Source organism: Hordeum vulgare, chromosome 2H (genome assembly GCF_904849725.1).
Source record: "Hordeum vulgare subsp. vulgare chromosome 2H, MorexV3_pseudomolecules_assembly, whole genome shotgun sequence".
NCBI lineage: Eukaryota > Viridiplantae > Streptophyta > Magnoliopsida > Poales > Poaceae > Hordeum > Hordeum vulgare.
This window is the reverse complement of record NC_058519.1, coordinates 9352970-9425058: the sequence shown is the minus strand read 5'-3', so window position 1 is coordinate 9425058 and position 72089 is coordinate 9352970. Positions and strand designations below refer to the sequence as shown.

Below are 72089 nucleotides of genomic sequence, written 5' to 3'. Positions count from 1 at the left end.
TATTTTAAGAGCGATAACGGGCCTATTGGTTACTGTATATATCGACACAGGGAAGCTATCAATCTCACTTAATGTGAGATATAGCTCTTGCATACATGGATTGCCATGACTCCCCACTTTCCACAAAACTCAACGATGATGATATCCTCTACACCTGTAACCTGTTTTCAGCTACACCGACTACCTGGGCTTCCTTGATGTGTCATTCAACCATGATAATAATCGAACGATATAATGCCATGTGGATCTAGAATAAAAATGTTACCTTTGTGTGGGTATAGAAATTTGAGTTTGTGCTTTAGTGACATGCTTTAATTATGAAACAACCACTACCAATGAGCTACTGCAAAAACATAGTGCACATTGAGGCATTTCATACACCCAAAAATTATCTATATAATTGCACCTAAACTTAATAGTCTTGTACTTTATAAACCATTCTCAAGTTATGACTAGATTCATATACTATGGAACACCCCACATAGTTCCTTTGATTTTTAAGGACAACAAAAATATAAGATACAATGAACACGCTAAAAGGTAGTCTAATGTGATTGCGGATCATATAGATATCTCTTCAACATAATATATGCTATTAAATTATCTCATACAACTCCCAGAAAATATGTAGTCTAGTTGGAAAATAAAAATCCTATATGAAAGAGTGAGTAACAATATGACTAAACTCACATAATGCAAAAAATAGATATAATTGAGATTTTACTTCAGAAGTTTTTTAGAGAAACAGACAAGAAAAGAATAATATAGTGCAAATATGAAACTAAAACTAATTTTTTGTGTGGAATAATATGATAAATTTTATTTTATTATATGTGGAGCGTATTTTTCATTACTTAGTAAAAAAAGAATTAAGTATAAGTAAAAAAGTACATTATAAATAAACAAGATTTTTAATTTTAATATCTCGACGTATTATTCCCGAAAGAGAATAATAAGAGAAATGCTACATATCTTTCGAGACTTAATTCAGACAAGTAAGATCGATGAACGATTTTATATTGAATTAATGAATAATGAATTGGAATAAGAATGATTACATTTGAGCTGACTTTAACTCTTCCATTACAAACTATACAGAGCAGTGGCGGAGATTGAGACAAATATGTGGAACAACAATGGATTAAGGAGGGGCAAAATTATGTGATTTACCCTGTTTTTACTGAATTTACGACATAAAATGATGTGGTTTAGCGTGATTTATTCTTGTGCTGGGGGGTTCACCGTCGAGATTGGCCTCCATGAACCTCCGCCACTGATAGAGAGTACGTCCAAACAACGAAAATGAGGTACCGATCGTGAATCTTGGGTCTAGTGTGGTGTATTGAACCGAAAGAAAAAAAAAAGCAATGATAATGTTCGAACATGTGCACATAACTTTACATTTTATAAAAACTAAAAAGTTAAGCGAGACTATCTTCCTTATGTTTATAATTTATTTTCTAACATATAAAAACATGTTAAATTTGATAAAAATGTAAATGAAGTCAAAAATCTATGTTACAAAACATACAAAAATGATTTTTGATAAAATAATATAACATTTTAATGGATAAAATGATACTACCTCCGTCTCATAACATAAGCGTATTTTTGACACTAGTATAGTGTTAAAAACATTTTTATATTATAAGACCGGGTATCATAAGTGAGACCGTGTGACCGACAGACTCAAAATAAATATCACCATGAATCCACGATGCAATGAACATCTACATATGTCATGATTTTCAGTTTATTATCCATAATTCAAATTATGACATTTAGTCAAATTAAACTAGTCAATTTTGTAATGTTTCAAAAGATGATGTTTCTTCTAGTTTTAATTGCCACCATTTCAACAATGAACATGTGTGGAACCTAGATTAATACAAACGATAGACTATTCATATGAAACAATACTTTTTTCTTTTTAAAAAAGGATTTGAGGATGGATGACCGACTTAAAAGTTAATCCTGCATGTGTTAGAATAATCCGAGACAATCCGTCGATCTACCGAGGACCAAGCAATCATACGAGCACGACACCGAGATTTGTTAACGAGGTTCATCAACATGGCTACATCCCCGGGGCCTGACTACGGGCGCTCCTCCCCATGACACCGTCACAATACCGCACCTCGGCCGCCCGGGCGCCGGCACACGTCGCCGGCTCCCCCCGCGTACCTGTGCTATTCTGTTGGCATAGGTTACATCGTGTGTCTACCCCTGTTATATATGAGAGGCCTAGGATACATGTGTCCTATCAGGACACGACTCCATATCCTGTCTAAACACAATACTACTCAGAGTCCAACTGTAACTACCTTGTACAATAATATTCGACACAACTCTAACAAACTCCACCTTGGCGAATATTCTCCATCATCTTGGATTCATCCACGTGTCAAATTTCCATGTACATTGGACTTGACATACGCCATGAGCACCACTGCTACTCCCAGACTTCATGTGACTCCACCTGCAGTTGTAGTCCCTTCTCGTCTTCTTCACAGTCAACCCTCGAGCAAAGTTAAGTTACTTATTACCTTACTTTGTGCTTCCAACTTCTGGATTATCCATTCAGCGCCATTACACACTGATCATTGACCTGCGTGAAAGTAAACAACCCACATATTGAATGCCACATATAAGAGTTACCTGAACTCAACATCCTTGCTCTTTCTTGACCGTCCGTCTGAAACTTGAAGGAATTTCACCGTCGCCTTGTGTCACCCCGGAGTCAAATTCGCAGTTGTTTCATCCTTTTCCCGGATAATCTCTGACATGTTTCAAAGCTATAGCACTCCGCCTCCTTCTGTACTTGTCATATGCACCTTCCCATGTGCACTAAACACCACAACATATGCGGGCATGTACTTTCTTCACTTATGACAATTCAGACTTTCCGTCACTTTCTCAGATTTTTCATGGTCAACTCCTGTCCATCAACTAGCACCGATAGACCCAGTCACCAACTTCAATCTGGTACTCGTCAACACTGCTTCAGCACCCTTTACACACTTTGTCTGATAATATGTCTGACCACTAGTGCATTGGTCTGTCGTTGTGTCCCGTGCTTACCGCACGCCTCGCCGCTGTCACCGCGTCGAGCCTCTACTGTCCTGGTCGAGTCTCTCGGGTAGCTAGCCCACACTGCCTCAACCCCAACTTTAGAGAACCACCGATCATCACAGACCGATGCCGAGTATCACGTCTCCATCCGACCACTGGTACCCATTCCGATCCATGTGTCTCTCGCTATCCGCTGAAATAGGCTTCGACTCTCCATGCATTTACGCCGTAGCCCCTCCATCATCACAGAGTGAAGTCTTCCGCTAGACTCCAGCTCCACCTTCAACATGACTCCATATAGCTGGCCCTGCTACCCCGCGCCCTGTTGACTTCAAGCTCTCATGTCTGCACTGCCTTGAATCAACCCTACGCCATAGTCTGTTGAAGCCGCACAAGCCCTCGGGCCTGCACCACGTGTTTCCACACCTCAGAAGTTAGCCATCATCAGCATCACGCTCATATGTCGTCGTCGCTGAAATCACCGCCATCTTCTGCTTTGATCGACATCCCCATCGATCCGTCAGACTGTCCAGTCCGACCCAGCCGAAAATTATCCGGTTGCAACCATGCTCGACCTTGCGTCATGTCCGTCCGCACACATCCATGCACTGCTTGACGCCCTTTGTATACATGATCCCTGTACAATGTACTTCGCCTCCTCGAAGACTTCTACGTCAATCCTTGGCGTACATGCTCGAAGCTCCTTAGCAAAGTGCAAAAACTTGACCACCCTAGATCCTTTCTCTACACAATTTCTTCTTCTCTTCTTTCCATGCTATTAGCTTCTCCACGTATCTAACTCTTTTCTTTTACAAATCTACCAACCTGATACATGTACGGACACAAGCATCCAAGCCCATCTGCTGCTCCGTTGAACTGGGAACCCAACGCAGCAGAGGCACACGTCTCTCCCCTGTTCACACGTGCATAGGCATGCCTCGACCTCCACCTATGTCAGCTCCCACACAGCAGCCCGCCGCCTCGGTCTTTCCGACTAGCATGCTGCCTTGCTCGGCACCAAGCGCGTATGCACCGCCTGCCCTAGCCCGCAGCGATCCCGCGATCGAGCGCTGCCAAACGACCAATCGCGAGATCTCATCAATCAATTGCCGTCGCGAGTTGCCTCATGCTTTCGAATCAATGTGAATCCATCGAGCCGCCGACGCCCCTACATGCTTGCACAATTCCGAGAAACGCCTTGATTCTCCTGCTGTCCGCATCTCCGTGAGCCGCTGCTGCTGTCTGCTCTTCCGGTTACTTCTAATCGAACGTAGAATTTCCTCGCCAAGCATCCACCACGAGTGATCCATCTCAACGAATTCTACTCCACCTCAAGATCAACAACCACGACCTCTTCGAACCTTGCTCATGATACCACTTGTTAGAATAATCCGAGACAATCCGTCGATCTACCGAGGACCAAGCAATCATACGAGCACGACATCGAGATTTGTTAACGAGGTTCACCAACATGGCTACATCCCCGGGGCCTGACTACGGGCGATCCTCCCCATGACACCGTCACAATACCGCACCTCGGCCGCCCGGGCGCCGGCACACGTCGCCGGCTCCCCCCGCGTACCTGTGCTATTCTGTTAGCATAGGTTACATCGTGTGTCTACCCCCGTTATATATGAGAGGTCTAGGATACATGTGTCCTATCAGGACACGACTCCATATCCTGTCTAAACACAATACTACTCAGAGTCCAACTGTAACCTACCTTGTACAATAATATTCGACACAACTCTAACAGCATGTGCAGTGGCGTAGCTAGGGGGGGTCCGGGTGGTCCATGGACCATCCTGAAATTTATCTACAACCTATATATTATAGCAAAAATGAGTAAAATTTAATATTGATAATTAAATACAAATGAAATTTTACTACTGGACCATCCTGGATTATTGAGCTGGCTACGCTACTGTGTATGTGCACAAGCAAGAACAAAATACGTAGGAAATATTAATATTACCCATATCTGAAGGACAAACAAGTTCAGCCGGCAACAGGCCGGTATCAGGAACTGAATATGAGCATGGATAAACACTTGACTGTTCAGTTTCACCCAACTGCGAGGATGGATGTTTGAACACTAGCTGATGAATCAATTTAGCTGCATGTTCAGTTAAGCAGAAAACGTCTTCTTTAATCACTGTTTTATGCCAAAGCGACATGATACGATGCTTGACGGTGACCTACATAAGATAATTGGTCATGGATGACGCATCACCATCGATGCTGCAAGTTGCAGCTGCATAATTTTGACCCATCTTTCTTGACCAGACGATCCACTTAGCCGCCACTACAGTCGCCACCTGCCACATGATCCATCCAACCTCACCTTACTCAAAGTAGCAACTAGTAGTATGGACACGACGTGGACAGTCCGAATCTCACTCCATTTTTGCATACTATATACGGAGTACAACTCACAGATCCCATGCCGTGTGCTGTATAAATTAATGGATCCCTCCACCTCCATCGACCACCTCCATTGATCAAAGCTCGGCAGCTCAGGAGCTCGCAGCAATGGAGCCTGAGGCCGAGTCCAAGCCCATCCCTCTCATGACGCCGTACAAGATGGGCTCGACCCTCGACCTCGCCCACCGGGTGGTGCTGGCGCCGCTGACGCGGCAGCGCTCCTACGGCAACGTGCCGCAGCCGCACGCCGCCGTGTACTACGGGCAGCGCGCCACCGCCGGCGGGATGCTCATCACCGAGGCCACGGGGGTCTCCGACACGGCGCAGGGGTACACGGACACCCCCGGCGTGTGGACGGCCGAGCAGGTGGAGGCGTGGCGGCCCGTCGTCGACGCCGTGCACGCCAAGGGCGCCGCCTTCTTCTGCCAGCTCTGGCACGTCGGGCGCGTGTCGACCTACGGGTTCCAGCCCGGCGGCGCCGCGCCGGTGTCGAGCACCGAGAGGATGGTCGGGCCGCAGGTCAGGCACGACGGCAGCCGCGAGGAGTTCTCGCCGCCGAGGAGGCTGGCCGTGGAGGAGATCCCCTTGATCGTCGACGACTTCAGGAAAGCAGCACGGAACGCCATCGACGCCGGTACGTGAGCTGAGAACATATACTCTGCTTTCCTCTGTTTTCTTTTTACACTCTGCTTTCCTCTGCCTAGAATGCTAGTAACACTCTGCTTTCCTCTGCTCGCCGACGGCCAGGCTTTGACGGAGTGGAGATCCACGGCGGCAACGGATACCTCATCGAGCAGTTCCTCAAGGACAGCGCCAACGACCGTGATGACGGCTACGGTGGCAGCCTGGAGAACCGGTGCCGCTTTGCGTTGGAGGTGGTGGCGGCGGTCGTCAAGGAAGTGGGTGCCCATCGTGTGGGCATCCGCCTCTCGCCTTTCATGGACTACATGGACTGCCATGACTCCGACCCGCACGCGCTCGGCCTCCACATGGCCACGAAGCTCAATGACCATGGGATCCTCTACCTCCACATGATCGAGCCCCGTATGGCACTCGTCGACGGCCGGCGGGTGGTGCCGCACAGGCTGCTGCCCTACAGGGAGGCCTTCAAGGGCACCTTCATTGCAAATGGTGGGTATGATCGGGAAGAGGGGGATAAGGCGGTCTCCTCGGGGTACGCCGACCTCGTCTCTTTTGGGCGGCTCTTCCTGGCAAACCCCGACCTGCCGAAGAGGCTAGAGCTCAACGCGCCGCTTAACAAGTACAACAGGATGACGTTCTACATCTCCGATCCCGTCGTCGGTTACACCGACTACCCGTTTCTTCCTTGATGTGTCATTGAACCATGAATAATGATTGATCCATATATTGCCATGTGAAATTCAAATGGAACCTTTTATTTTTCTGGGTTCTTCGCGTTTTCCCCATTGTACATGTGGTTTTTTCATGTAGAAATTTATTTCAGCTGTGAAGAAGCCACAAAATTCCTTATGTCTAAATTTTGAAAGATTAAATTTGAAATTCTGAAAGATCAGTTTTCAAAATTTTGAATTCCGAAGGATCATTGTTGGAAATTTCCAAGGGCATTTATATAATTCTGATTTTTACTGGTAAATTTAGATGACCCCTGTATATGCAACATGCCAAAAATGTACTGTAATTTTACTATCCATTTCTTCGCAATACACACTGCTCATTTATTCCTGTTCCAAATATACATGGGTGTTATTCGCACCATCGCAACACAAACTCTCTTTCACAAATCCCAAATTCATAGCCGAAAATCTGAAATAGTAGTTGTTGCATCTAACCCCTTTTTTTAAAAAGGAGGATGACCCCCGATGTGAATCTAGGAGATGCATGCGGCCATTTTATTAATTATTCTCGAGGACCTTATAAAGTAGTACAACAATATGTCTGAATCCGTCATCTTTCAAAGTAGTACAACAAAGTAGTACAACAATATGTCTGGGTGCAAGCTGGACCAAATATCCAGACCTCTCACCTAAGCCTAACATCTAAAGCTGAGGCCCCGAGTGAGCCACATACCGGGTCCGGGGCACAAACCGGTCTGACGCACTCACATGTGTCGTCGCCGTCATCTTCCACCGGTCCATCTTCATATCATATTGAGGTACCAGCCTTGGCAGGTGCCTCTGCCATCGATGCCACCATGACACCAAACGACGACCTCCACCTACGCGAGTCCATCTTCAAGCAACGGACGCGACTCCATGCTAGGATAGGGCCGCACCACCGTCGTCGCCCCCACCCACAAGCGCCACCTAGCTGCAAGGTTCCCAAAGCTGCGCCTTCAAAAAGGAAACGACGTCGTGAGCGCCGCCGCCGCCCAACAAAGTTAAGGCTTTCGCTCGGGAAACCTAGGGGAAGGGGAAGTGAGGGGATCAGTCCAAACCGACGCCTCCAAGGAGGGGAACGACGCCCTCACGCGTCGCCATCGACGCGGCCGGCCATGGCCGACCAGGGATTTCTCCCGAACTAGATCCCCGCCACCAGCAGCGTCTCCTGTACAGAACCGGCGATCCAAGGAAGCGCGCCCCCACCAGGCTGGCCTGCACGCCGAACATGGGAGGATGGGAGGTGCCAGATCGCGCGCACCGGCCACCGCAGAAGCCGCCGCCGGACGCCAACGGCCATCGGATCTCGCCCCCCGCGCGGCCGGGACGCCAGATCCACCATCTGCACGGTACTAGCCTGCCGTGCCTCGCCAATGAAGCCACTGCTCCAGATCAGGTGCTCCCCACGCAGAGGCAGGGCAGCCTAAGCCCCGCCGCCACCATCCTTGGCGCTCCGAGCTTGCCCGACAGCTGCCTCAGGCGGCGGCGAGGAAGGGAGAGGGAGGAGGTGAGTCCGGGGGGCGGCTAGGGTTGGGAGGGAGGGAGGAAAATATCAGAGACTCTGTCTTGCATCAAACCCTATGGAGAAGTAATGTTTCATATAATCCCTCACGAGGTTTTCCCTATACAATGATATTTCTGTTTGGACAACAACTCCTTGATTGGACCGCACATACTCGTGGAGGCAGGATGGAAATGCATGCTAAAGAAGAATACGATTGAGACCCTCGGAGCAGCGTTCTTTGCCAATACACTATGATCCACACTCCTGAAATAGTCATTGGAGATCAGCTACACATTTTTTAACAAAAAAAAGTTCAGAATGATCAAGCACACCGCCCAATTGTTAAACAAATGATTTATGATTTTTTTAGAAAAAGAAAACGATTTAGGATTGGATGGTTTTGATTTATATACCTGCAAGAGATCGTCCATGTTCACAATGAATGCTCCAGGTGTTGGCGTGATGTCTACCCGCCGGTCTTCGTTGAGAATCTGTAGTCCACCGATTTCATCTTGGAGGAGTATGGTCGTGAAGCCGGCGTCTGAGTACCGATGGAGAGTTCAGGCCGAGGGTAGGGAGGGTAATAGTGGCGGAGTAAGATCTGTCCTTAGTCGCACTCCATGTTTGTTATGTAGCTTGGTTTGAGTCCAAGAGCAATGGCGTGAAGGCGTTCGAGGAGAGGTCGCGGCGACGTGCGCATGCCGGTGGTGGTGAGCGGGCGGATGAGCAGTTGATGCTCACGTGGGCTCAGTGGGCGGCGCGACGGCGTCAGGGAGGCGGCGGCTTCAACCACCACGACGACGACGACGGCAGCAGCACGACATGGGGTGGAGGGAAGAGGCGCGGCCGCTGCTATAACTGTGGCGTGCGCGGCCACTTCCGGAGGGACTGCCGGAGCCAGAAGAAGGCCGAGGAGGAGAAGGCGCTCCTCGCTGACGCCGACGACCAGCCAGGCCTTTACTAGGTCGTGGTTTAGGGGGGGATTGTTGGGAATAAACCACGACAATGTCGTGTTTGTGTTGTGTCTGTAGGTGCACGAGTTCGTGCTTGTGTGCATCTAGGTTCTAGGTTGAGTCCAAAGCTGGTGCGGCCGCGTCGGGAGTCTGTTCGCGTCTGGTTCGTCGTTGGTGCGGCGATGGAGACGGCATGCAACGTGCGCAAGATTGGCAGCATGGCGGCCCAAGTCTCGCGGAGGAGCAGCGGCTCACGATCGAGGAAAAACGGATCGCAAACCCGATCGTGTGCGGGGCGATCGCTGGGTGCGTTAAGTCAGGACGAATCTAGCTGCATGCGTTTTGTTGGCCAAGTCTTTCGGTAGTGCCGTACGTAGTGGCAAGGGAACTGGTCGTGTGTGTGCATGATCCACTAGAATAGGTATGTGCTGTTAGTGGGTGCGTGTGTGAGCCTATAAAATGACAGTGTAAGCAACATGTTTAGCAGACGAGAAAATAGGAGAGAAAAGCTCGGCTGTGTGTGCAGCGCGACGCCAAACTCTCCTGTCTCCATTGCTTCTCTGTGAGAGTTGAGAGGTAGAAGAAAGGGGCTGTGCGTTGTAGCCCTTACACAAACTAAGTGTTTCCAATTTCTCTACTTGCTGGGCATAGTCAAAAAGTGCATAAACGCAAATCAACATTTTAGTCCCAATAGGTCAGATCATGAGTGATTCATCAACAGTGCCGAGTATTCTATTTTCTCTGGAACATGTAATTTAATTCCTCAATAGGTCAGGCCTCTCGAAAAAAAAAATCCCCCTTCCCGGAGATGCAAGGATTTATTTCTCGTGTAGGCATGGATTTGATTCCGCGAGAGGCATAATAGTACCTCTTCAGAGAAACAAAAACATGTTGCTGCTTCATTTTTTGTCAGTCTTTTTCGTGAAATAAAAGTTTATCGAAACTTATCAACATGATATTTAGTTTTCAAAATCTCGAGCGAGTAATCCAACGATGAAAACGATTCAATATTTGAACGCCCGGTTTAAGAGATAAAAGTTTATGAATAAATGAATCTACAAATAAAGAGAAAACTCCCTTGTTGCGACAAGTGGCGCGCATGCAATACGCCACTTGTCGCAACCTAGAAAATGGAAGTGATATTTACAAAGAGTACTTCTTAATTAATGATTTCGATATGCACGACATTCAGTTGTGGGCATTCGCGGGCTATATGGATTGCCACGACTCTGACTTTCACATGAAATTCAGCGATGACGTCTACCTCCTCATGATTGAGCACCAGATGACTATTGTTGACGGATGGTAGGTGTTCCGCATCGGTTGTTGCCCTATGTGAAGGACATAACCTTCATCACTAATGGCGGGTGTTTCGCATGGGTTGTTGCCCTACGTGAAGGACATAACCTTCATCACTAATGGCGGTACGGCTGCGAGGAGAGGGACAAGGCTGTTGCCTTAGTGGTCGCCGGCCTCATTTCCTTCCTGCATTTTTTCCTAGCAATCACAGACATACCAAAGAGGCTAGAGCTCACTGGGGCCACTTACCAAGTAGTACAACTGGGCGACCTTGTACACTTGTAACCTGTTCTCAGCTACACTGAGTACCTGCTGCTACCTTGATGTGTCATTAAACCTTGATAATGATCGAACGATATACTGCCATGTGGATCTCATCATCTCAAATGAAATGTTAACTTTGTGTGGGCATAGAAATCAGAGTTTGCGCTTTAGTGACATGTTTTAATTACGGAACAAGCACTACCAATGAGCTACAATAGAGACAGAGTACATATTGAGGCATGTCATACACCCTAAAGTTATCTATTTAATTGCACCTAAAGTGAGTAGTCTTGTACTTTAGAAACCCCTTCCAAGTTATTACTATATTCATATATGCTGAAACAACGCACATAGTTGTTGGAATTATGCCCTAGAGACAATGATAAATAAGTTATTATTGTAATTCCTGTACCAAGATAATCGTTTATTATCCATGCTATAATTGTGTTGAATGAAGACTTACATACATGTGTAGATACATAGACAAAACGCTGTCCCTAGCAAGCCTCTAGATGGCTAGCCAGTTGATCAAGGATAGTCAGGGTCTTCTGGCTATGTACAAGGTGTTGTTGCTTGATAACTGGATCACATCATTGGGTGAATCATGTGATGGACTAGACCCAAACTAATAGACGTAGCATGTTGATCGTGTTATTTTGTTGCTACTGTTTTCTGCGTGTCAAGTATTTATTCCTATGACCATGAGATCATATAACTCACTGGCACCGGAGGAATGCTTTGTGTGTATCAAACGTCACAACGTTAATGGGTGACTATAAAGATGCTCTACAGGTATCTCCGAAGGTGCCTGTTGAGTTAGTATGGATCAAGACTGGGATTTGTCACTCCGTGTGACGGAGAGGTATCTCGGGGCCCACTCGGTAATACAACATCACACACAAGCCTTGCAAGCAATGTGACTTAGTGTAAGCCACGGGATCTTGTATTACGGAACGAGTAAAGAGACTTGCTGGTAAACGAGATTGAAATAGGTATGCGGATACTGATGATCGAATCTCGAGCAAGTAACATACCAAAGGACAAAGGGAATGACATACGAGATTATATGAATCCTTGGCACTGAGGTTCAAATGATAAGATCTTCGTAGAATATGTAGGATCCAATATGGGCATCCATGTCCCGCTATTGGATATTGACCGATTAGTCCCTCGGGTCATGTCTACATAGTTCTCGAACCCGCAGGGTCTGCACATTTAAGGTTCGGTGTTGTTTTATGCGTATTTGAGTTATATGGTTGGTTACCGAATGTTGTTCGGAGTCCCGGATGAGATCACGGACGTCACGAGGGTTTCCGTAATGGTCCGGAGATGAAGATTGATATATAGGATGACCTCATTTGATTACCGGAAATGTACCGGGAGTGACGAATGGGTTCGGGATGTTCACCGGGGGGGGGGGGGGGGGGGGGGGGGCAGCCCACCCCGGGGAAGCCCATAGGCCTTAGGGGTGCCGCACCAGCCCTTAGTGGGCTGGTGGGCAAGCCCAAAAAGGCCCCTGCGCAGGAGATAAGAAAAATCAAAGAGAAAAAAGGGATGAAGTGGGAAAATAGAGAAGGACTCCACCTTCCAATCCTAGTTGGACTAGGATTGGAGGAGGAATCTTCCTCCCCCCCTTCGGCCGACCCCTTGGGGCTCTCTTGAGCCTCAAGGCAGGTCCCTCCCGCTCCCTCCTATATATACTGAGGTATTAGGGCTGATTTGAGACAACTTTGCCACGGCAGCCCGACCACATATCTCCACAGTTTTTCCTCTAGATCGCGTTTCTGCGGAGCTCGGGCGGAGCCCTGCTGAGATAAGATCACCACCAACCTATGGAGCGCCGTCACGCTGCCGGAGAACTCATCTACCTCTCCGTCTCTCTTGTTGGATCAAGAAGGCCGAGATCATCGTCGAGGTGTACGTGTGTTGAACGCGGAGGTGCCGTCCGTTCGGCACTAGATCGGAGCGGATCGTGGGACGGATCGCGGGACGGTTCGCGGGACGGATCGAGGGATGTGAGGACGTTCCACTACATCAGCCGCGTTTATTAACGCTTCTTGCTGTGCGATCTACAAGGGTACGTAGATCTGAAATCCCTCTCGTAGATGGACATCATCATGATAGGTCTTCGTGCGCATAGAATTTTTTTTGTTTTCCATGCGACGTTCACCAACAATAGCTTCTAAGATTTTTAAGGACAACACAAACACAAGATGCAGTGAACACGCTAAAACGTAGTCTAATGTGATTGCATATCATATAGATATCTCTTCAACATAATATATGCCATTAAAATATCCTATACAACTTCCAGAAAATACGTAACCTATGTGGAAAAATAATTTTCTATATAAAATAGTGAGTAACAATATGGCTAAATTCACATAGTGAAAAAAATAGATATAACTGAGGTTTTCCTTGAGAAGTTTTGTGGAGAAAAAGGAAAAGAATAGTATAGTGCACACATGAGACTGCAACTAATTATTTTTGTGTTATAATATGGTAATTTTTGTTTTCCTAAGATGCGGACCACAATTTACACTATTTAATATAAAATGAGTTAAGTGTAAGTAAAAAAGTATATTATAAATAAAAGTGAATTTTAATATAAATATATCGACGTGTTATTCTCACAAAAAAAATTAAATGATCAACATTTTAGAGATTATTCGGGGGTTAATTAAGATTAAAAAAATTAATGAACGAATTGAAGCTAAATTAATAAACAATGAATTTAAATTAGAATGTGAGCTGACTCTAACCATTCCATAACGAACTCTACGGAGGTTATCGGAAGAGTAAAATGGTTAGAGTCAGCTCAGATTATTTTTTCCGAGCTATATTAAACTTTATTATTTTGGTCTAATTTTATTAGTGTAATTTCTTTAGTTTTAGTATTTCAATAATAAACATGTGTGCCATGCAAGATTACTATGAATGATATAGTGCTAATATGACCAAATATTTCTTTTTTTCTTTCTGAATATCGATTTAAAAATGGATGACCGATTGATAAGTTAATTCCGGGTGTGCATGAACAAAAACAAAGTATGCGGATACTGATTTATCAATTTAGCTGCAGGTTCAGTTAAGCAGAAAACATATATTCTTTAACCACTATGTTATGGCAACACGACATGATACAATGCTTGACAGTGATCGGATAGGATAATTGGTCATGGATGACGTATCACCATCGATGCTGCAAGTTGCAACTGTATAATGAGACATTCTAGGTACAAGTACACCATTTTGGGTCAGTCGACTGATGTAAATCTTGTTTTAGTTGATTTCCTCTTATGCTTCCAGCTCCATACTCAAGGATTCCTGTGTACTACTTACTCACTTTATCCATGCATGTATTTATTTCTTCCCGCAAAAGGGTGGGCGTACATACATAAATATTTTTAGATGAAAACTGTGGGTACCTAATCATATTCTCATGGTTGTAATCATATACTTGTAAAGTAATCTAATTGTCCAGATCAAGGTTTCAAGTGGCTATCATGCATGTCCCTATTCTAAGAAATAATGAATTAGTGGCACTGACACCACTCATTCAGAAGAAAGAATGAAAAATAAAAAATACTGAAATCATTTTGTACACAATTTACACATAAATTACATCGTGTTATAATATGCAACAATAAAAATATAATAGTACAATTTTCCTTAAAAAATTATAAGTAGGAATACATTTAGGACAGTAAAACTGAACCTAAAGCGAGCCCTATCAGCGTTTTGCTTTTTTAGCTGTCCAATTTGACGATCGGGTCGTTTCTAGCTGTCGGATGTGATGTATACCGCCATCTCCAGCACACTTTTTCATCGTCGGCCCGACTGTCCTAATGGGCCGCTGCTCCGGTGGCCGAAACCATGTTATTTGATGAAAATGGCCTATTTTTTCAGCCCATCCAGGGTAAAAAAAATCATATTTTCCATACGTTATCTACAAAATATATGCAACTACACAAATGAAACATACATAATTAAACAAATAAATTTATATTACCTGTTTCAACACCATCCATTCACGCTAACTTTATTCGAACAACAAACCTACAGTACACAATAAATTTCAACAAATTTAACATACAACTATTACTAATTATTCAAAAAAATAAAGAATTAAAGACAACAAAGTTTAACAAATATAATCGTACCTACAACCAACACAACTGAAAAAGAATTAAGTCCAGCTCACAAACTAAGAACTGCATACACCAACATGAAAACAAACACAAAGGTTGATATATATATATATATAGAGCAAGTAAGCTACTAACGTCCCTCTACTTATAACTACTGTTCATAAATACAAAGGTCAATAAAGTTATAAATGCTAATGCAAAACCTACAGCCATTCCTATCCTAGATCAATACCAAATTAATGTCTCACTAAAAACGTTCAACATACACATCAATACACAAAAAATGTTGACGCAAAAGTATTAGTAGCTAAACAGGCCCATATCAGCCCAATTACAATATTACACACAAATTACAAAAATACAGTATTATGTGGCCCATAACACCCCAAATTTTCCAAAAAGTAAAAAATAAAATTGCATCAAAATAAAGATCACAAACCACACGAAAATAATTAATGTAATACAAATATATCTTAAGCGATTACGATCCTACATAAATATACATAATTAAACCCTCACTGAAAACGTTCAACATACACATCAATACACAAAAACTGCTGCTGCAAAAATATTAATACCTATACAGACCCCTATCAGCCTAATTTAAATATTACAAAAAATAAGAAATTTAATGTTATGTGGCCCATAACACCACAATTTTTTCAAAAAAAACAAATAAAATGCAACAAAATAAACATCACAAACCACAATAAAATAATTGTTGTTATACAAATATATCAATAATAATTTCATCCTAAATTCATAATAGACGGGCGCAGCAACGCGCGTCTTTCATGATCTAGTTAGTCATATAGGTGTCACCCTTAAAAAAGAAAGGCACTGGTAGAGAAATATCTAGCCACGACTTTTATTGATGACGTGCTGTTTCCGAACGACACTATTACTATATTTTTCGAATAGCGTTGATGTTGTCCATTTTTGTACGACATAGCTAGTAACTTAGTGTTGAAGCTCAACCTACGTCGAACCCACTTGTATGTGGCTTCCAATGTTGTGTCCAGTATATTACTATTGGCGTAAAAATCTTATACCACGCCGGGAAGTATTTACTATATCTATGGCGTCGCTTTGATCCGCCAACAGGCCGGCGGGATGCTCATCACCGAGGTCACGAGGGTCTCCGACACGGCGCAGGGGTACAAGGACACCCCCAGTGTGTGGACGGGCGAGCAATCGTATGCGTGGCGGCACGCCGTGTGCACGTCGGCCATGTGTCGACCTATGGGTTCTAGCCCGACGGTGCCGTGCCGATGTCGAGCCCCGAGAGGATGGTCGGACCACAGGTCAGGCATGACAGTACCCGTGAGGAGTTCTCGTCGCCGAGGAGGCTGGCCATGGAGGAGATGCCCTTGATCGTCGACGACTTCAGGAAAGCGGCACGGAACACCATCAACGCGGGTACGTACATGAGAACATATACTCTGCTTTTCATTTTACACTATGCTTTGCCATGCTTTTCTCTGCTTTAAAAATTAAACGCTCTCTTTTGTGCCGACGGCCAGGCTTTGACGGCGTGGAAATTCATGGCGGCAATGAGTACCTCATCGAGCAGTTCCTCAAGGACAGCGCCAACGACCGTGACGACGGCTACGCCGGCAGCCTCGAGAACCGGTGCCGCTTCGCGCTGGAGGTGGTGGACACCGTCGCTAAAGAGGTGGGCGCTCATCGTGTGGGCATACGCCTCTCGTCCTTCATGGACTACATGGTCTGCCATGACTCCAACCTGCACGCGCTTGGTCTCCACATGGCCACCAAGCTCAACGACCACGACATCCTCTACCTCCACATGATCGAATCCGTATGTCTCTCGTCTACGGCCGGCGGCTGGTCCCGCACCGGTTGCTGTCCCACAGAAAGGCCTTCAAGGGCACCTTTATCGCTAATGGCGGGTACGACCGGGAGGAGGGGGACAAGGCGGTCGCGTTGGGGTACGCCGACCTCGTCTCGTTTAGGCGGCTCTTCCTGCCAAATCCGGACCTGCCAAAGAGGCTAGAGCTCAATGCTCCCCTTAACAAGTACAATAGGATGTCATTCTACATCTCCGGTCCCTTTGTCATGCATAATAAGCTCCTTTGAAAAGCATTGACGCACGTGTAAACGAGTTGCTCTGCCGAACTGAGCTATAACTCTTATCATAGATATCTTAACATATAGAGAATTTCTTGTCAAGATAAATATTTTCTAACGCTACATCGACTACGTACCCGTTTCTTCCTTAATGTGTCATTGAACTATGAATAACGATTGGTCCATATATTGCTATGTGAAATTCAAATGAAACCTTTTCTTTTATTCAGCTCTTCCCACTTCCCCATGGTACATGTGGCCTTTTATGTAGAACATTTTCGTCAATGAAAGAATCAAAAAACTTTGAGTGTTTAAATTTTGAAAATTGAGATTTCAGAATTAAGAAAGATCAAATGTTCAAATTCCAAAGGTTATAGAGTTAAATATTAGTGATGGAACATTCAAATGCCCTGCATATATATAATTCGGATTTTACGATACGGAGAACAGCCCCCCTCCCGCGACACGCGACTTGAGAGACCTAGGGTTTCCGCCCCCCTTCCTTTGCTGCCAAACCTCCCGCCGCCGGCTGCTGGCCACCGGTCAGGCTCCCCCGCCCCTCCCGCTGCCGCCAGACCTCCCGCCGCCGCTGGCCACCGGCCACCGGTCAGGCTCCCCCGCCCCTCCTCCCGGATCCGCTCTCGCGCCGCCTCCCCGGGAGGTGGCTGGGGCGACACGCGAGCTCCTCTCCCGCGGGCATCTTCCTCCTCCGTCTCCACCCCCGCCGGCGCCGACGGACGCCCCCGGCGCTGGCCCCGGTGGTGCCGGCGATGGCGGGCCCTCCTTTCCCACGCGTGCGTTACCCCTTCCCGGGGCAGGGGACGGCGGCGGTGCAGCTCCGCAGGGCTGTGGTCCGGCGACCCGATGGTGGTGGCCGATGGCGGTTGAGGTGGCGACGCTGCTCCTTGGCGGCAGGGCAGCGTGGTGGTGCGGGGTGGTCGGCGGCGCGCCCCCGGCCCAGATCTGGGCCCTGCGGTGTCTTCTGCGTGGTGGTGAGGAGGCCGGGCCTATGGGCCCACGGGCCTGGTATGCTCTTCTATTGCGTCCGATCGGCTACCATCGTTGATGATGGAGGTTGAGCCCTCCCGCGTGCCGACGGTGCTGCTGCTCCTAGTCCCGGCTCGTCTTCATCCCTGTGCAGGTTTCTCCTTACGGTACCGTGGTGTGACGATGCAGGGGCCTCAAGATTGTGTTGGTGCAGGGTGTAGGACGATTTGGTGGCAGGCTCGGAGCGCCCGAGGTGCAGGCTGGGATCGGAGGAAACCCGTGTCGGCCCGGCCGACACTGACGCGGTGACGCCTTTGGGTGTCGCTGAACCTTCCTGGAGGGCGTCGGGGCTACCCTTCCTCGCGTCTCGTAGCGTACCGGGGTAAACCCTTGGCAGCAGTGTCGTCATCGTCGCATTCCTTCTTGAAGGTGTTGATGGGTACCGACGTTCTGGAGTCCTGGAGCTTGGTGGATGTCTCTGTTGGGGAACGTTGCATGGGAAACAAAAATTTTCCTACGCGCACGAAGACCTATCATGGTGATGTCCATCTACGAGAGGGGATGAGTGATCTACGTACCCTTGTAGACCGTACAGCAGAAGCGTTAGTGAACGCGGTTGATGTAGTGGAACGTCCTCACGTCCCTCGATCCGCCCCGCGAACAATCCCGCGATCAGTCCCACGATCTAGTACCGAACGGACGGCACCTCCGCGTTCAGCACACGTACAACTCGACGATGATCTCGGCCTTCTTGATCCAGCAAGAGAGACGGAGAGGTAGAAGAGTTCTCCGGCAGCGTGACGGCGCTCCGGAGGTTGGTGATGACCTTGTCTCAGCAGGGCTCCGCCCGAGCTCCGCAGAAACGCGATCTAGAGGAAAAACCGTGGAGGTATGTGGTCGGGCTGCCGTGGAAAAGTCGTCTCAAATCAGCCCTAAAACCTCTGTATATATAGATGGGAGGAAGGGGGCCTTGCCTTGGGGCTCAAGGAGCCCCAAGGGGGTCGGCCGAGTCCAAGGGGGGGGGGACTCTCCCCCCCAAACCGAGTTGAACTAGGTTTGGTGGGAGGGAGTCCCCCTTCCTTCCCACCTCCTCCTTTTTTTTTCTTTCTCTCTTGATTTTCTTCTCCTTGGCGCATAGGGCACTTGTGGGCTGTCCCACCAGCCCACTAAGGGCTGGTGTGTCTCCCCAAAGGCCTATGGGCTTCCCCGGGGTGGGTTGCCCCCCCGGTGAACTCCCGGAACCCATTCGTCATTCCTGGTACATTCCCGGTAACTCCGAAAACCTTCCGGTAATCAAATGAGGTCATCCTATATATCAATCTTCGTTTCCGGACCATTCCGGAAACCCTCGTGACGTCCGTGATCTCATCCGGGACTCCGAACAACATTCAGTAACCAACCATATAACTCAAATACGCATAAAACAACGTCGAACCTTAAGTGTGCAGACCCTGCGGGTTCGAGAACTATGTAGACATGACCCGAGTGACTCCTCGGTCAATATCCAATAGCGGGACCTGGATGCCCATATTGGATCCTACATATTCTACGAAGATCTTATCGTTTGAACCTCAGTGCCAAGGATTCATATAATCCCGTATGTCATTCCCTTTGTCCTTCGGTATGTTACTTGCCCGAGATTCGATCGTCAGTATCCGCATACCTATTTCAATCTCGTTTACCGGCAAGTCTCTTTACTCGTTCCGTAATACAAGATCCTGCAACTTACACTAAGTTACATTGCTTGCAAGGCTTGTGTGTGATGTTGTATTACCGAGTGGGCCCCGAGATACCTCTCCGTCACACGGAGTGACAAATCCCAGTCTTGATCCATACTAACTCAACTAACACCTTCGGAGACACCTGTAGTGCATCTTTATAGTCACCCAGTTACGTTGCGACGTTTGATACACACAAAGCATTCCTCCGGTGTCAGTGAGTTATATGATCTCATGGTCATAGGAATAAATACTTGACACGCAGAAAACAGTAGCAACAAAATGACACGATCAACATGCTACGTCTATTAGTTTGGGTCTAGTCCATCACGTGATTCTCCTAATGACATGATCCAGTTATCAAGCAACAACACCTTGTTCATAATCAGAAGACACTGACTATCTTTGATCAACTGGCTAGCCAACTAGAGGCTTGCTAGGGATGGTGTTTTGTCTATGTATCCACACATGTAAATGAGTCTTCATTCAATACAATTATAGCATGGATAATAAACGACTATCTTGATACAGGAATTATAATAATAACTACACTTATTATTGCCTCTAGGGCATAATTCCAACAGTCTCTTGATGGACGCAGCGGTCGCGAGTCTTTTGCATTTTCTGTCGTTCCGCCGGTGTCGGCATTTAATTCTTTTGTATTTTCTTTTTCATTTCTTTTGGGCGTGCCTGTGCTGCTTCCGCTCCAGCAACTATCGTTGGATGTTCTGGCTGATTGCTTTGTAATATAAAGCGAAAGAAACCATTTTTCGTCATGATTCTGATTTTACTGGACAATTTAGATGACACCTGTGGCCTATACTCAATATGTACGGTAATTTTATTATCCATTTCATAGCAATTCACAGTGCACATTTATTCCTGTTCCAGGTATACATGGGTGTCTTTTGCACCAATGGAACACAAACTCTTATTCACAAATCAGAAATTCATAACCGGAAATCAGAAATAGCAGTTTTCGCATCTAACCCAATGGAGAAGTAATGCTTCATGTAATCTCTCACGAGGGTTTCCCTATACAATGGTATGTTCTTGTCGGACAACAACTCCTTGATGGGGCCGTACACCCTCGTCGAGGCTGGATGGAAATGCGTGCTGAAGAAGAACGCGATGGAGACCCTCGGAGCAGCGTTCTTTGCCAACACCCTATGTTCCACACTCCTGAACCCATCGTTGGAGATCAGCTGCACATTTTTTAACCAAAACCAAACAGTTCAAAATGATCAACCTAGCACAATGCCCCTGTGTTAAACAAATGATTTAGGATTGGGCGGTCTTGATTTATCTACCTGTAAGAGATCGCCGACGTTCACAATGAATGCTCCGGGTGTCGGCGTGACGTCTACCCACCGGTTATCGTTGAAGATCTGTAGTCCGCCGACTTCGTCTTGGAGGAGTATGGTCAGGAAACCAGCGTCTGAATGCCGACTTGTTCCGATGGCGAGTTCAGGCTGAGGGCAGGGAGGGTAATAGTGGCAGAGTAAGATCTGTCCTTGGTCGCACTCCATGTCTTTTAGGTAGCTTGGTTTGAGCCCAAGAGCTTCCGAGAGCAGCTCAAACAAAGTGTTCCCCAATTTCTTCACTTGCTGGGTATATTCAAGAAGTGCATCACTGCAAATCAACATTGTAATGCAAATAGATCAGATCAAGAGCGATTCCTGCAAATTCACAATTAATTTAAGTAACCTCCCCTGAAAATTCACAACAAAAAGATGTTCTATAGAAAGTAATTTCGCTGCACTATTTATCCCTGCTCATTCTGTCAATAACCAAGGAAGAATTCACACTAATAACAATACATACTCTATACATGTATAAATTATACCATCTGTACTAAGTGTGGAATGCTCCTGTTGTAAAAACCTAGCGATCGGGACACAGAAAAATAATGATTGCAAATATTATCTCTCATTGAGGAACACAGAAAATAGATAACCAATAGTAGTAAATCAGTAAATCTTATCAACCTACTATGGTTCAACAACAAGTAATTTAATTGGTGGGTTAGCAGCAGGACAAAATCAGTAGTGTCTCACACGATTGTCCATTACAAAACGTGAACACTGTTTTACAAAGCCTACAATTCATCAGGAGAATCGTGGGTAAAAAGTTTCCCGCAAAAAAAAATTTGTGTGTAAAAATCTTAACATAATGCTGATTTTTTTCGAACCTGAATGCATTGTTTTTCCTATTTTACTGTTTTTTAACATAATTTTAGTGTTGTTTGTACTGCCTTGATGATGAATACGGAAGTTTTCACGGAAAAAAACTGAAGAAGCCGTAGCCATGGACTAGCTGGTGACAAGAGATATTCTAAAAACAGAGCGCACTCACCGGCAGCTCTCCGGCATGTCTCCGACGTCGGGCGGGTCAGGGGCCATGCGGACGTGGAGCGTGTCGCGCCAATTGGCCACCGGCGACTCGTAGAGGTCGAAGTTGCACTGGTACTTGACCGGCTTAACGGGGTCACGCGAGTAGAGCCGTGCCTTCTCGGTGCCCTCGCCGCCGTCGGCACCGTGGAACGCCCGCACCGCGTCGGTCGCAGCGGCCATCGCCGGCTCCGGCACGCCGTGGCCCGTCACCTGAAAGAACCCGCACCCTGCCGCGGCCAGGCGGACGGCGGCAACCACGGCGGCGCGGTCGCCGCACCCGAGGTCGATCACCGGGATGGCCCCAGCTGGTTCTTGTTGGCGGCCTGCGAGGGCGGTGGTGTCCTGTTTGTCGTGGTGGCCTTCAGGGACGCGGAAGATGCGGGGGACGTGCGTGAGGCCGGAGGCGACGAGGCCGCTGACGCCGGCGAAGGTGGCGTCCAGCGCGCGGAGGTCGGCCGTGCGGTCGTAGGCGACGGGAGAGGACGCGGCCGACATGGTTGGTGGTGGCGTGGGTGTCATCGGCCGATCTGGTAGCTTGCTGCACCTGCTCTCGTGCTAAAAGAAACTGCGCCGCGACAGCAACGGCGGGGAAGAGACGAAATGGCCAGCGTCAGCGGCGATGGATGCATGCCACCGCCCGCTCCGGTGGCCGTTCGATCCTTAATTAGACCGATTTTGGTAAGTTGGTATCTTGTTTGTCTTAACTCTTGCCTTCTGTCTTAGGCCCTTTGTAACCATCCAGATTATATAATTCAGTTTTTATATTCTATTCTGTTTTCAAACATGATAGATTATGGTGTAGATTATAAAAACTAGATGGACAGATTATTAAAAACTCATAAATCTACTCTATCTCAGCTAAAGTCGAATTATGGATTGCTAATGACCCATTACCCTTGTAAAGTTGGAGATAATTACGTTCCTACCGCCGCCACCCTTCTTTTTAAAAAACAAACAGAGGCCAGATATGTCATTATGCAATGTAAAACTTGAACCACAGTTTATATAATCTGGCCTCCAAACATGTCCACCTATATTATTTTTATAAATCAGATTATATAATCTATCTTCATAATCCCGATTATTATAATCTATTATGGTTCCAAACATGCTCTTATTTTTTAGCCTGGTACTCCGGTTTTATTTTGATATTTTGGTTTTATTTCGTTCCACCTTCCACCAACCTCTCCTATTGGTTTTCTTATGCATTAAATTATTTTCCCTCGAGTCCTTTTTTTTCAAATCAAAACTTTCCTAACATATAAAAGATCACATATCTAACTTTCGTAACATATCCAAATAAACTGACCTATCTCATTAGTGTAATTTATTTTAGAAAACAAATAATAGATTTTCAGAAAACAAATAAAGGATATCACGTATATATCTTTCCCAACTTACCCAATCAACTGATCCCTCACATCAACACAATTTGCTTTAGGAGACAAATGATAGATTTTAAGTAAACAAAATAACAAATTTTAGGAAACATATAAAGGATTATAGGGCAACTAACATGTAAATATGACGCACCATACACCATAGAAACAAATTACGGATTTAAGGAAACTATTGAATTTTTTACCTTTTTTCCGGTAGGATTTGGACGATTCTTTCCAACTTTGCCCCTCCCTTTTCATTCTATTGCTATATCTTCATCTCCTCCGATCTAATCTGCTACTTCCCCTCCTCTTGTTCTCCCATTCGTTTGGTCCCCGTCCCGTTGTCCCCTTCTCCTCTGCATCCTTATCATCTTCCCCGGAGAGACAAACCACTCGTTTTTCTCCCCCTCCAATTACAGAACCAAATTCCATTAGGGGATCTTGTTTCATGCTTGCTTTGGCAGGTGCTGATTCAATTCAATCACGTAAATAATAGGTAATTAAAAATTAAGAAATTGCATCATATATGTGAGACCACCATTCGAAAAACAAACATAATAAATTCCTCGAAAATTTGCTAAACAAAATCAGATATTCCTCGAGAATTAATCACTTTTTTGCGGGGAAAACACTTGTATTACACAGACCAACACGGGATTACAATCAACAATGGCTAGCTCAAGAACAGCAGGTGGCCTGGATTCAATCCAGGTCATCGTTCTACCTTCTATCCTAACAAAACTAGCAAGACTCCTACTAACTTTATTCTGATTACAGGTGGCATGAGTAACACAAGTTTCTCGAAATGAAAAATTCAGCTTAATCTCTCTAACTAGAGGCGCATAAGCAGACCTGTCACACTCCAAGCTCTTGATCATCTTCTAGGCCGAATAAGAATCAGTTTCCACAAGCAAGGGCTGATTCACTCTATGCAGGGCTGATGATAATCCTTCCATTATTGCATGTAGTACAACTTCCAACTCATCTCTGCACACACCAAGGCTTCTCGTGGCTGAGAACACAATACTCCCTTCATGGTTCCTTAGCATCATACTCGAACCAACAGAATTTGAAGAAAAGGAACCAACAGTATTGAGTTTGCACCAGCCATCGGGCGGTTTTGTCCACCAGATTAGTGAATTTGCAGGAGCATGCGATGACAGGCCAGGTGGAATGCCAAACTGATTAGTGACTGACGTGGGGGCAAGCAGATCAGACACAAAATCATAGTAGTTGAGCAAAAAGGTTTTAGAGGCTTCTACCGGTGGGGGCTGTTTGTCATGCACAATCTCATTTCTGATGAACGATATCCTCTAGATTAGCATTAACACCTTACATCTTTGGCTAGGAGTCAGGGGGTTCAGTAGTTGAAAAAGCCACTCTTTCCCAACATTCTGAACAGATCGTACCTTAGGTATATCCCAGACATTAGACATGGCTGCCCACAGCTCCTTTGCACGCGGGCAAACAACGAAAGGGTAAAAATTGTCCTCATTCCCCAATCCAAAAATTGGACACGTGCTGCATGTTTCCAGGGTCCGTTTGTGTTTATTATTCCATGTTGGCAAAGTATCAGTGATCAACATCCAAGCGCAATTCTTCACAGTGGGCGGAACCTTCGACTTCCAAATTAAATCTCATATAGACCTCTCTCCATCTGGACTAGAGCTAGAACACCCCATGTTTCTCGGGACCCCAAGCAATAATATCATCACCCAGTCGCGGGCATGCCCGGATCTTCAAGATTTCAGCAGCGTCTCCAGGCATGAATATGGATTTTACAAGTCCTTCATTCCAAGCACCCCGGTCAGTGAGCAGCTCCGAGACAAACCTGTAACGACATCTCCCCTGTGGACTGTAAGGTTTGTACGAGTATGGTCTCGGTATCCAATTGTCACTCCAAATTCGGACCTTGTTCCCGTTGCCAATCCTCCATATCAACCACTTCTTTAATAGCTCAAGTTCGTAGCTTATAGCCTGCCAGGTTGGCGAGACATTTTCGGCGAACACTATATCCACAAGATTCCCATTAGGGTAGTATCGAGCCTTCAACAACTGAGCACAAAGGCTGTGAGGTCTTACAATCAACCTCCACGCTTGCCTTGCCAACAAAGCCTGGTTATACATACGGTAGTCTCGAAAGCCCACCCCTCCTCTGCTCTTCGGCTCCAATAGCTTGTCCCAAGAATTCCAATGAACTTTACGTTTCCCTTTTTCAGCTCCCCAATAGAAATTCCTGACCATGGAGGTAAGATCATCGCACACCGAAAAAGGGACCTTAAAAACACCCATGACATAGGTTGGCAGCGCTTGCGCCACCGATTTAATTAGAATTTCTCTCCCAGGCCGAGACAAATGACCATCACCCCATTGCATGAGCCGTTTTGATAGCCTGACTTGGAAATTCTGAAATTTACCTTTGGTCATGTGACCCTCCGGTGTAGGCAGGCCTAGATACTTGTCTTCAAAAGAATTAATCACTAATCCCGTGTGCTATGCCATTTATTATTATCATTATCTCTTCTATTAATCGAAACTCAGAAGTTTCCGAATACAATGGAAATAACATATCATTTTTCTTATATATGTGTGTACGCATTCGTGCGGTCCTTCGGAGGGACGCCGTGCGCGACACCATGAAAGACGTCGTGGCCGGGCCTAACACCGACGTGATGCTCAAGAATGCCACTGTGTGGATCACGTCATCAAGGACGACCATGACATATGGAGGGTCATCGGACCGCTACGTATAGATGTTCGTGGATGTGGTCATATTATATTCCTTGGCAGTCGTATAGAGACTAGACATGCTACATTCTCAAATCAAGTATGTCCATTCAAATGTCAAGAAATTCAAAATAGGGGTCATCGCTCATAGCAGCGAGTCATGCGAAAATATTTTGAAAATCAAGCACTAGATCAATTCGAAAATCAAACCATTATTGCAATTAATATCTATTCTTAATGGGGGAGCTGATAGCCGGGTAAGGTTTATTTTGTCTGGACTTTTATTGTATCACATTTGTTCATCCCCTCCCACTGTTTTTTCTATGTCCTATTAAAAACCCTAATCACATTAGGGGATCTTATTTTGTGCTTGCTTTGGAAAGTGCTTGTTAGATTAAATCACATAAATAATTTGTAATTAAGAATTTAGGAATCGCACCATATATGTGAGATCACCTTCCTAAAAAACGTACATAAGATATTTTTTGATAACTTTCTTAAAATAATCAGATATTCCTCCAGAACTAATCACTAATCCCACATGCTATGCCCATTTATTATTATCACTATTAATTGGCAATCACAAGTTTCCTAATACAATAAAAATAACATATCATTTTTCTTATATATGTGCATAAGCATCCACGCAGCCCTGCGTAGGGACACCGTGCGCAACACCATGGAAGACACCTTGATCGGGCCTGACGTCGGTGCAATGACCAAGAATGCCAGGGCATGGATCACGACATCAAGGACAATCATGGCATATGGTGGGTCATCGGACCGCCACATATATGCATTCGTGTACACGGTCACATTATATTTCTTGACAATCATACAGAGAGCAAGACATGCTAGCTTCTCAAATCAAATGTGTTCATTCAAGTATCAAGAAATTCGCTACGAATATGTGTCCTACAATACTCGATCGTCATCATTGTCGTTCGTAGCAGCCAATCATGCAAAAAATATTTTAGAAATCGAGCCTTCAATAACTGAGCACAAAGGCTGTGAGGTCTTACAATCAACCTCCACGCTTGCCTTGCCAACAAAGCCTGGTTATACATACGGTAGTCTCGAAAGCCCACCCCTCCTCTGCTCTTTGGCTCCAATAGCTTGTCCCAAGAATTCCAATGAACTTTACGTTTCCCTTTTTCAGCTCCCCAATAGAAATTCCTGACCATGGAGGTAAGATCATCGCACACCGAAAAAGGGACCTTAAAAACACCCATGACATAGGTTGGCATCACTTGCGCCACCGATTTAATTAGAATTTCTCTCCCAGGCTGAGACAAATGACCATCACCCCATTGCATGAGCCGTTTTGATAGCCTGACTTGAAAATTCTGAAATTTACCTTTGGTCATGTGACCCTCCGGTGTAGGCAGGCCTAGATACTTGTCTTCCAAAGAATTAATCACTAATCCCACGTGCTATGCCATTTATTATTATCATTATCTCTTCTATTAATCAAAACTCAGAAGTTTCCGAATACAATGGAAATAACATATCATTTTTCTTATATATGTTCATAAGCATCCACGCAGCCCTGCGTAGGGACACCGTGCGCAACACCATGGAAGACACCTTGATCGGGCCTGACGTCGGTGCAATGACCGAGAATGCCAGGGCATGGATCACGACATCAAAGACAATCATGGCATATGGTGGGTCATCGGACCGCCACATATAGGCATTCGTGGACACGGTCACATTATATTTCTTGACAATCATACAGAGAGCAAGACATGCTAGCTTCTCAAATCAAGTGTGTTCATTCAAGTATCAAGAAATTCGCTACGAATATGTGTCCTACAATACTCGATCGTCATCATTGTCGTTCGTAGCAGCCAATCATGCAAAAATATTTTAGAAATCGAGCACTAGGTTAATTTGAAAATCAAACCTTTAATGCAATTTATTAGCTATAAATTTAATTACATGTGCAATTAATTAAGTCCATTTAAATAGGAAGTATTTTTGTGCCAAATTAATTTGGCAATCAAGTCATTAATGCAATTAATTAATTAGGTAGATAATTATCTATGCCTACATATAATTAGAAGTAAGGATTTTTTTCTAATTAGTCACATAATTAATTGATTTGGTTGGCGGTTAATTAGGCATGCAGAGAATTGGATATGTCGTCAATCATTAATTAATTAATTAAGAAAGTGGTTAGTTGTGTCAAATCATTTTGAAAGCATTTGTGTGCAAGGATGATCGACCAGCTCTTAGCGACATGGTTGAGCACAGCTTGGCAACATGGACAATCCACCATCCATCCGCAACTTGGGCGACAAGATTGATGATGACTTTGCTTTGCAGGATGTCAACACACCAACGATTGACGAAATGTTCGTTCATAAGGACATCAAGACAGAACATTCGTCAGGTGGTTCATGCTATAGTAAGAAAGAGTGTTCCAAAAATAATAATAATAAGTATTATAGAAAATAAATAGGAGCGTGAACTAAAACTGAAAAGAAGAAGATGAGGCGACAATAACGACTATACTAATAATATTGACGTGGTACTGGTTGGCGCCAATCAAATGGATTAACAATAAGTTAGGAATAGAAGATACAGGTAGGACCAGTAAGATGAGAACACTAGGACAGCCAGGCCGATCGCACTCACGCCACGAACTATCCACGATACCAACCATGTCGATCGGCTGCTTTCTACGACTGCACGGCAGAGCTCCGCGCGCTGGACGCCACCTACGCCGGCGTCTGCGGCCTCGTCGCCTCCGGCGTCACCCACGTTCTGCGCATCTTCCATGTCCACGACCAGCACCACGAGCCCCCGCAGGATGCCACCGTCCCCGCCGGCCAAGAACCGTTAGCCATCCCCATAATCGAAATCGGGTGCGGCGACCTTGCAGCCATGGTGGCCGCCGTCAGTCTAGCCACGGCTGAGTGGGGGTTCTTCGAGGTGACGGGCCATGGGGTGCCGGCGGCGGCGACGCGGACGCGGTGCACGCATTCCACGAGACCGATGGCAGCGTGGGCAGCAAGAAGGCGCGACTCTACTCGCGTCAGCCGGTGAGGGCGGTCAACTATCATTGCAACTTCGACCTAAGGATTTGTATATGAAAGGAGCAAAGTTCATATAAAATGAATTTTTTTACTACAACAATCACTATTATTATTAAAAAAACAATTTGTTAGGGGGTCTAGCCCTCCCTTGTTCCCCGTAGAGTCGTGCCTGCTTCGACCTGTACCAGTCGCCCGAGGTTAACTGGCGTGACACGCCCTACCTCCGCATGGCGCCCGCCCGGCCAGCTGCCGGCGACCTGTCGGAGAACTGCCGGTGAGCTCTTTGTATTTTGGTTCTTTACAAGGTTCTCCCTACATGTCACAGTAATTCCTCCTAGCTTAATTAGATATATGGGAAATGATTCCCTCCAACCGAACGTTCCTGTGCTAGCGTCCTTCGTGTTCATGTCCGTCCGATGCTCTTAATCAGATGGTCGGCAGCCAACCTCCCTCCATGTCCACTTTTTGTAACTGATCCATTGTTTTAGAGTGGGTTGTAAACTGGCCGAAGGATAGATCCTGTTGCGGCCCATGTTGATTTGTTTTTCTGCAACACGATTTTTATTGGAATTTTTTAACCCGTGTAGCAAAAAAATTCTGAAGACACAACATAACCTATGTTGTAAATGTTTTCGTAACGAGACCTCTGTTGCAAAGTTGAAGAAGGCTTATGACTGATCAATTGTGTCAGATTCGCGAGGCGACGTATTTCTAAATAAGATCCGTTGGTCAACACGTAGCAGCTCCAATTAGATACTATTTTTTAAGTTTGGTGCACTATTTTGTCAACCGGCTGACTCTACCATGTTTCAGAGATATTAATTATGAATAAGGACATACAAAGAACGGTGTTTTAATATATGTCATCCAGAGATCTTACACAACTCAGCGAAACACGAAATATAGTTACAAAATAGATGTAACCGAACGGTGCATAATATAATATGTAAACCAATATTAACAAATCAATTTTGGATTAAATATTTTAGTTTTCGTCTTACGAATTTCAACAAAATATTCATACAAAGAAAAAATGCGAAAAAAATTTCGGGGAGAATTGAGTAATGAGTAATGTGGACTTGTTGTTTGCTTAAATTTAAGGTGTAGTTCACCTGAATATATTTTGTTTATAATACAAACCTAGTTAAAAAATTGAAAAATTAAGTATAGATCTCTCCTATTGAAGGGAGTTAGTATGTCATTCATCCCCCCAAGGCCCCACCGACCAAAGGATCTTCCCACTATTCTCTGTTTCCTTTTACCGACCGCAGCCCCACCCAGTTTGGTCAATGCTGATTCGATCACATCTCCTAGTAGGGTCTTTTGCTTTGTTTATACAAATACCACTTCTATACGATAACAACATGCATATTCAGTGAAACTAATATGGTACCAACATTAATAAAAGAAGGCCTCTTATCTCATATCATCATCATCAATAATGGTCGAACACGTTCATGTCTCAAAGATATAGTGATACGGTTTATAAAAAGTATTGAATACATGCAACTATCCATGGTCACGCTCATGTTTCATCATCTATGTAACATATCTATGATCTGGTCGCATACAAGAGAAGGACGATCACGATGAGCAAAAGCGGATTATGTAGTAGTTCTTTCCACTTTCCTTCCATTGACCTTCATGATTGCCTCCGCGGTGCCAAATAATTATAACCACGTTCGCATGCATGCAACAAATTCATACAAAAATTTGACATGACCATCCCTAAACATAGGACATGTCCAGTTTCCACGAAATTCACCGAAAAGGAATTGAATCGACATTTCGGCAAAACATATGCAACTCATGTCACACACATTTCAACAAATACACAATACCGAACTATTTTTTTCTTCAGAAATGACGGTTTCTATATCTGAAGCTGTGGATCAGATGGGGCGAGCAATGGTGCCATCAGCAAATGGTTCGTACCTGGGAAAACGAGCAAGGATGATGATAAAAGAAAGAGAAGTGAAGGTGGAGGGATGAGTGACCTGGAATACCGGAGGCCGGAGGGGGTCGAAGCAGATGGTGCAGTCGAGAACATCTGGGTCGATGATGCCGGTGATGCCCGCCACCGCCATCCCGATCATCTGGTTCTGCTCCGGCTGCTGATGCTGTTGATGATGGTGATCCACTTTCCTCCTCTTCTTGGCGCTGCAGCTGCTGTAGATCTCCTCCATTGCTACTCAGCTCCTTCATTATTTCGTGTAATTATCCTTACTATATTATGCAGATTGAAGATCCTCGAATGCAAAAAAGAACAAATATATGTCATTTGGTTCATTAACCCAAATACCGTAAATGCACATAAAGTATGCAAAACTCCCATTGATACAGAGAAATTGTTGCTAATTGCGTTACTTCGACAACATGACAAAAGGGAATACTATTTCCTTAGAACTTCGGATGAGTGTTACTAGTTGTCTTCTGCATATTCTGTTTCGCTTACTCGAGGTTAAGTGTAATTGATGAGTTATGCGTGCGCAGGTTTCACTTTGTTCTGCTAATCATTAGGCTTGATGAGGGAGTAGTACTTGTCTTGGACTCGTTACATAAAGACCCTATAGAGTTGGCGCCGATTACTGAAATGCTCTAGGAATAAGTTCGATCATTATCGCACCATATCGACAACTTTCTTTCATTTTCTGATATCAAGTAATCATTTTCTTTATCGTGCAGGGTTTGGAAAAAGTTCACCAAGACCGCTAAAGGTGAATGGAATAAGGAGCTGCGAATTTCCTTCTCTAAAGTAAGTAGTACTAGCTAGTTTCGCGCATCTCTCATTCATTCTAGTTTCAATACCATTATGATGCTTGATTATTAATTTTATTGAACTCTATTCTCGTAAAGTACTGCTTGAGGAAGGAATCCGGAAATAATTTATGTGGATACTTCGTTTGCGAGTGGATTCACGAGACGACCTGTGAGACCGGCAGATATTTTAAAGAACTTGATGTACGTAAACAATATTCACATTTTTATTTTATCACCATCAACTGTGAGTTTCATTCATATATATATAGTGACCCACTTCTTTAAATTAGATCAAGCGGAAGCGGGAAGAACTCCTACCAACTGATCGCATACGAGCAATTCAAGAGGAATTGGCGGGATTCTTTGCTGAACATGTCATACCATCAGACAGGAAATATTATAAGGATTTCCTTACCGATTTTGATGGATAGATATTAGCTTGTTAGGGATCGCAAGAGTTGTTATATATTGTATATATGCATCATCGTGTATTATATGTAGTAGCGTCGAGTTGTTCGACCAAGCACGAACAACGGGAGGTCAATTTTCTCTATATATGTTCATGATCACGATGTTGTGTAATTAATGGTTCCTTCATTTGCTTACTAGCTAGCATCGAGTTCTCTCTTTATGTAGTAGATACCATCGGCCAAGCATGGAGAAAAAGAGATCACTTCTCCCTATATGTAGTTGCTAGCTAACACAATATGGAATCCCTAAAACCCTCCAAAACGCCTAAACCCCCCTTTAAAAAAACCCATAGCCTGACAACTACTGACGCATGGCCGCCTTTTGGTTCCGGTCGTGTTGGGGAACGTCGCATGGGAAACAAAAATTTTCCTACGCGCACGAAGACCTATCATGGTGATGTCCATCTACGAGAGGGGATGAGTGATCTACGTACCCTTGTAGATCGCACAGCAGAAGCGTTAGAGAACGCGGTTGATGTAGTGGAACGTCCTCACGTCCCTCGATCCGCCCCGCGAACAATCCCGCGATCAGTCCCACGATCTAGTACCGAACGGACGGCACCTCCGCGTTCAGCACACGTACAGCTCGACGATGATCTCGGCCTTCTTGATCCAGCAAGAGAGACGGAGAGGTAGAAGAGTTCTCCGGCAGCGTGACGGCGCTCCGGAGGTTGGTGATGATCTCGTCTCAGCAGGGCTCCGCCGAGCTCCGCAGAAACGCGATCTAGAGGAAAAACTATGGAGGTATGTGGTCGGGCAGCCGTGAGAAAGTCGTCTCAAATCAGCCCTAAAACCTCCGTATATATAGGTGGGAGGGAGGGGAGGAGGCAGCCTCAAAACCTAAAGGTTTGGCCGAAATTGGAGGTGGAGGAGTCCTACTCCAATCCTACTTGGAGTAGGATTCCACCTTCCCACTTGGAAACTCTTTCCACCTTGTGTTTTTTCCTTCTCAAACCTTATGGGCCTTAGTGGGAACTTATTCCAGCCCACTAGGAGCTGGTTTATCTCTTCCCATAGCCCATGAGACCCCTTGGGGCGTGACACCCCTCCCGATGGTCCCCGGCACCCCTCCCGGCACTCCCGGTACACTACCGATAAGCCCGAAACTTTTCCGGTAATGCACGAAAACCTTCCGGTAACCAAATGAGGTCATCCTATATATCAATCTTCGTTTCCGGACCATTCCGGAAACCCTCGTGACGTCCGTGATCTCATCCGGGACTCCGAACAACATTCTTTAACCAACCATATAACTCAAATACGCATAAAACAACGTCGAACCTTAAGTGTGCAGACCCTGCGGGTTCGAGAACTATGTAGACATGACCCGAGAGACTCCTCGGTCAATATCCAATAGTGGGACCTGGATGCCCATATTGGATCCTACATATTCTACGAAGATCTTATCGTTTGAACCTCAGTGCCAAGGATTCATATAATCCCGTATGTCATTCCCTTTGTCCTTCGGTATGTTACTTGCCCGAGATTCGATCGTTAGTATCCGCATACCTATTTCAATCTCGTTTACCGGCAAGTCTCTTTACTCGTTCCGTAATACAAGATCCCGCAACTTACATTAAGTTACATTGCTTGCAAGGCTTGTGTGTGATGTTGTATTACCGAGTGGGCCCCGAGATACCTCTCCGTCACACGGAGTGACAAATCCCAGTCTCGATCTATACTAACTCAACGAACACCTTCGGAGATACCTGTAGAGCATCTTTATAGTCACCCAGTTACGTTGTGACGTTTGATACACACAAAGCATTCCTCCGGTGTCCGTGAGTTATATGATCTCATGGTCATAGGAACAAATACTTGACACGCAGAAAACAGTAGCAACAAAATGACACGATCAACATGCTACGTCTATTAGTTTGGGTCTAGTCCATCACATGATGCTCCTAATGATGTGATCCCGTTATCAAGTGACAACACTTGCCTATGGCCAGGAAACCTTGACCATCTTTGATCAACGAGCTAGTCAACTAGAGGCTTACTAGGGACAGTGTTTTGTCTATGTATCCACACAAGTATTGTGTTTCCAATCAATACAATTATAGCATGGATAATAAACGATTATCATGAACTAAGAAATATAATAATAACTAATTTATTATTGCCTCTAGGGCATATTTCCAACAGTCTCCCACTTGCACTAGAGTCAATAATCTAGTTCACATCACCATGTGATTTCAACGAATCCAACACCCATATAGTTCTGGGGTCTGATCACGTCTTGCTCGTGAGAGAGGTTTTAGTCAACGGTTCTGAAACTTTCAGATCCGTGTGTTCTTTACAAATCTTCATGTCATCTTATAGATGCTGCTACTATGTGCTATTCGGAAATACTCAGAATATCTACTCTACTATACGAATCCGTTTCACTACTCATAGTTATTCGGATTAGTGTCAAAGCTTGCATCGACGTAACCCTTTACGACGAACTCTTTAACCACCTCCATAATCGAGAAAAATTCCTTAGTCCATTAGTTACTAAGGATAAATTTTGACTGCTTCTAGTGATTCAATCATGGATCACTCTCTGTACCTCTCAACATACTTTGAGTCAAGGCACACATCAGGTGCGGTACACAGCATGGCATACTTTAGATTCTACGGCTAAGGCATAGAAGACGACCTTCGTCTATTCTCTTTATTCTGCCGGGGTCGAGTTTTGAGTCTTACTCAAATTCACACCTCACAACGCAACCAAGAACTCCTTCTTTGCTGATCTATTTTGAACTCCTTCAAAAACTTGTCAAGGCATGCATCTTGTTGAAACTTCCATTAAGCGCTTTTCGATCTATCTCCATAGATCTTCGATGCTCAACGTTCAAGTAGCTCAATCCAGGTATTCCTTTGAAAACTCCTTTCAAACAACCTTGTATGTTTTACAGAAATTCTACATTACTTCTGATCCACAATATGTCAACCACATATACTTATCAGAAATTCTATAGTGCTCCCACTCACTTCTTTGGAAATACAAGTTTCTCATAAACCTTGTACAAACCCAAAATCTTTGATCATCTCATCAAAGTGTATATTCCAACTCCGAGATGCTTGCACCAGTCCATTGAAGGATCACTGGAGCTTGCATACTTGCTAGTATCTTTAGGATCGACAAAACCTTCTGGTTGTATCACATACAATGTTTGCTCAAGGAAACCGTCGAGAAGACAATGTTTTGACATCCTACGTGCAATATTTCATAAATAATGCATCAACAACTAACATAATTCTAACAGACTTTTAGCATCGCTACGAGTGAGAAAGTCTCATCATAGTCAACTGTTTGATCTTATCGAAAACATCTTTGCGACAAGTCGAGCTTTTCTTAATAGTGACTTATCACCATCATCGTCTGTGTTCTTTTAAAGATCCATTTTTTTTACTCAATAGTCCTATGACCATCAAGTAGTTCTTCCAAAGTCTACACTTTGTTTTCACACATGGATCCTCTCTCGGATTTCATGGCTTCCAGCCATTTGTCGGAATCTGGGCCCACCATCGCTTTCTCCATAACTCGTAGGTTCACTGTTGCTCAACAACATGACCTCCAAGACAGGGTTATCGTACTACTCTGCAGCAGTACGCGACCTTGTCGACCTACGAGGTTTGTAGTAACTTGATTCCAAGCTCAATGATCATCATCATCATCAGCTTCCACTTCAATTGGTGTAGGCGCCACATGAACAACTTCCTGCGCCCTGCTACACGCTGGTTGAAGTGATGGTTCAATAACCTCATCAAGTTCTACTACCCTCCCACTCAATTCTTTCGAGAGAAACCTTTCCTCGAGAAAGGATCCGTTTCTAGAAACAAACACTTTGCTTTCGGATCTGAGATAGGAGATGTACCCAACTGTTTTGGATATCCTATGAAGATGCATTTATTCGCTTTGGGTTCGAGCTTATCAGACTGAAACTTTTTCACATAAGTGTCGAAACCCCAAACTTTCAAGAAACGACAGTTTAGATTTCTCTAAACCTCAGTCTATACTGTGTCATCTCAACGGAAATACGCGGTGCCCTATTTAAAGTGAGTGCGGTTGTCTCTAATGCATAACCCATAAACGATAGTGGTAATTCTATAAGAGACATCATAGTATGCACCATACCAAATAGTGCGTGGCTACGACGTTCAGACACATCATCACACTATGATGTTCCAGGTGGCATGAACTGCGAAACAATGTCCACATTGTCTCAACTGTGTACCAAAACTCGTAACTCAGATATTCATTTCCATGATCATATCGTAGACAGTTTATCCTCTTGTTACGACGAACTTCACTCTGAAACGGAATTGAACTTTTCAACATTTTAGACTTGTGATTCATTAAGTAAATACTCCTGTATCTACTCAAATCGTTAGTGAAGTAAGAACATAATGATATCCACTGCGTGCCTCAGCACCCATTGGACTGCATACATCAAAATGTATCACTTCCAACAAGTTACTATCTTATTTCATCTCAATGAAAACAAGGCCTTGCTCATGTGGTATGATTCGCATGTCACTAGTGATTCGAAATCAGGTGAGTACAAAGATCCATCAGCATGGAGCCTCTTCATGCAATTTATACTAACACGACTCAAGCGGCAGTGCCACAAGTAAGTGGTACTATCATCATCAACTCGTATCTTTTGGCACCAATATCATGAACATGTGTAACACTACGATCGAGATTCAATAAACCATTGAAGGTGATTATTCAAGAAAATAGAGTAACCATTATTCTCTTTAAATGAATAATCGTATTGCAATAAACACGATCCAATCATGTTCATGCTTAACGCAAGCACCAAATAACAATTATTTAGGTTTAACACCAATCCCGATGGTAGAGGGAGCGTGCGACGTTTGATCATATCAACCTTGGAAACACTTCCAACACGTATCGTCACCTCGCCTTTAGCTAGTCTCCGTTTATGCCGTAGCTTTCATTTCGTGTTACTAATCACTTAGCAACCGAACCGGTATCCAATACCCTCATGCTACTAGGAGTACTAGTAAAGTACACATCAACATTATGTATATCAAATATATTTCTCTCGACTTTTGCCAGCCTTCTTATCTACCAAGTATCTAGAGTTGCTCCGCCTCAGTGACTGTTCCCCTCATTACAGAAGCACTTAGTCTCGGGTTTGGGTTTAGTCTTGGGTCTCTTCATTAGCGCAGCAACTGTTTTGCCGTTTCACGAAGTATCCCTTCTAGCCCTCGCCTTTCTTGAAACTTAGTGGTTTTACTAACCATCAACTATTGATGCTCCTTTTTGATTTCTACTTTCGAAGTGTCAGAACATCACGAATCTCTCAAGGATCATTGTATCTATCCTTGATATGTTATAGTTCATCACGAATCTCTCACAGCTTGGTGGCAGTGACTTTGGAGAACCATCACTTTCTCATCTGGAAGATTAACTCCCACTTGATTCAAGTGATTGTTGTACTCAGACAATCTGAGCACACGCTCAACGATTGAGCTTTTCTCCTTTACTTTGTGGACAAAGAATCTTGTTGGAGGTCTCATACCTCTTAACAAGGGCACAAGCATGAAATCACAATTTCATCTCTTTGGAACATCACTTATGTTCCGTGACGTTTTTACAACGTTTTCGGCGCCTTGCTTCTAAGCCATTAAGTATTTTGTACTAAACTATCGTGTAGTCATCAGAAACGTGTATGTCGGATGTTCACAGCATCCACAGACGACGCTCGAGGTGCAGCACACCGAGTGGTGCATTAAGGACATAAGCCTTCTGTGCAGCAACGAGGACAATCCTCGGTTTTACAGACTCAGTCTGCAAAGGTTGCTACTATCAATTTTCAACTAAATTTTCTCTAGGAACATATAAAAACAGTAGAGCTATAGCGCAAGCTACATCGTAATTCGCAAATACCATTAGACTATGTTCATGACAATTAGTTCAATTAATCATATTACTTAAGAACTCCCACTCAAAAAGTACATCTCTCTAGTCATTTGAGTGGTACATGATCCAAATTCGCTATCTCAAGTCCGATCATCACGTGAGTCGAGAATAGTTTCAGTGGTAAGCATCCCTATGCTAATCATATCAACTATACGATTCATGCTCGACCTTTCGGTCTCATGTGTTCCGAGGCCATGTCTGCACATGCTAGGCTCGTCAAGCTTAACCCGAGTGTTCCGCGTGTGCAACTGTTTTGCACCCGTTGTATGTGAACGTTGAGTCTATCACACCCGATCATCACGTGGTGTCTCGAAACGAAGAACTGTCGCAACGGTGCACAGTCGGGGAGAACACAATTTCGTCTTGAAATTTTAGTGAGAGATCACCTCATAATGCTACCGTCGTTCTAAGCAAAATAAGGTGCATAAAAGGATTAACATCACATGCAATTCATAAGTGACATGATATGGCCATCATCACGTGCTTCTTGATCTCCATCACCAAAGCACCGGCACGATCTTCTTGTCACCGGCGCCACACCATGATCATCCATCAACGTGTTGCCATCGGGGTTGTCGTGCTACTTATGCTATTACTACTAAAGCTACATCCTAGCAAAATAGTAAACGCATCTGCAAGCACATATGTTAGTATAAAGACAACCCTATGGCTCCTGCCGGTTGCCGTACCATCGACGTGCAAGTCGATATTTCTATTACAACATGATCATCTCATACATCCAATATATCACATCACATCATTGGCCATATCACATCACAATCATACCCTGCAAAAACAAGTTAGACGTCCTCTAATTTTGTTGTTGCATGTTTTACGTGGTGACCAAGGGTATCTAGTAGGATCGCATCTTACTTACGCAAACACCACAACGGAGATATATGAATTGCTATTTAACCTCATCCAAGGACCTCCTCGGTCAAATCCGATTCAACTAAAGTTGGAGAAACCGTCACTTGCTAGTCATCTTTGAGCAAAGGGGGTTACTCGTAACGATGAAACCAGTCTCTCGTAAGCGTACGAGTAATGTCGGTCCAAGCCGCTTCAATCCAACAATACCGCGGAATCAAGAAAAGACTAAGGAGGGCAGCAAAACGCACATCACCGCCCACAAAACCTTTTGTGTTCTACTCGAGAAGACATCTACGCATGAACCTAGCTCATGATGCCACTGTTGGGGAACGTCGCATGGGAAACAAAAATTTTCCTACGCGCACGAAGGCCTATCATGGTGATGTCCATCTACGAGAGGGGATGAGTGATCTACGTACCCTTGTAGATCGCACAGCAGAAGCGTTAGAGAACGCGGTTGATGTAGTGGAACGTCCTCACGTCCCTCGATCCGCCCCGCGAACAATCCCGCGATCAGTCCCACGATCTAGTACCGAACGGACGGCACCTCCACGTTCAGCACACGTACAGCTCGACGATGATCTCGGCCTTCTTGATCCAGCAAGAGAGACGGAGAGGTAGAAGAGTTCTCCGGCAGCGTGACGGCGCTCCGGAGGTTGGTGATGATCTCGTCTCAGCAGGGCTCCGCCGAGCTCCGCAGAAACGCGATCTAGAGGAAAAACTATGGAGGTATGTGGTCGGGCAGCCGTGAGAAAGTCATCTCAAATCAGCCCTAAAACCTCCGTATATATAGGTGGGAGGGAGGGGAGGAGGCAGCCTCAAAACCTAAAGGTTTGGCCGAAATTGGAGGTGGAGGAGTCCTACTCCAATCCTACTTGGAGTAGGATTCCACCTTCCCACTTGGAAACTCTTTCCACCTTGTGTTTTTTCCTTCTCAAACCTTATGGGCTTTAGTGGGAACTTATTCCAGCCCACTAGGAGCTGGTTTATCTCTTCCCATAGCCCATGAGACCCCTTGGGGCGTGACACCCCTCCCGATGGTCCCCGGCACCCCTCCCGGCACTCCCGGTACACTACCGATAAGCCCGAAACTTTTCCGGTAATGCACGAAAACCTTCCGGTAACCAAATGAGGTCATCCTATATATCAATCTTCGTTTCCGGACCATTCCGGAAACCCTCGTGACGTCCGTGATCTCATCCGGGACTCCGAACAACATTCGGTAACCAACCATATAACTCAAATACGCATAAAACAACGTCGAACCTTAAGTGTGCAGACCCTGCGGGTTCGAGAACTATGTAGACATGACCCGAGAGACTCCTCGGTCAATATCCAATAGCGGGACCTGGATGCCCATATTGGATCCTACATATTCTACGAAGATCTTATCGTTTGAACCTCAGTGCCAAGGATTCATATAATCCCGTATGTCATTCCCTTTGTCCTTCGGTATGTTACTTGCCCGAGATTCGATCGTTAGTATCCGCATACCTATTTCAATCTCGTTTACCGGCAAGTCTCTTTACTCGTTCCGTAATACAAGATCCCGCAACTTACATTAAGTTACATTGCTTGCAAGGCTTGTGTGTGATGTTGTATTACCGAGTGGGCCCCGAGATACCTCTCCGTCACACGGAGTGACAAATCCCAGTCTCGATCTATACTAACTCAACGAACACCTTCGGAGATACCTGTAGAGCATCTTTATAGTCACCCAGTTACGTTGTGACGTTTGATACACACAAAGCATTCCTCCGGTGTCCGTGAGTTATATGATCTCATGGTCATAGGAACAAATACTTGACACGCAGAAAACAGTAGCAACAAAATGACACGATCAACATGCTACGTCTATTAGTTTGGGTCTAGTCCATCACATGATTCTCCTAATGATGTGATCCCGTTATCAAGTGACAACACTTGCCTATGGCCAGGAAACCTTGACCATCTTTGATCAACGAGCTAGTCAACTAGAGGCTTACTAGGGACAGTGTTTTGTCTATGTATCCACACAAGTATTGTGTTTCCAATCAATACAATTATAGCATGGATAATAAACGATTATCATGAACTAAGAAATATAATAATAACTAATTTATTATTGCCTCTAGGGCATATTTCCAACAGGTCGGTGTTACCAACCGGGACTAAAGGTCCTCCTGCGTGGGCGCCCCGCAGCGGCCACGTGGAGCTCCTTTGGTCGCACGTGATAAGACAACCGGGAATAAAAGTGAGCGACATTAGTCTCGATCGTTTTGTCCCGCTTACCGAACCAGGACTAAAGGTCCCCTGGAACCGGGACTGATGCCCTGTTTTCTACTAGTGCTTTCATCTCTCACTTCGAGTTTAGCTCATTTCAAATGCTCTAGAGATATATATGTTGTATGTTAGTTTCAATGTATGTCTTAATTAGATGCTCTAGAGAGCTGTATGTTGTTCTATGAGAACAATGTATGAACTTTATGTATTTATTTTTTCAATAATAACATTTGATCACTACTGTACTTCGGTTTTAATGTGATGATGAACTTGTATTAATTTGGTCATTTCTCTTTTTATGATGTTTTGTAATGGTTTTTGATATACTTAATTATATAGTTAGTGTTTCAACCTTGTGATAATTTGGTCACTTGTTAGTATGATAACAACCAGAATGATGAGGAGTTTACATTTTTATGCTATTTTACCTAGAATGAGGAAGAGCTTTTTAACTAGTATGATAGCAACTACAATTATGAGGAGTTGATTAAGATGATGATGAGTTGTTGGATGTTGAATGACGATGATGAGTTGTTATATGACATATACCGGTACAAAATAGATGGATGCAATAGACCAAGTTAAACTAGAGGAAAATACGATGTTGCGAATTCGTACTGATGTTGGATGTTGTTCTGTCATAATTTATACCAATGTTGTATATTAATATGTGTAACCGCGTGAGAATACAATATAAATATAAAAAGGGAAACCCGATATGAAACACGACCTTTTAGTCCCGGTCGGTGTTACCAACCTGGACTGAAGGTCCTCCTGCCTGGGCGCCTCAAAATGGCCATGTGGACCCCCTTTATTCCCGGTTTGCAGCACGACCGGAACTAAAAGGTGGGGCCTTTAGCCCCGAAGGCTTAGTCCCGGTTGCACAACCGGGACTAAAGGCCCTTTGAAACCGGGACTAAAGCCCCGTTTTCCACTAGTGAATGTAGTTGTAAAAGCATTTTAACTTCTCTGTTTTGGTAAATTGTACTTGTCATGTCTAATTAACCATAGTTGCCGCATGTGATTAACTACTTGTCCTATGTGGTCAAATAATAGTTGCCATGTGTGATTAACTAGTTGCCACGTGTAGTCCGACCATACCTAGTTATCACGTACGCGCAACTGCAGTTGTCATCTAGCAACGGATCAAAGTTACCATATGTGTTCACCTAGTTGTCACGTACCCACAACTGCAGTTGCCATCTAGCAATGTACGAGCGTCGTGTGGACGAAGAGCAGTTCACCCACATGCGCTGACTAGGTGTTGACAGTGTGGGCGGAAACTTGTTCGCCCACACAACGCAGCTGGCAACCGCACACTGCGGGTCGTGTGGACGAACTTTCCAACGCCCACACACACGATGATGCCTACGTGACACACAAAAGTCATTAAATGTTGTCAAGATCCGTGAAAAACAGAATCAACATGGATCGATGCGTATGAACGAAGTGCAAACATGCCACACGTGTGTATGTTATCATTTGGAAATAGTAATTGCTTTACATCAATTAGCATAAATATTTCAACATGTTTCGAAAGCTTCAATCTCTTGCTTCCATCGACTATAAAATTGCTTCCAACTAAATATTATTATCTAGTGCAAATAAAATGATTTTTCTGTATAATCTTCTTTTTGCTTTGCAAAGAAATCACCCGGAAGCAAACATGAATGATGAAGCATTAAGACAGGTGAATCTGATGTGAACACGAATTCACAAATCTATTTTGCAACAAAAATAAAAGACAATTATAAAACTATTTACATTTCATCACGGTCGACACAACGGCCAATATGGGACAACTAAACATGACAAGATCTACGGATGTTCTCTCGATGATCAAAACTGTACTCCCATATGTATATACAAAAACTCTTATGTTTATGTGCATTTCTATATGCCCTCACCTTAATCACTTTCTTTAATATACTCAACACATTCCGTGTTACCTTAAAGAGTAGTAGATGATCAACAAATGTGCTTGCACACGACTGCATGCAAAAGCTAGTAAAGGGCGCCTTTTCCACGTGCAAGGCGATTGGCCGAACCATGCAAGTGGTAGGCAGCTGTCCACTAGCACGTGTGCAAACTACCATGCACGTTCTACATGTGAGATGTGACTCCATCCGGCTAACCCTCCTTAGTTAACTGTTAATCACATGAGGTCAAAAAAATTAGCCGCCATCTTTTCTTTTACACACATGATGTTTGCATGCATGAACCAATTTTTTTTTTACGTTGCACTTCTATACATATATTCATACCTACTCATATCATCACATATGATATGTGCGGTACTAAGCAACTTTTTTTGAAAAAAAAAATAAGTTATGATGATTTAGTTTGTTGTAGCTCTACTTTAGAAAATTAAATACATGCCCCCCAAAAAATCATAATTCAAACTCATTCATGCCTAGTCATCATCACGCTAGCTAGTAGCTAACTTAAAATCTGAATTATTCCGGTAAATTAGATGGGACACACAAATAAGTAATACTATATTCTTACACATACGCTAGTAGCGCGGAAGAGATCGTTTCCTGGCCGTGTGTCCGTGCTTGTGCTACGCAAGGCCGAGTCGCCGCGCCATGAAGGCTCGTGCGCCCGTCGACCGGTGCCATTGAGTTCTGGAGCCACCCACGTTTTTGGCCTTCCTTCTTCTTCCCCGTCGCTGTCGCCGCACTCTGCAGCTAGAAGATAGTATATAAGAGCACTCGAGCAGCCATGCCGATCACACTCACACTCACGCCACCAACCATCCACGATCACGTACCTCTTTTTGAGCACGATCACGTACCTACACCGCCACTAACCATGTCGGCCGCCTCCTATGAGTCCTCTCCGGCGGCCTATGACCGAACGGCCGAGCTCCGCGCGCTGGACGACACCTACGCCGGCGTGCGTGGCCTCGTCGCCTCGGGCGTAACCCACGTCCCGCGCATCTTCCGCGTCCCCGACCAGCACCACCAGCCACCGCAGGACGCCACCGTCCCGGTCCGGGCCGGCCAAGAACCGGCAGCCATCCCGATAATCGACCTCCGGTGCGGTGACCACGCGGCCGTGGTGGCTGCCATCCGGCAGGCCGCGGCAGAGTGGGGGTTCTTCAAGGTGATCGGACACGGCGTGCCGGAGGCTGCGATGGCCATGGCGATGGACGCGGTGCGGGCATTCCATGAGGCCGATGGTGGCGAGGGCAGCGACAAGGCAAGGCTCTACTCGCGTGAGCCGGCGAGGGCGGTCAAGTACCACTGCAACTTCGACTTGTATCAGTCGCCCGTGGCCAACTGGCGCGACACGCTCTACCTCCGCATGGCGCCCACCCCGCCTGATGCCGGTGACTTGCCGGACAACTGCCGGTGAGTGTGCTCTGGCAAAAACCAGATTTTTCAAGCTTATAGCACTGCTCTGTCAACTGCCTCGTTTTTAAATTGTCACGAGCTAGAGCTGGGCGTGGTTTTTGTTTTACAAACTGTTTAAATAATATTTTTGATATAACCTCGTTTGATTGAGGTCCCCCTTTCAGAAAAAAAACTGTCATGAAGGAAAAAAACCATAGTTTTAAATAGCCCGCTATAGCCTCGCTATAGCCTTTTCAGCAGCGTGCCGCTAAATGGTATCATGTACAAATATGCCGCTATAGCCCGCTATAGCTCCGCTATAGCTGATTTAGAGGCTCGCCGCTATTTGCCGTAGCCCGCTAAAACATTGAGAAAAACCAATGTTGAAATTTTGTAACACGGGAAACCATATGTGCAATCTTGACATAGGAAGACGTTTTTATACACTACAGTAATGTAAAAAAAAGTCTCTGGCTGTATCTCACGGTACTTCCTCCTAGCTTGGTTTTATGATTGGCACGAGCTAAAGCTAGGGCCCGTGTTCTTTTTATAATTTATGAGTATGTATTATTTGTGTGAGGTCATGCTTGGTTATTAAATAATTGATTTGAGCTAAATTCTGCAGTTAAATTACTTTCTATAGGACATCTTTTGGCTGTTTTCTTTTTTGAAATTATAAAGTAAACAACTCAACACTCAATTGTCGATTTGCAGCGATGTGTTATTTGACTATGCCCACCAAGTGAAGAATTTGGGAAACACTTTGTTCGAACTGCTTTCGGAAGCTCTTGGGCTCAAACCGAGCCACCTCGCAGATATCGAGTGCAACCAAGGAAAGGTCTTACTATGCCACTATTACCCTCCCTGCCCGCAGCCTGAACTCGCCATCGGGACAAGCCGACATTCAGACGGCGGCTTCCTTACCATACTTCTCCAAGACGAAATTGGCGGCCTCCAGATCTTCAACGACGATCAATGGGTAGACGTCACCCCAACGCCCGGGGCATTCATTGTTAACATCGGTGATCTCTTACAGGTATTTGAATCATCGTCAACCACCTTAATTATTTGTTTTGTTCCACACAAGGGCTTGTGTTGATAATTAATTATTTCTTTTATAAAAAATTTCAGTTGATCTCCAATGATGGGTTTAGGAGCGTGGAACATAGGGTATTGGCAAAGGACGTTGCTCCACGAGTCTCCATCGCGTACTTCTTCGGCACACATATCGATCCAACCTCGTCGAGGATTTACAGTCCAATTAAGGAGTTGTTATCTGATGAGAACCAGCCATTATATAGGGAAACCCTCGCTAGTGATTATATCAAACATTACTACTCCATTGGGTTAGATGCGAAAACTGCTCTTTCTCACTACCGGTTATGAATTGTGATATGTGAAAGAGAGTTTGTGCTCTGTTTGTGCAAACAACAACCATGTATGTGTAGTGAAGAATTCGGTAATGTAAAATGCTAAGAAATGGATAGTAAACTTGCTTTCACGCGACATTGCAGTTTTCTGACGTCTAGCATGGTGGCTAGTGGCATATCCATGAATTCTACATGGCTGGGGCAAACATTTATGTTATTTGTTTTTCGTAAGAATGCATGTTTACTTAACCAAAATTTATGAATTCAATTACCAAAAATAGGAAAATAAATAAATAAAGGTCTTGGGAACTACTAACATAGTGTTGCTGCTTGAAATGCATAGTCAAGGCCATAATACAACCCCACAATACAAAGTTATACCTACAACATGTGAAACGAAGAAGTATGAATGTAAATCTTAGCACCAATGTGATCAGAATTGTAGGTTTTCATAAAACTAGTGAGCGTGCATGTGTAACATATTACAACCATATGTGCAAATTTACTTTTACATGTAAAGCGATAATCCGACAGTAGTAGTAAAGAAATATTTCAAATGAATGTTGCACTGATAAGGTTCACTTTTCACCCAAAAGGCTATCACATTCTTATTTCAAACCATTAGTAGCTTTTGATTTTTCTGTTGGCTTCTGGTTTTTCATATGTGGGACCGAGTTTCTCATGCATGCTTTTTTCTTTTGGCTTCTGATTTTCAATCGTTCATATCTTTTGAATGAAAAGTACAAAATAATTTTTGTTTTGATATTCGTGTTTCTCGTGATGAGGTCTTTCATATAAGACCCATTTTCAATACATTTTGAGGATTTTTGTAAAATTATGTGAAGCCTCAACCTTTGAATCTTATTACGAGCGACCGACACAATCATAACTTTGGTAAAAAAAAGCTTAAAGTTTAACTATGAAATTTGATACGAGGAAGATTTGGATTACCAAGGAGGACATTTTTCTTGAGTCACAAGCTGGACAAACATGTTCTTGCCCTATCTCTTTACTCAATTATTTGATGTACTCATACACAAACTTAGAATTTTGCATGTGTCCAGTGTCTTTAACACATTGTGTAAATACATACACCCATTGGAGAAACCCTTGAAGTTTATAACATTGAAATGAGAAGGGCTGATCCACGAATCTGACATGATAGTAACACCATATGTTGGCCAATCATCTTTGAACTTGGCCACATACAATTGCAAGTCTTTATAGTTGGAATTCAAATAAAGTCCATCAATATTCATCCGTTTAGGGGTAGGCACCCATCTGCCAAGGTCTTGAGTCAATTTCATGGCTCCTACAAAGTATGGAGAATTGGCTTTGTGCCCAGGGATGACATTAACATGAAACTATTTGGCCCAAGGCCTTCCCAATCATTGCTTAATATTCTGCATTGTTAATGCTACGACGTAGTCTTGCTATATGCCAAATCAACGTCGAAGAAGTCTTTGATACCATGAGCTGATGCCTCTAACACCATTGGTTCTCCCATGACCTTCACATAAAGAATTTTGTAGGGTTTGCCGTAGTACTCATTGTCCTCATGTTCACAATCAATATGTATTGATGCACTTGGATTGTTCAGATGTTTGACCTCATCTACTACTCTTTTCTTTCCTTCTTTGCTTCATCCTCCTATCAATTCCCTCTGGAATGTCTTTCCAAAAAACAAAAACTACATGATGAGGCGCACTCAAGCAAAAGTAACACTTAGGCCCCAGTCCAGCTAAGTGCTGCTTGAATCAGGTTAAACCCCCACCAAGTTTAACAGTCCCACAATATCCACAAGAAAATGTATTTACTTCCAATGATTTCCCATAAGACCATATATTTGTTATATCTTTTGCATTTCCTTAAATAAAAATACAAAATCATATGTAGTGATTTTGCATGTAATCTTGATAACATATGATTCAAAGCAAAATGAATGCCGATTGGATAGGGATCCATAGATTAAAAAGGGGCGTCATTTATTTTGCCCCTCCTTCAAACAATATATCATTTTGTATGGCTACTCCTATTGTTTGATATAATCATCACAAAAATATTCTACTATCAATTGGGGGCGTCCGTACAGAATCTGTCAATTTGACCATTTTTAGTGACAAACTGATAATCACCATGGGTTATTGGCAACCTATGAACTTCCTTATTATAATAACAGACACATAAAACGTTTAATAAAGTGAATAGCTTAATGTTTGAAGCAGGGTAGTAACAACTATATAACTAAGCATAGCTCATGCATCGATTGATGCAGAGGCCGGGGGCTAAGTTCCTCCTTTTCAAAAAAAAAAAACTAAGCGTAGTTGAGTTCCAAATCTCTTGGAAAACTGATAGATTATTTACTACATTCAACAGTGGCCTAACAATTGCATAGGGAGGGTGAATTATGCAGCATTTCTCCTGCTAATGTTCTTTCTTTTGATGGTGGTGGGTGCTAGATCTGAACAAATGCATTTTTATATGTTTCAGAATTCCAGTATTTTACGAACGGAAGAAATATACCAAATAGAATTGGTCGAACAAAAAAAATCTTGAACTGAAGAAATAACATGTATTTGGTGTTAGAATCAACAATGTAAGCTCCGGGCTTCTGCATATGCAACCTTGACGGCCACACTGGTGACAAGCCCGTTCCAGTTGATGCCGTCCATGAATCCCATGGCTTATCCTCCTCCTGATGAACGGTCGTCAAGGATGATCGCAATGCCGCTGCCCTGACCTCTGCCTCCAGATTTGCTTGGTAGGCCATCAACAAAAACATCACCTTTGCCCTGCTCGACGATGATAGGCGCATGACCTGCGCCATGGAGGCTGGCGACGACCGCCATCCCTACTGTTCGCTACTCGCTACTCGCCATCGCCCCACCTCTCCGCCTTGCCTTTCCAATAGCCACCATGACATAGAGCGCCCCACTGCCCTAAGTGGAGGCCATGGAGCGGTAAGAGCACGGCTGCACTGCAACTGGACAAGGAGGCACCTCACTTCAGCTGAGCTGGCCGTCACCAACTTTTTGCGGGAAACGGATTTGGGGAGAGACCAAATGTTTTCAGTTTCTATAGTTCGTGCTTGGCTGTATAGTAGCGATATATGGCGTGGTTTCTCTGTCTCTCGTTGGGCCGGGCGAAAAATGGCCGAATTATTTTGCTCGAAAGGACCATATACTCGGGGCAGAGAGAAGCTCGGTATGCGCCTGGTAGCTGGTTTTCTCGGGTGGTATCCAAAACCTTGGATACGAGGGACCGATCGTAAGATATGAAGACTAAAATTTAAAACTTAATGTGCCCTCGTACATGATCAACCTACTTCGTGCACCGTGAGGCAATTGGGTGAGCAGGAAAGGACGGGGCAGGTGCGTGTTGCACAAGGATGAAGTACCATACTTCGCTCACAACACCCATCGAGCTATACAAGATTAACATGCTGATGTAATCAGGATAAATACACCAAGCACGCTCGTTCGTCAGATAGCCAGCCGCCACGTGCTGATTCTCCAGGTCATGAAGCAGGTGAAATCATTGACTATGGTCTGCACGTGTGTGCCATCGTCCCACCGTACAGCACGGAAACAAAGAAGAAAAGATCCATGTGCTCACATCCGTCCCATCCAGATCTACAAAACGAGAGAGAACGCGCGTGTTCTCAAGTCAAACCAGCAGCTTGCGCCACGATTGCGATGGAGACTACCGAGAAACATGCATCGATGGTAAGCGGCGGAGCCGATGGCCGCGAGGCGGCAGTACCGGTAGCGGCCCTAGTCTCGGAGTGCCAGAGCATGGCGGAGGGCGATAGGGCGGATGCGGGCAAGGGGAAGAGGATGGTCAGAGTGAGCCAGAAGTACATCAACATCGTGCTGAGGGAGAAAGTCATCGCCACCGGCATGGACAGGAAGAATAGGTCCATGGAGATCGTCGAGAACTATACAAGAGTCCCCTTGATCTCCGGTCTCTCGTGGCAATCAGCAATGGTATTAGGGAGAAGATACACGCTGACGACACAGCGATCCTTTAGCAGTACCTTCGCCTCGGCTACACCTACACCGAGGTCGAGGTGGAGGAAGAGCCCTGCATTGGCAATGAGAAGGTCAGCGCGCCGCTTGCCAGGTCCAGGCCACAGCCCCGGCCGGCTTGATCTTTCATCTGGAAATGATATGGGAGTTTATAGTTTCCTGGCAAACTTATGAGGAATTCGGGTGATGCTTGTACCATCCACCTATCCTATTCTAAGTTTGTTTAATTCGATTGTGTTTGTCAGATCTCATATGGGACATTGGAATAGAATATCTCATATGAAACAAAGGTTAATTGTGCTGCATAGTGTGCTCGGAGTTTCTGCTATATTGTTGTGCTCTCCCGTCTGTCAGTGTTTGCTATGTTGATTGCCCTAAGGAGGAGCGGAATTTGTATTAGATTATATATACACTATTGAGTTGCAGCATCGTACATGTTCCTTGTGAGTACAATAGTAATAAATTTCCACTCATAGATTTTTTCTGCAACATTCCACTCATGGATTTTTAATATGAAATGATCACTACCAATATGCTACATATGACTCGGATTTGAGGATTATTATATCCTTTGGAATTTGTAACTTATTTAGAGCTTCTATACTCCAATACACTCCAACTAGTTCTAGAGATCAACTAAAAAACAAATCCGAGAGATATTAATACAAGAAACTATTATGGATAAGAGGACATACAAACATGCTATTATGTAGGACTAAAATAATTCATATGTATCATACAATTATCTCTTCGACAGAACAGAGGTAGTAAGGATCCCATACGACTCACCAGATCACAAAAGCAGTTTTAAAATAATACAAGAACACAAAATCTAGTTTTAGAAGAAATTATCTATTTGAAGTGTTCACTAATATCATGTCGCCAGTAGTGGTCGTTCGGACTCGGAATCTCGATACAATTATTATTATGTCCGAGATGATCTGTACTTTGGTGAACGTTTATAATAGGTCTGATGCTTTTCGCAACAAAAATTAGGTTTTTATTTGGAAAGTTTCATGGGGAAAATGGAATATAAAAAATATTTTTCTCTACTCAGATTTATGATCAATCCATTAAAAATATATTTTCCATTTGGTTAAAATCAGTTAATAAAAAATGAAAACAATTAGTATAAATATGTGAGAATGTGATTATGTATTGGTCGCATTGTCCTTACATCTGAATAAGTATTTAAAATTTAAGCGGTAGGGCAAAAAAATAAATTAGCATAGAGTATGTCAAATTATTTTATTTTTCTACACAATTAAATAATGGAAGTGTCGCCTTATCATGTAAATAAATATAACCATTCATTAGATTGACATCCAGCTAGACGGTAAGAGAAATCATGTTAAGGGCAAAGACATGATATAAAGTCTAAGCTCGACAAAGTATATAAAGGAAAATAATCCAGCCAACTAGACCAAAGCTGAAAAAAGGTATCAGCTGTAATAACCAAAAGCGTCAACTTTAAAAATGAATAATATTTTACCGCATGTGTACGGAAAAATAGAAATTTTAATTTATATCAATTGGTCACTAAATAGCTGATTTTAAAGGCTCGTCACTTTGATGAATCACTTGAGCCTTGAGACATCTCCGGTGACTTGGAGTTAGACCCGTGAGATATTATGCTTTATTCAAAGCATAGTTTTTTTTCAAGCACACTGCATGTTTTACATCGTTTGATCACTTTCTTTTCCACTAAATGATATCCGAGGGACCTTAATTAGCTTACGATTTGGGTTATTTTGCTTTATCAGGAAATAACCCTCTAATACTACCACGTCCCATACTATCAGAACTAGACATCGACTAAAGTTTTACAGTAGAAGACATCCGGCTTTCCCCGCCCATCATCTTGTTCGGTGGAAAACTAGCCCCAACACAACAAAAAACCATATCACCAGTCAAAGATGCTCTCCAAATGCATGAACTTTGCAACATTACATTAATGCTATTTTCCTCTATGTTTTCTTGAAAATGTTTAAGTGAGCCCCTCCAGAATCATTTGAATGAGTATGCTTTATTTATTTATCCCGTAAGTATACTCTAAAACACTCTACCATGTTTTAGAGACACTACTTATGAATAAGGACATACAACGGACGGTATATTTAATATCTGCCATCAATAAATCTTACAGAACTTAGCAAAACATGAAATGTAGATAGAATATAGATTTCAGGGCTTGTCTTACATTTTTAAGAAATAAAACAACACACAGAGAAGAAAAAAGTGGTAACAAAAGTTTGGGGAGTATAGAGTTATGTGCACTTGTTGTTTTCATAGATTTAGGGTGTAGTTCACCTGAATATTTTTTTCTTTAGAACACAAACCTACTTAACGTTTTCAAATTTAAGTATAGATACATGATAATTTTGTGGTAGCGCCTCACAAGAAATTATTCTCCTGTTGTAGATTCTAACAAAAGAAGTAATATAGGTTCGATAAAAGAAGCTTTCTTAGATAATGGATGGAAGAGCTGGAGGGATAATATTGGGAGAGGCAAATATTTAGCTAGATTTACTCTCTGCCCCTTATCATCATCCATGCATATATATAATTCTTTTTTTTATAGTTGTGTTGTGTCATGAAATATTCTAGCTAATGCATAGATCCATTGGGAGAGGCATTATTTTCCAAATAAGCACCGGTGTTTACAAACATAGGTTTATTTTACTAAGCACTTCCTAAGCTGAAGGTATATTGCTACAAAACTTTTCTCAAAAGTGTTATACATGAATTTTTATATGTATATTTTCTTTCAAAGTTTTTGGGCTGTGGGGAAATGATATTTTAAGACGGGTTCCATGGAGCCCGTCTTCTATTCGGCATTTCCGATGAGCCATATGGTGGCTCACAAGTGTGGACCAACACAACATGTTAGCATGTTGGAGTAGTTATTAAGCACTACCAAATATGAGAATTGAAAATACCAATGGGGTCCTGACCTTTTTTCCAGTCAAAAAGACAAAGTCATTGTGCAGGGAGGCTCGAGGCTCCCAATGCAGAGCACGCATGCTCTGACAACCAGGTTTCAGAAAAGAGAAACGAAAAAGATGGACATGCATCATTTGGACATCCAGCTAGTAGCCTCCCGATGAAGACAAACTATTAGTACAACAAGTTGCCCGACATGGGTTAAACAAGTGACCCAAAGTTACGAGTTACGAAGTGTTTGATTATTTGATGAGGAGGCCAAGAAGATTTCACGTCAGCCTCACTTAGATTACATGAGTTGAGTTTATAAAACCCTTCTGGTGCTCAAGCACCAGAGTGCCCTGCCACTTGTACGCATGCATCTTGATGTTGGGCATCATGTTAGTATCCAATGAATCTAGCAACGGATTTGTTCTCCCTGTCTCCAAATGCAAATCAATGTTGCTATAGAGTACGATGCTTTTTGTCCGAACGAAAGTATACGAACCAAACCGTCCAGGCTTAAGGCAAGGTGCAGCACATTCGTTTGACAGCTGCCTCGTCCTACAGGCAAATCAATGTTTGAATTCATATATACGTAGTGTAGTGCCTAGGTATTGAGATTAGTGTTGGTTTTTTATGCAGTAGCACCAATAGTATTGAAATTAGTATTGCTTTTCATTCATTAAAATGAATGGGATTGAGTTTAGCAGGCAGGCCTCGAAATAAGGTGTACTCGTTCACCCTTGCAGGAGACTAATAAGACGATAGATCGATCCAGGTGATGCAACCGACGAACACCGGCATCATCACCGAATGATCATGAACGTTCAACAACTCGCCGGCTGGCGACACCGACGAGGAACATAGCTCCATCAACAGTAAAAAATAGTAGATGCATATACAACATCCTACTATGACTGTCCGTACTTCCTTGATGAATTATGAAAGTTTTGATCCATGTGCATACATCCATGTATGTAATCACATGAATGAAGGTAACATTGCACCATGTGCACTCAGTGCCTAGATCAGTGTGATTGTACAATTGCTTAATACTCTACCGTGCCCTGACGCAAGAAAATAAAAGTATACTTCATAGCCTTAATTTTGATCTGAACTTGTCCGGGTTCCTGCAAAGAACATCATTACAACACCTATCGCTACAGCAGAATGGTCTAAAAACGACACATCAATTAGAAACCCTTCGACGAAACTGTGTACGATGCATGAATCGTAGACTGTATAGTTCAAGCTTCATCGTCAATAACGCAAACTGTATGCGATAGAGGACCCATCAAATACAATTCAAAAAATATTTACGTGTGCGATTTGTGCCATACATTTCATCCATACCAACTGTTTGCGATTAGCTAAAATAACACGAACGGTTACAAAGATCAAGAACTGTGCGATAGAGGGCACACAATTCACTATCATATACTATTTGCAATTGTATAGCAGAACACAAATGATTCAGCATAACAATATATGTGAGATATACAGTAACATGTGTAATCAAAATCATGTGCGAACACCAGAAATACCACAAATAATACAAATGATTGATGCTAATTACCTGGTTTTTTTTTTTGAAGAAACGCTTGTTGGTATACAATTGTCAACGATTGATGAAATCATCACCGACAGTTTTCGTAGTTAGTCTATGTGTACTTTGCTTTGCTCTGTCTGCACAACATCAATGTTGTGCCTACAGAACAATAACATAGGTACTGCTGATGAAGTCCACGCTCGTCGGATCCTCTTGTGGATCAGCCACGACCTGCCCCGCTTGTTGGCTGCCTTGTCCTCCATCGGAAAAGGAGGCGATCCTCGGCGGCAGCTGGAGGATAAGGTGGAGCATTGTTGAAGAACCTGGAAGCGGGGCGGGCTGTGGGTGGAAGTCAAAGAGCTCGATTCCAAGTGAGTCAGTTGCGGTGGGTGGCGGACTGCTCGCACGCGTCCCTTTGAGCCTGTGCGGCGGACTGCTCGTACGCGTCCCTCTGAGCATGCACGACGGACTGCTCGCACGTGTTCCGTGTAATCAAACCTGCACACATAGCACCTCCTAGCCAATATAATAAGGGGGACGCGCGGCGGTACATAACACTAGTGGAAAACATACCTTTCGTCCGGAGATTTAGTCTCAGTCGGGTTTGGGCCCGGGACTGGGTTTGGGCCTAGGACTAATGTGAGCATTAGTCTGTGTTCCAACGGCTAGGAGCGGACGGGGGGCACGGCCATCTTTAGTCCCAGTTCCAATGGGACCTTTAGCCCCGGTTGGTGATACCGACCGGGACTAAAGGGGTTGCGGCAGGCCGGGGCTCCTTGATTCTTGTGATCTGCGTTGGGTTTTCCTTAAAGAGGAACGGGTTATCGTAATACAATGTGGGTAAGTATTTCCCTCACTTATATAAACAAGGTTTATCGAACCAATAGGAATATCAATCACAATCATCTTCAGCGACTGCACACAAAAGAACAAACAACTTGCACCCAACACGGGCAAGAGGGTTGTCAATCCTCTTGTCTTGTTATTTGCAAGCAAGTGAGATGTGTAGATAATTGCAGATAACAAGATGAAATAAAACAAGTAAATAACAACAAGGCACTGAAGGTTTTATCAATATGTTGTGAATAGGCTCGGTGGCCATAGCTTTACTTAATGGCATCTCTCATGAAAAATAGATATGGTGGGCAACTCACAGAAAAGCGGATAGTTATCCAGCATGCATCTAGAGTATTAAGTAAAATAGAGTAATGAATTCTTCCGTCCAGCCCCATAAGTCGCGAAACTGTAGGAACCGCGACTAATGAATTCTTTAGTCGCGGTTCGGAAGACGAACCGCGACCAAAATCCTGGGCCCAGGGCGCTCGGTGGCCAGCTGGTGCACGTGAGGGGCTTTAGTCGCGGTTGGCCAGGCCAACCGCGACTAAAGGTCTTTAGTCGCGGTTGGCCACGCCAACCGCGACTAAATCTCATCCCCTATATATACCAGTTCAGCACACTCACTTAGCCATTGGGTGCCACTTCTCTTCACAAGCTTCACAAGGGGGTGTAGGTTTGCTTTTGGTTCCTCTTATGCACACAAGGTGTTTGATGAAATGCCCAAAGAGCGTGAAACAAACATGATATGAAGTGTTGGAGCCACACTTTCCTCATTTATTTTTTCCTCCTCGATCGCGGTTAGCAACTTGAACCTTTCATGCATGTGTGTCATTGATAAAATATGCATGTGTGTTGTTCATTGTTTAATTTCTATTGTTTATAGCTAGTTAGTTTAACAAATGCATGATGGTTAATTATATATTTTATATTATAATAATGCAGATGAATCGGCAATGGATGTACGGACGGGTTTGAAAGATTTCCTCGTAGTGGCTAATGCGAACAAGCAGAAGGGTTTTGTTATCTGTCCATGTGTTGACTGTAAGAATCAGAAGGGTTACTCTTCCTCAAGAGAAGTTCACCTGCACCTGCTTCGGCACGGTTTCATGCCAAGCTATAATTGTTGGACCAAGCATGGAGAAAGAGGGGTTATAATGGAAGAAGATGAAGAAGGGGATGATTTCATCGATGAAAGCTATCTTGCTCATTTCGGTGATACTTTCATGGAGGATGCTGAAGGTGAAGGGGAAGGTGAAGGGGAAGGTGAAGGTGAAGAAGAGGCACGTGATGCTGAAGGTGAAGGTGAAGGGGAAGGTGAAGGTGAAGGTGAAGGAGACGCTGCGAAACTGAAAAGGAGAGGGAGAATTTGGATCGCATGTTAGAGGATCACAGAAAGTCGTTGTACCCCGGATGCGATGATGGTCTGAAAAAGCTGGGCTGCACACTGGATTTGCTGAAATGGAAGGCACAGGCAGGTGTAGCTGACTCGGCATTTGAAAACTTGCTGAAAATGTTGAAGAATATGTTTCCAAAGAATAACGAGTTGCCCGCCAGTACGTACGAAGCAAAGAAGGTTGTCTGCCCTCTAGGTTTAGAGGTTCTGAAGATACATGCATGCATCAACGACTGCATCCTCTACCGCGGTGAATACGAGAATTTGAATGAATGCCCGGTATGCACTGCATTGCGTTATAAGATCAGAGGCGATGACCCTGGTGACGATGTTGAGGGCGAGAAACCCAGGAAGAGGGTTCCCGCCAAGGTGATGTGGTATGCTCCTATAATACCACGGTTGAAACGTCTGTTCAGGAACAAAGAGCATGCCAAGTTGTTGCGATGGCACAAAGAGGACCGTAAGTCGGACGGGGAGTTGAGACACACCGCAGATGGAACGCAATGGAGAAAGATCGACAGAGAGTTCAAAGATTTTGCAGCTGACGCAAGGAACATAAGATTTGGTCTAAGTACATATGGCATGAATCCTTTTGGCGAGCAGAGCTCCAGCCATAGCACCTGGCCCGTGACTCTATGCATCAACAACCTTCCTCCTTGGTTGTGCATGAAGCGGAAGTTCATTATGATGCCAGTGCTCATCCAAGGTCCGAAGCAACCCGGCAACGACATCGATGTGTACCTAAGGCCATTAGTTGATGAACTTTTACAGCTGTGGGGCAGACCTGGTGTCCGTGTGTGGGATGAGCACAAAGAAGAGGAATTTGACCTACGAGCGTTGCTTTTCGTAACCATCAACGATTGGCCTGCTCTTAGTAACCTTTCGGGACTGTCAAATAAGGGATACAATGCATGCACGCACTGCTTACATGAGACTGAAAGTGTACATTTGCCAAATTGTAAGAAGAACGTGTACCTTGGGCATCGTCGATTTCTTCCGAAAATTCATCCAGTAAGAAAGAAAGGCAAGCATTACAACGGCAAGGCAGATCACCGGCCGAAGCCTGCGGAACGCACTGGTGCTGAGGTATTTGATATGGTCAAGGATTTGAAAGTCATCTTTGGAAAGGGTCCTAGGGGACAATCAGTTCCGAAGGGAGCTGACGGGCACGCAGCCATGTGAAAGAAGAAATCTATATTCTGGGAGCTAGAATATTGGAAAGTCCTAGAAGTCCGCTCTGCAATCGACGTGATGCACGTTACGAAGAATATTTGCGTGAACCTCCTAAGCTTCTTGGGCGTGTATGGGAAGACAAATGATACAAAGGAAGCACGGCAGGACCAGCAACGTTTGAAAGACCCTGATGACCGGCATCCGGAATGGTTTCAAGGTCGTGCCAGCTACGCTCTGACCAAAGAAGAGAAGGTCATCTTTTTTGAATGCCTGAGCAGTATGAAGGTCCCGTCTGGATTCTCGTCCAATATAAAGGGAATAATAAACATGGCGGAGAAAAGTTCCAAAACCTGAAGTCTCACGACTGCCACGTGATTATGACGCAATTGTTTCCGATTGCTTTGAGGGGGCTCCTGCCGGAAAATGTTCGAGTAGCCATTGTGAAGCTATGTGCATTCCTCAATGCAATCTCTCAGAAGGTAATCAATCCAGAAGTTCTACCACAGTTACAGAACGATGTGATCCAATGTCTTGTCAGTTTCGAGTTGGTGTTCCCGCCATCCTTCTTCAATATTATGACGCACCTCTTGGTTCACCTAGTTGAAGAGATTTTCATTCTCGGTCCTGTATTTCTACACAATATGTTCCCCTTCGAGAGGTTCATGGGAGTATTAAAGAAATATGTTCGTAACCGTGCTAGGCCAGAAGGAAGCATCGCCAAGGGCTATGGAAATGAGGAGGTAATTGAGTTTTGTGTTGACTTTGTTCCTGACCTTAAGCCGATTGGTCTTCCTCGATCGCGGCACGAGGGGAGACTAAGTGGAAAAGGCACGATCGGAAGGAAATCAACGATATGTATGGACGGCCATTCTCTGACTGAAGCACACCACACTGTACTGAACAATTCCAGCTTGGTGGCTCCGTACTTTGAGAAACACAAGAATATTTTACGCTCGGACAACCCGGGGAAGCCTGAATCCTGGATTAGGAAGGCCCACATGGAGACTTTCGGCAGTTGGTTGAGAAAACATTTAATGAATGACAATGATGTTGTAGATCAGCTGTACATGTTGGCCAAGACACCATCTTCGACTATAACGACTTTCCAAGGGTACGACATAAATGGGAATACATTTTACACGATCGCCCAAGATAAAAAGAGCACCAACCAAAACAGTGGTGTCCGCTTTGATGCAGCAACCGAGAATGGGCAAAAGGTCACATATTATGGTTACATAGAGGAGATATGGGAACTTGACTATGGACCCTCCTTTAAGGTCCCTTTGTTCCGGTGCAAATGGTTCAAGCTAACAGGAGGTGGGGTAAAGGTGGACCAGCAATACGGAATGACAATGGTGGATTTCAACAATCTTGGTTACCTTGACGAACCATTCGTCCTAGCGAAAGATGTCGCTCAGGTTTTCTATGTGAAGGACATGAGTAGCAAACCGAGGAAACGGAAAGATAAGAAAACGATCAGTACATCATGCGATGATCCAAAGCGCCACATTGTTCTTTCAGGGAAAAGAAACATCGTGGGAGTGGAGGACAAGACAGACATGTCAGAAGATTATAATATGTTTGCTGAAATTCCGCCCTTCAAAGTGAACACTGACCCAAGCATTAAGTTAAATGATGAGGATGCTCCATGGATACGGCACAATCGTAAGCAAGCAGGGACACAAGGGAAGAAATGATGTGTAATAATTTATTGTACCAAACTTTGTTGAATGGATCATGTGAATTGATATATTATTTGATATATTATTATTAGTTTTATTTTTCTTAATTTTTTGATATATTATTTGTATTTTTAAGATTTTGAATTGAATTAGTTTTATTTTTCTGAATTTTTTGATATATTATTTGTATTTTTAACATTTTGAATTGAATTAGTTTTATTTTTCTTAATTTTTTGATATATTATTTGTATTTTTAACATTTTGAATTGAATTAGTTTTATTTTTCTGAATTTTTTGATATAATTTTTGTGTTTTTAACATATTGAATTGAATTAGTTTTATTTTTCTGAATTTTTTGATATATTATTTGTATTTTTAAGATATTGAAAAAGAAAAGTATTCTGAAAAATACCTTTAGTCGCGGTTGGCCTGGCCAACCGCGACTAAAGGTCGTTGCGCGCGGGAACGAAAAACCCGCCAAAAACCCTTTAGTCGCGGTTGGGGAGGCGACCCGCGACTAAAGGGTACCCTTTAGTCGCGGGTCGCCTCCCCAACCGCGACTAAAGGTGGGGGGGGGGGGGGGGGCTATAAATACAACGCCCGAACCGTCGACTCCATCTCGTCTTCTCCGATCTCTGCCGCGCCGAAGGCCTGCCGCCGTCGCCCTCGCCCTCGACGCCGCCCGCCGTCGCCCTCGCCGCCCGCCGTCGCCCTCGCCGCCCGCCGTCGCCCTCGCCCTCGACGCCGCCCTCGCCGCCCGCCGTCGCCCTCGCCCTCGACGCCGCCCGCCGTCGCCCCTCGCCCTCGACGCCGCCCCGTCTCGCCCACGTACGGCGCCGCCGGCCGCTATCACCGGCCTCCCTCGCCCGCCCTCAACGCCGCCGGCCGTCTCTTGTCCGATTCACATGCATGCCCCGGGAGCCCATCATCCGTTGTCAATATAAGTTAGAATTATGCCCCGGTTAACCTATGTGCAAGTGCAACACGAGAAGGATTGAAGAATTGCACTATGAATCTTGCACCGTCAATAATAGTTTTCCTTTAAAAGTTGGATACTTGATTCACTTAGTATTACTCCCTCCGTTCCTAAATATAAGTTTTTTTTATAGATTTCATTAGATGAGTATATACGAAGCAAAATGAGTGAATCTACGTTCTAAAGTATGTCTATGCACATCCATATGTAGTTTTTTAATGAAACCTTTAAAATGACTTGTATTTAGAAACGGAGGAAGTACTATAGAAATCCGGGTCTTTTTTATATATAATGATGGTTATATGTCTCACGACGATGAAGGCCGGATACTTGAGATCTTTTTGTTATATATAACGTGTGTACGAGCTCTCGTGTTCGGTTAAGTTTATACCATATTTGCAACAAGTGAAATAATCCCTCTGTTCACAAATATAAGATGTTTACCTTGCAAGTTTGGAGCTTTGTTAGGAATACAGTGATATCCTAACCCATCAGAATTTAAGTTCTAAACTTAACATTGATGCTCGTGTGTGTTAGTGGAAGCATACATTCCTAGAGATAGGGTCAGTGGCGGAGCCAGAAAAATAGGACAAGGGAGGCCAAGTAGTCGTCTGCCGCCCCGTCTCGCGCTCTACCGCGACACCCTCTCCCACCCCTTCCTCGCCCCCTCCTTTTGCCACCGCCCTTTCGCCACCGCCACCGCCACCGCCCCCCTTCTTCACTTAATTAATTTGTTTTTACTACATGTTTTCAGGACTGACATAATGGCGGACGATAGAGCTGACCCGATTATGGACAACTATGATCCGGACGGTGAAGCACATATGTTCGGCATCATAAACGGCTATATTCTATATGTGCCGACCGGACAAGATCAAGAAGATGATATCTCTTCTTATCTGAACCTTGACGGTGAAGATGAAGGGCGCCGTCAGCAAGATGATGCCGAACAAACGTCGATAAACGACGATCTTCAAATGGAAGTAGCAACCACCTCCGGCGCCGAGGTATATATATACATTGAGCCTCTGGTGATACAAACTAACTGATTTGAATAAATATGTGTGTACTAACGCACGCGACTCTCTTTCTTATTTTAGCCCTCGGCCGGATCGTCGAAACAATCGAGTACGTCGTCAAAGCGTGGCGCAACCAAGACGATGAAACAAGGAGAAACATGCACCATCGAGGTTGTCGACAGTGCAACCGGCAGGCCGCTGGAGCCCCGCAAGAGCGCCACCAAGTTTGTCAGCCAATGCGGAGCCGTTGTTAGAGACAACGTCTCGATCACCGTCCAGGAGTGGAATAAGCCAAAGAAGGCACGAATTGCTGGTTTCACTTTTGTCGATAAGAGAACAAAAAAAGATTGCTTCAAGAAGCTTATGAAACATTTCGTTCTACCTCCGGAATACAACAAATTCGATGAGGAGGGTAACAAGATTGAGGAAAACAAGGAGAGGAGGAGGCTAGTCAAACAGTTCGCTCTTCATAAGATGGCCGACGCATTCCGGAAATTCAAGCAAAATCTAGCCCATGACTTTGTCAAGCAGAACAAGACTCCGGATTTCAAAGGACAATATGAGAAACTGAAACATGATTGGCCAGAATTTGTGAAGCAAAAGAAATCGGAGCAGTTCATTCAAATATCGAAAAAAATAAGGAAAATGCGGCTAAGAAGGAGTACAATCATATTATGGGGCCAGGAGGGTATCGCATTTGGGTGCCTAGGTTGGAGAAGATGGAGAACGAGCTGAGGGCGCGAGGAATCCGTCCAGGTACGAAGGGATGGGACCCAAGGGCCAAAAGCTGGTGGTACGGGCATGGGGGAACGCTGAACCCGGAGACAGGGGAGTGTGTTTACCGAGGCAAATTAATTAAACCCACCCAAGCCCTTATTGACGCAATGAGGGATGCTCAAGAGGGGAAGATCAAGTTCAACAGAGAGAACGACGCGCTGACAAAAGCCCTCGGGAATCCTGAACACGGAGGACGTGTACGAGGCATGGGGCACATTCCGTGGAAAATAGGGTTCCCCCAGAACGATGACCCGTACGGTTACAGAAGCCGTAAGAGAAAGATGGATCGGGAAGCAGATGTTGTGGCGCGGTTGGCATCGGAAATGGATGTGATGAAGAAAACCATGAGTGTACTAGTAGCCGAAAGAGATGCAGCTCGGGTGCAGCATGAAGATCATCCAGCGGATCTCGGAAGCCAGCAGCGGAGAAGCAGCGTGGCTTCCACGGAGGGCCCACCGGCTGGTGCAGATGCACCGACGATCGAGATTACTGCACCGGAGCCTCTGGTGGTCGAAATTACTGCACCGGAGCCTCCTCGCTACCCCGTGGACGATATAAAGGAGATGAAACAATGTCATCTGTATTATCCTATCGGGAACATGTCCATGAAGGTAGCCATCGGCAGTGCTTTACCATGTTTACCTGGAGCACTCCACCACAACAACCCCATTCAAGATGGCTATGCTCGTGTCACGGTGGAGGACATAGTCCAAGGGTTTGAGGACCTGGAGATTGACATTGCTACACCTGAAGGGGAGAAAAGACTTGGAGATGTCAAGCGCCATTTCATTCTATGGCAAAAGAAGTTTATCAAGTTTCCAGGCGAGGCGCCAAGGACAACAAGTCCACCCCCCTACGGTGGTGGTGGTGGCGGTGGCGGCGGTGGTGGTGGTGGTGGTGGTGGCGGTTCACCTACACCTCCGTCACGTCAGCCGACGCCCCCCAGTCCACAACGTCCGGCGGGTGATCAGACGCCGCCCCCGGTCCTCGTCCGGCGGGTGATCAGACGCCGCCCCCCAATCCACCTCCGGCAAAGAAGCAGAAGCAGTCCTGGATTATTAACCCGGACCCTTATGTACCTAAGACCACAAAGGTACCGGAGCCATCACTGAAGCCTCTCCCCACAAGGCCTTGGGAACGTAGTGCCGAGGAAACTGCCGCGAGGGCGGCTGCTGATCATGAGAAATGGAAGGCGGACTGCAAGAAGAAAAGAGAGCCCGAGCCCAAGCCAGTATTTTCTGATGAGCAAAAGAAGTGGGCTAAGTCATTTTTGAGCACACCGTCCCAAGCCGCGAAGAATCTGCCTGACGACTATGCACGTGAACTTCGTAGGCAGGCATTCATGTTGAAGGAGAAGAAAGAGCGGGCGGAGAACCAGGAGAACAAAGCCTTGGAGGAGGCCGAGAAAACGGAATTAGAAAGTAAAAAAAGCGGGAAACGAGTTGCCCAGCTCGGGGAACAAAGTAAACAATCGATTGCCCCGCTTATAGTGAAAGCCGCCGGTCCGGATGACCCCGATATCATAGCAGCTGCGGCAGCACATGGATTGACTGTAACGAGTGCCAGAGAACAAGCGGCCAACTTAGGTATTACTCTTCGTGAACTGTTAGGCCTTGATGAGGCGCCAGTGAAGGAGGTAGTAATTACATATGTGAAGAATGGGCCTCTCGTCGAGCCTGCGCAGGAAGAGGATCTACCTCCACAAATGAAAGGTCTGCTGAAATGGTACAAGGGTTACATAAAAAATAAAAACGCCAAAGAATATATTTATGCGGAAGTTAGATATGAGCATCACTTCAAACATTACTATGTACAAATTCATCTGAGTGAATTGTTCCAGCTTTTCAATCTGCGCGAGCTCGACAAATCTATCATCAGTTGCTACGTTCTGTAAGTGATTTATTTCTACCCCATCTCGTTCATATTGCCTGCACACTGGTGGAAAAACAGGCTTCCGTCCAGCCCCATAAGTCGCGAAGCTGTAGGAACCGCGACTAATGGGACCTTTAGTCGCGGTTCTGGAGGTGAACCGCGACCAAAGGCCTGGACCCAGGGCGCTCGGTGGCCAGCTGGTGCACGTGAGGGGCTTTAGTCGCGGTTGGCCAGGACAACCGCGACTAAAGGCCTTCGGGCACCTTTAGTCACGGTTTGCCAGGCCAACCGCAACTAAAGCCCCTCCCCTATATATACCCATCCAGCAGCCAACACTTAGCCATTTAGAGCCATTCTCTTCACACTTAGGGTTTAGGTTTGCTTTTGGTTCCTCTTATGCACATAAGGTGTTTGATGAAATGCCCCAAGAGCATGAAACAAACATGACATGAAGTGTTGGAGCCACACTCCTCGATCGCGGTTAGCAACTTGATGAACCTTTGATGTGTCATTGATAAAATATGCATGTGTGTAGTTCATTGTTTAATTTATATTGTTTGTAGCTAGTTAGTTTAACAAATGCATGATGCTTAATTATATATTTTATATTATAATAATGCAGATGAATCGGCAATGGATGTACGTTAACCGACTCTCTGGCGAGTTCACTACGGGTTTGAAAGATTTCCTCGTAGTGGCTAATGCGAACAAGCGGGGGGGTTTTGTTATCTGTCCATGTGTTAACTGTAAGAATCAGAAGGGTTACTCTTCCTCAAGAGATGTTCACATGCATCTGCTTCGGCACGGTTTCATGCCAAGCTATAATTGTTGGACCAAGCATGGAGAAAGAGGGGTTATAATGGAAGAAGATGAAGAAGGGGATGATTTCATCGATGAAAGCTATCTTGCTCATTTCGGTGATACTTTCATGGAGGATGCTGAAGGTGAAGGGGAAGGTGAAGAAGAGGCACGTGATGATCCCGTTGATGATCTTGGTCGGACCATTGCTGATGCACGGAGACGCTGCGAAACTGAAAAGGAGAGGGAGAATTTGGATCGCATGTTAGAGGATCACAGAAAGGCGCTGTACCCCGGATGCGATGATGGTCTGAAAAAGCTGGGCTGCACACTGGATTTGCTGAAATGGAAGGCAGAGGCAGGTGTAGCTGACTCGGCATTTGAAAACTTGCTGAAAATGTTGAAGAATATGTTTCCAAAGGATAACGAGTTGCCCACCAGTACGTACGAAGCAAAGAAGGTTGTCTGCCCTCTAGGTTTAGAGGTTCTGAAGATACATGCATGCATCAACGACTGCATCCTCTACCGCGGTGAATACGAGAATTTGAATGAATGCCCGGTATGCACTGCATTGCGTTATAAGATCAGAGGCGATGACCCTGGTGACGATGTTGAGGGCCAGAAACCCAGGAAGAGGGTTCCCGCCAAGGTGATGTGGTATGCTCCTATAATACAACGGTTGAAACGTCTGTTCAGGAACAAAGAGCATGCCAAGTTGTTGCGATGGCACAAAGAGGACCGTAAGTCGGACGGGGAGTTGAGACACACCGCAGATGGAACGCAATGGAGAAAGATCGACAGATGGTTCAAAGATTTTGCAGCTGACGCAAGGAACATAAGATTTGCTCTAAGTACGGATGGCATGAATCCTTTTGGCGAGCAGAGCTCCAGCCATAGCACCTGGCCCGTGACTCTATGCATCTACAACCTTCCTCCTTGGTTGTGCATGAAGCGGAAGTTCATTATGATGCCAGTGCTCATCCAAGGTCCGAAGCAACCCGGCAACGACATCGATGTGTACCTAAGGCCATTAGTTGATGAACTTTTACAGCTGTGGGGTGGTGTCCGTGTGTGGGATGAGCACAAACAAGAGGAATTTGACCTACGAGCGTTGCTTTTCGTAACCATCAACGATTGGCCTGCTCTTAGTAACCTTTCGGGACTGTCAAATAAGGGATACAATGCATGCACGCACTGCTTACATGAGACTGAAAGTGTACATTTGCCAAATTGTAAGAAGAACGTGTACCTTGGGCATCGTCGATTTCTTTCGAAAATTCATCCAGTAAGAAAGAAAGGCAAGCATTACAACGGCAAGGCAGATCACCGGCCGAAGCCTGCGGAACGCACTGGTGCTGAGGTATTTGATATGGTCAAGGATTTGAAAGTCATCTTTGGAAAGGGTCCTGGCGGACAATCAGTTCCGAAGGGAGCTGACGGGCACGCAGCCATGTGGAAGAAGAAATCTATATTCTGGGAGCTAGAATATTGGAGTAGTTCGAGGCGCAAAGCTCCTCCACCTGCTGGTAGGTTAGAGTGGGTGCGGTGGAAGCCATGAGAGAGTGATGAGAGATTGTAGAGATGTGATAATGCTGGCCAAGCCGGGCTACATATATGTAGTGAGAAATCCAGAGCTGGTCATCTAACCTTTAGTCCCGGCTGGTTGGTGCAACCGGGACTAAAGGCCAGACCAACCGCGACTAAAGGTCGTTGCGCGCGGGGAACGCAAAAACGACCTCTCAGCGGGCGGATAGGAGAAGAAAGGGGCGGCGCGCTCACGGCTCGGGCGAGAGGCCTCTCAGCGGGGCATCACAGCCACCGCACCAGGCTGGCGTGAGCAAGATGGGTCGAGGCCGAAGGCCGGCCCAGGCCGGGGGGGAGAGAGGCTGTGGCCAATGTTCCCTTTAAATGGATTCTCTTTTTTCTGTCCCGTTTTAGGCAGATTCAATGTATTGTCTCTATGCATATTTTTCCTACGAAAATATGCTTAGAAAACAGAAAATAAAATGTTTGAAGTTTCTATAAAAGCAATGATGATTTTTCTGAAAAGAAAAAGATAAAAGGTTCTGAAAATAAAAGAAGATTTGGGGGGGGCCTTTAGTCGCGGTTGGTCTGGCAAACCGCGACTAAAGGTTACCCTTTAGTCGCGGGTCACCTCCCCAACCGCGACTAAAGGGGGGGGGCGCGGGAACGCAAAAAACCCGCCAAAAACCCTTTAGTCGCGGTTGGGGAGGCTACCCGCGACTAAAGGGTACCTTTAGTCGCGGGTATCGTCCCCAACCGCGACTAAAGGGGGGGGCTATAAATACAAGTGCGGGTCGCCTCCCCTGCCGCCGTCTTCTCCATCTCTCTCGTCTTCTCCGATTCTCTGCCGCGCGCGCCGAAGGCCTGCCGCCGCCGTCGCCCTCGCCCTCGTCGACGCCGCCCGCCGTCGCCCTCGCCGTCGTCGCCGCCCGCCGTCGCCCTCGCCCGCGACTAAAGGGTTCACCCCTATCCTTTCATCTTTCCCGCGCCGCGCCCGCCTTCCTCGCTTCCTGTCGCCGCCTTCCTCGCTTCCTCCGCTCGAAGCATTGCGCTCGTCGCTGCGCTCATAGCCGCCCTCGTCCCCGCGCCCATCGATGCCGACAGGGCTCGCAGAAATCAAGAACGAAGAACATCTCATCCCGACGTCCCGTGGGTAGTTCGTCTTGGAAGAACGTCTTGGAAGAAAAAGAACAGAGACTATCTATTTAAAAGTTTCATCGAATATAAAAAGTTTCATCGAATATGAAAAAGAACAGAGACTATCAAATATGAAAAAGTTTCATCGAATATAAAAAAGATCATCGAGTTAAAAAATCATCAATTTAAATAATTAATCAATCTAAATTGAAAAAAATTAGCGAATTTGGAAAAGTTCACCATTTTTGGTTGAGTTTAAGACTATCTATTTTGGTTGAGTTATTGCAGGACATGATTTTGGGAATGTATAAATTATCTTTTAGATTATTTCAAGTTACTTTATTTGTGTAGTTTAAATTATGTGTGGGATCAATTGTGAGTATCAAAAAATTAACAGAAAACCAAGAAGAGAGGGAGTCATGGGACGAAAAAACAAAGGGAGTAGGAGAGGCAACGGAACCAACTCCTCTTTTAATAATGAGATACTTACATAATATTTACTCCCTCCGTTTTTAAATAATTATAGTCAAAAAAAGATAGTCTAGTTTTTTTAACTACAATTATTTAGGAACAAAGAAAGTATTTTCTTTTATGATTAAAAACTAGCAAATGAACCAGCGAATCGGCGGTCGGCCAGTGCAAAGCTGAAGCAGCAGGTTCACGGTCAAAAACTCTAGTTAAAACTTTTTCATGTGTCGGATATTCAGCCACAGCCGTCGGGAAGACTATGCAAGAACAAAGAAAAAGAAATAAAGAAAGGGAGGTCATCACTTCATCTTGAGAATAGAAGACGTCGGGAAGAAAACGCTCAGTTGATGCGACCGCTAGCATCCCACGAAGAGAAAACATATTGTCGAGCCCTATGATTTCTCGATGCACCTGCACAGTCCCGGGTCTCATACTCGTGTGGTTAGTACACACGGCAGTGATGAGAAAAAAAGTATGGTCCCGGGTCTCCCTCTCCGTGACGCCGTCGTCTGCCGCCCCGTCTCGCGCTCTACCGCGACACCCTCTCCCACCCCTTCCTCGCCCCCTCCTTTTGCCACCGCCCTTTCGCCACCGCCACCGCCACCGCCCCCCTTCTTCACTTAATTAATTTGTTTTTACTACATGTTTTCAGGACTGACATAATGGCGGACGATAGAGCTGAACCGATTATGGACAACTATGATCCGGACGGTGAAGCACATATGTTCGGCATCATAAACGGCGATATTCTATATGTGCCGACCGGAGAAGAAGAAGATGATATCTCTTCTTATCTGAACCTTGACGGTGAAGATGAAGGGCGCCGTCAGCAAGATGATGCCGAACAAACGTCGATAAACGACGATCTTCAAATGGAAGTAGCAACCACCTCCGGCGCCGAGGTATATATATACATTGAGCCTCTGGTGATACAAACTAACTGATTTGAATAAATATGTGTGTACTAACGCGCGCGACTCTCTTTCTTATTTTAGCCCTCGGCCGGATCGTCGAAACAATCAAGTACGTCGTCAAAGCGTGGCGCAACCAAGACGATGAAACAAGGAGAAACATGCACCATCGAGGTTGTCGACAGTGCAACCGGCAGGCCGCTGGAGCCCCGCAAGAACGCCACCAAGTTTGTCAGCCAATGCGGAGCCGTTGTTAGAGACAACGTCTCGATCACCGTCCAAGAGTGGAATGAGCCAAAGAAGGCACGAATTGCTGCAGGTTTCACTTTTGTCGATAAGAGAACAAAAAAAGATTGCTTCAAGAAGCTTATGGAACATTTCGTTCTACCTCCGGAATACAACAAATTCGATGAGGAGGGTAACAAGATTGAGGAAAACAAGGAGAGGAGGAGGCTAGTCAAACAGTTCGCTCTTCATAAGATGGCCGACGCATTCCGGAAATTCAAGCAAAATCTAGCCCATGACTTTGTCAAGCAGAACAAGACTCCGGATTTCAAAGGACAATATGAGAAACTGAAACATGATTGGCCAGAATTTGTGAAGCAAAAGAAATCGGAGCAGTTCATTCAAATATCGAAAAAAAATAAGGAAAATGCGGCTAAGAAGGAGTACAATCATATTATGGGGCCAGGAGGGTATCGCATTTTGTTGCCTAGGTTGGAGAAGATGGAGAACGAGCTGAGGGCGCGAGGAATCCGTCCAGGTACGGAGGGATGGGACCCAAGGGCCAAAAGCTGGTGGTACGGGCATGGGGGAACGCTGAACCCGGAGACAGGGGAGTGTGTTTACCGGGGCAAATTAATTAAACCCACCCAAGCCCTTATTGACGCAATGAGGGATGCTCAAGAGGGGAAGATCAAGTTCAACAGAGAGAACGACGCGCTGACAAAAGCCCTCGGGAATCCTGAACACGGAGGACGTGTACGAGGCATGGGGCACATTCCGTGGAAAATAGGGTTCCCCCAGAACGATGACCCGTACGGTTACAGAAGCCGTAAGAGAAAGATGGATCAGGAAGCAGATGTTGTGGCGCGGTTGGCATCGGAAATGGATGTGATGAAGAAAACCATGAGTGTACTAGTAGCCGAAAGAGATGCAGCTCGGGTGCAGCATGAAGATCATCCAGCGGATCTCGGAAGCCAGCAGCGGAGAAGCAGCGTGGCTTCCACGGAGGCCCCACCAGCTGGTGCAGATGCACCGACGATCGAAATTAATGCACCGGAGCCTCTGGTGGTCGAAATTACTGCACCGGAGCCTCTGGTGGTCGAAATTACTGCACCGGAGCCTCCTCGCTACCCCGTGGACGATATAAAGGAGATGAAAGAATGTCATCTTTATTATCCTATCGGGAACATGTCCATGAAGGTAGCCATCGGCAGTGCTTTACCATGTTTACCTGGAGCACTCCACCACAACAACCCCATTCAAGATGGCTATGCTCGTGTCACGGTGGAGGACATAGTCCAAGGGTTTGAGGACCTGGAGATTGACATTGCTACACCTGAAGGGGAGAAAAGACTTGGAGATGTCAAGCGCCATTTCATTCTATGGCAAAAGAAGTTTATCAAGTTTCCAGGCGAGGCGCCAAGGACAACAAGTCCACCCCCCTACGGTGGTGGTGGTGGCGGTGGCGGTGGTGGTGGTGGTGGTGGTGGTGGTGGCGGTTCACCTACACCTCCGTCACGTCAGCCGACGCCCCCCAGTCCACAACGTCCGGCGGGTGATCAGACGCCGCCCCCCAGTCCTCGTCCGGCGGGTGATCAGACGCCGCCCCCCAATCCACCTCCGGCAAAGAAGCAGAAGCAGAAGCAGTCCTGGATTATTAACCCGGACCCTTATGTACCTAAGACCACAAAGGTACCGGAGCCATCACTGAAGCCTCTCCCCACAAGGCCATGGGAACGTAGTGCCGAGGAAGTCGACGCGACCGCGGCTGCTGATTTGGAGAAATGGAAGGCGGACTGCAAGAAGAAAAGAGAGCCCGAGCCCAAGCCAGTATTTTCTGATGAGCAAAAGAAGTGGGCTAAGTCATTTTTGAGCACACCGTCCCAAGCCGCGAAGAATCTGCCTGACGACTATGCACGTGAACTTCGCAGGCAGGCACTCATGTTCAAGGAGAACAAAGAGCGGGAGAAGGCCGAAAGTAAAAAAAGCGGGAAACAAGTTGCCCAGCTCGGGGAACAAAGTAAACAATCGATTGCCCCGCTTATAGTGGAAGCCGCCGGTCCGGATGCCCCCGAGATCATACAAGCTGCGGCAGCACAGGGATTGACTGCAACGAGTGCCAGAGAACAAGCGGCCAACTTAGGTATTACTCTTCGTGAACTGTTAGGCCTTGATGAGGCGCCAGTGAAGGAGGTAGTAATTACATATGTCAAGAATGGGCCTCTCGTCGAGCCTGCGCAGGAAAAGGATCTACCTCCACAAATGAAAGGTCTGCTGAAATGGTACAAGGGTTACATAAAAAATAAAAACGCCAAAGATTATATTTATGCGGAAGTTAGACATGAGCATCACTTCAAACATTACTATGTACAAATTGAACTGAGTGAATTGTTCCAGCTTTTCAATCTGCGCGATCTCGACAA

The 72089-nt window shown here is 44.9% G+C and overlaps 3 protein-coding genes, 1 long non-coding RNA gene and 3 pseudogenes across 4 annotated transcripts; 4 read left to right on the top strand and 3 right to left on the bottom strand.

Annotated features, from left to right (window-relative positions):
* The first annotated feature begins 5509 nt into the window (after positions 1–5509).
* On the top strand, positions 5510–6901 carry LOC123424370 (putative 12-oxophytodienoate reductase 5). The gene is made up of 2 exons (XM_045107974.1): positions 5510–6130; positions 6244–6901. Exons 1-2 carry the CDS (start codon positions 5605–5607, stop codon positions 6825–6827), a joined length of 1110 nt encoding a protein of 369 aa, XP_044963909.1. The 5' UTR covers positions 5510–5604; the 3' UTR covers positions 6828–6901.
* Positions 6902–8406: 1505 nt separating this feature from the next.
* Positions 8407–9991, bottom strand: LOC123424868 (annotated as a pseudogene).
* Positions 9992–14520: 4529 nt separating this feature from the next.
* Positions 14521–15155, bottom strand: LOC123429117. Its single transcript, XR_006622620.1, has 3 exons — positions 15038–15155; positions 14887–14933; positions 14521–14771 (listed from the first exon to the last, which is right to left on the bottom strand). It is a non-coding gene; the product is annotated as an uncharacterized LOC123429117 (long non-coding RNA).
* An 879-nt stretch (positions 15156–16034) lies between these two features.
* LOC123424867 lies at positions 16035–18179 on the top strand (annotated as a pseudogene).
* A 2457-nt stretch (positions 18180–20636) lies between these two features.
* Positions 20637–22753, bottom strand: LOC123429116 (1-aminocyclopropane-1-carboxylate oxidase homolog 1-like). The gene is made up of 3 exons (XM_045113182.1): positions 22174–22753; positions 21129–21450; positions 20637–21023 (listed from the first exon to the last, which is right to left on the bottom strand). The coding sequence occupies exons 1-3, from the start codon at positions 22728–22730 to the stop codon at positions 20769–20771; spliced, it is 1134 nt and encodes a 377-aa protein (XP_044969117.1). The 5' UTR covers positions 22731–22753; the 3' UTR covers positions 20637–20768.
* A 5832-nt stretch (positions 22754–28585) lies between these two features.
* On the top strand, positions 28586–29639 carry LOC123424866 (annotated as a pseudogene).
* Positions 29640–44478: 14839 nt separating this feature from the next.
* On the top strand, positions 44479–46388 carry LOC123424865 (1-aminocyclopropane-1-carboxylate oxidase homolog 1-like). Its single transcript, XM_045108561.1, has 3 exons — positions 44479–45020; positions 45717–46038; positions 46134–46388. Exons 1-3 carry the CDS (start codon positions 44479–44481, stop codon positions 46386–46388), a joined length of 1119 nt encoding a protein of 372 aa, XP_044964496.1.
* The last annotated feature ends 25701 nt before the right edge of the window (positions 46389–72089 follow it).

What these genes read in the sequence shown, in the direction of transcription:
- LOC123424370 (XM_045107974.1), top strand. Translation starts at nt 5,605, where the DNA reads ATGGAGCCTGAGGCCGAGTCCAAGCCCATCCCTCTCATGACGCCGTAC. An exon ending in ACGGAACGCCATCGACGCCG is followed by an intron (nt 6,131 to 6,243) that starts GTACGTGAGCTG and finishes GCCGACGGCCAG; the next exon opens with GCTTTGACGGAGTGGAGATC.
- LOC123429116 (XM_045113182.1), bottom strand. Translation starts at nt 22,730, where the DNA reads ATGACACCCACGCCACCACCAACCATGTCGGCCGCGTCCTCTCCCGTC. An exon ending in GACATGCCGGAGAGCTGCCG is followed by an intron (nt 21,451 to 22,173) that starts GTGAGTGCGCTC and finishes GTTGATTTGCAG; the next exon opens with TGATGCACTTCTTGAATATA. An exon ending in ACGTCGGCGATCTCTTACAG is followed by an intron (nt 21,024 to 21,128) that starts GTAGATAAATCA and finishes AAAAATGTGCAG; the next exon opens with CTGATCTCCAACGATGGGTT.
- LOC123424865 (XM_045108561.1), top strand. Translation starts at nt 44,479, where the DNA reads ATGTCGGCCGCCTCCTATGAGTCCTCTCCGGCGGCCTATGACCGAACG. An exon ending in GACTTGCCGGACAACTGCCG is followed by an intron (nt 45,021 to 45,716) that starts GTGAGTGTGCTC and finishes GTCGATTTGCAG; the next exon opens with CGATGTGTTATTTGACTATG. An exon ending in ACATCGGTGATCTCTTACAG is followed by an intron (nt 46,039 to 46,133) that starts GTATTTGAATCA and finishes AAAAAATTTCAG; the next exon opens with TTGATCTCCAATGATGGGTT.